General features: G+C 43.5%; 1 protein-coding gene across 1 annotated transcript; it reads left to right on the plus strand.

Annotated features, from left to right (window-relative positions):
* The first annotated feature begins 6,365 nt into the window (after positions 1 to 6,365).
* Positions 6,366 to 38,195, plus strand: RAP2A (RAP2A, member of RAS oncogene family). Its single transcript, XM_063336646.1, has 2 exons — positions 6,366 to 6,785; positions 34,171 to 38,195. The coding sequence occupies exons 1-2, from the start codon at positions 6,472 to 6,474 to the stop codon at positions 34,406 to 34,408; spliced, it is 552 nt and encodes a 183-aa protein (XP_063192716.1). The 5' UTR covers positions 6,366 to 6,471; the 3' UTR covers positions 34,409 to 38,195.
* Positions 38,196 to 72,089: the final 33,894 nt, after the last annotated feature.

Consider the following 72,089-nt stretch of genomic DNA (forward strand, 5'->3'; position numbering starts at 1 on the left):
TATGGGAAGGAAAGAAAACTTTGTTGTGAAATGCCATAATATATGAGCAGAAGTCCACCAAAACCCCACTAAAAACAGTAAAAATCAGGTCACGTGCTAAACCTTAATATTTTCACTTAGATTTCTTGATGCTTTGGGGAATGGTTCAATCAAATTTTCACTCTTAATAAAAAAAAGGGACCAGGAGCAATTATTCTTTTTAAATTTAACCACCATCTTCGATTAAACACAACGACCTTATTACGTGACAGGGATGGCTATCTGACTGCATAAAGTAGTTAAAAAACATCAGCTCTCAATGGGTGATCCCCTTCCTTTCAACAGTTAATCTGCAATGCCAGGAAAGAACATTAATGAGATGATAACAACAGAAAGCTGTCCCGATTTGCAGAGCTACCAAACTGGCCATCCTCTGAAATAAACCCATGGGAATGGAGCCTTAATGCTCCTTTCTGGTTAGAAAATTAAATTATGACTGAGAGAAGACTATGGTATGTCTACTCCTATTATCTCCATCTCTTTCAAACTGTAAAAAACAAGCAAAAAAAACCAAAACAAAACACCAAAACAAACCTAAACCCTGGGGACTGGAGCACACAATTGAAGGTGGCAGGTACGGCAACTTAATAAGTAGCTGTTGGTGGAGCCACAGTAATTGCGTTCACACTAGTTGTCCTCTCTAGTTGTAAGGTAAAGCGCATTAATTGAATCTCGTTCTGCTGGAATGAAATCTAGTTTGTTTTCCTTCACAACACAAAACAGTCTCTTGGGAAGCAATAGGTGAGGGTTTAAACTGTTTCAAGCTGAGGACAGCATTAACTCTGTTCCTCTTTCATGACTGAGTCTCTGGCAGCTAGCAATTATAAAACAATTTGCATTTCTAGTCTGGATTTGCTTTCTACAAACTTAGTGAGCTGAACTGGCTCAGCACAGGGGCCGGCAGCACCAGCATGGATGCAAAAGGGAGAAAGGCGGAGTGGGTCTGGGCAGGGTTGGGGAGCTAACACAGCAAGAGACCATTTCAGATTTTAGCTCCCCGATTCTAAATACGCTCAGATGAAGGCCAGAAGCAATTTAAACCACGGAGAAAAGAGCTGCCCACACAACATTTCCAATCAGCTGGTTTAAGATCTCCCCGTTCAGCATGCTTGACCACTGGGAATCCAAGTGCTAAAGTCTCAATTTTGCTAAGAATTTCCAAGCGCCTACCTCAGCTCTGTGAATTGTCTTCCCAAAATCAGGTACCAGAAGTAAAGCACAGGAATGCTGATCAACGTCACACTTACTACACTCAGTGGAACAGCTGAGCTTCAGCCTCCGTGCACCCTAGTTTACCAGCTTTGTGTGCTAAGCCCAGGATGGTACATGGGCAACTCTCTACACTTGGAGAACTGTTAAGCCCAAGCAGTGCAGACACTGATGACTGCAATTCATCACTGCGAATTCGGACTCTGATCTTACAATGAGGTCTATGGAGAGCTGCCACCCCATCTTTGCGCATGGCTCCCCTGGCTGCAGTGAGGCTTAACACAAACACAAAAATCATTTTCCTTGGAGCTCACCCTAGGCTTCACCACTACAAAACAAAAGCATACCTACTACACCTTCAAAACCAAGCGTTTAGATTTCCTTAAGAACAAACCAAAAAATCCCAACAAACACAAACTAGCCTGCAAGCAGTGAAGTTAATGAAACCTAGCTTCCATAACACGCTCTTCCAGTGCAGTAAGTTAGATCCCACTCCACACCCTCCACCAGGCTGGAGACGGCGCTTGCTCTCACCAGTCAGGCTCTTGGGAGATCAGAGCGGCCAACAAGGACTGAGGAAGTCCAACCTCCTTTGCCTTTACAAGTGCACTCAGGTGGTTCCTGCTCTCCTCTAGAAAGCTGCTGTTTTCATGAACAAAGATATCAAACACCTACAATTTTGCAATCAGTAAAAAAAGGGGACAATACTACTGCTAGGATGCAAGGGAAATTAACTGTGATCACCTGAAAATGCTAAGGATAGGGTCAGAAAAGTCAGTCATGTTTCCCTCCAGTTATTTGCATCCTGAATTTCATAACAACTTTATGGACAGTTCTAATAAGACAACTAATTTAGCAAGAAATACTAAAGACTAAACATAATCTAAATCCTTAACACTGGTTACACTTCCTAAAATAGTGTAATGACACATGGTTAGGCGCAATCCATGTGATGACAGAACCACATTGACAGCCTGAAAGTAAAAAATTGACAGAAAGCAAGGACAGGAAATCACTGTTATTCTACTAACATGCACTTAAAACAGCTCCTAACCATGGAAAACAAGCATACACTGAATAGTTTGTAGAATAGACAGGCTCTATTTCACACATTCTCTTGTGCTTCTGTGTCAGGAGACCACCATCGGCTCTCAGAGGGAGGGGTCTATAGATTTCCCCATTTTTTGTATTGCTCCGGTTTACATCTTGCCACTGATACTGTTACCACTGAAGAATTACCAAACCCTGGCTTTGGAATGGAAATAGATGTTAAAGGCCTCGTTCCTCTTTCATACACATACCCTAACGAGCAGTCAGAGCCTACAATAGCTAGCAAAAGCCTTATGAAATGGTATGTTGGTTTCCGCATAAGATAAAAATAAATTATATATATTGAGAAACTCCAGCCTGTCATAAGACAGTGAGGCTAGCCACAGACTGCTAAAGCTTGAAATGAGACAGTTCGAAAAAAAGACACAAAAAGACTTGAGAAGTGAGCAATAAAACTGAAGTTTCTAAATCCTAGGAAGCTGGCAAAAACTGGCAGTGTACAACACAGAAGGACTACATGACTCCCGAGTCTCCTGTGAGAAGCTGCAAAGGAAGTCACGCTGGGAAACTATGCTGTGGGCTGAGACATTGGCCTGGCAAGCTTTGCCCCGTTCAGTCTTTTGTGGAAGGAAGTTTCTCTTCCACTGAAATTTATTTTTTTTTTCCCCTCCACTTTTTGGTAGAGAATAGCAAGAAGTATACGCAATGTGCATAAAAGAAAGATTGGCAGCACCTAAACGGCCCCATGTTCTCCACCTCACTATAAATAAGTCCACATAACTGATGTTCTATTTGTTTTTAGGGCTCTGATACTGTATTTGTTTTTAGGGCTGAGCCTCCAGCATGTATCAGCTGAATTTTCAATGTTGTCGTTTTCCCCAGATGAATCAAAATCAACCAAAGGTGAAGGGTAGAAAAACAGAGCAACAGTAAGGTGTTCAGCCTCTCAAGTGAAGTGGCTGAGATCCTTGGGAACAGTCATCCATTCAAGGCACCCAGCACCCCCTCCGGATGACCATCCTGCCTTTTATTTTCCATCCTCCGTGCTATATATACCGTCCCTCTATATTTTGGTTTGGTACATGTCTCTTTAGTCCCTGTATACACCACCCCACTATCATTAAGTGAAATAATGCTTTGCTGCCCATCAAACTCAGCCACCTATGAGACGGAACACCTGGCATAATTCTTTCCAGTGGGAGCATTCCTGTTACTTCATGAACTGTTGCCTTCTGACTCTGATCATCATCCCCATCACAAACCAGGAGTCAACCGCTTCTTTCTGAGAAGTACTGAACATCAGGAGATTGTTCCAGTCTCGGGATGAGTAAGAAGGGAGGCCCACATCTCCCTTCAACACAGATCACTTAGATAGATTTTGTATGATTGCACATCATCTTCCTGTTCTGAAGTGCAATGCATTTTAAAGCCTGTTTGACATGTTCATCTTTCACTGTTCTTAACGGAAGGTGAAACCCTCAGTCCTCTGAGATAGGAAAAAGCTATCTAGATTATAATCAGTTTAGATCCATGCTCTTCTATCAGCGTTGTTCATTAGTGTAAATGCCAACTCGCTTGAGCTTTACTCTATCTTGGCTTATTGGTTACTCATAACCCTCCTCCGCATTTGCTTTTCCTAGGTTAATCAGACAAATATTCCTAGTGTACTCTTGTAGATAGGCTTTGTTCTTTTCCAGTAACCTTCCTGGGTGTATTTCTGTACAAGTTCCTCTTTCCCGGAGATGGTTTTTAAGGACTGGACACAGTAATGTCTCACGAGTCATCCAGAAGCTTGACTGTGTGCACTCCACAGTCATATGTTTTTTCACAAGCGTATTAAACTAGCAACTTCCTTTCATCATTGACTAATAAACCCAGGTATTTTCCTATTAGTCTGCTGGAGGCTTCCCAGATTTATACAACAAATACTTATTAATCCATACATGCAGTATCTTGCATTTTGTGCTATTACGTGCTATTGTAGGCTCATTTCTATTGCTTGAAGGTCTCAAGTCACCAATGAGATTATTCATTGAAGTTATTACTCATTTCTGACTAGACTGACCAGGCTCTGCATCATTTACAAATGGATTCTGACAGTCCTGTAAAAAATTCCATGTACCTCTTTGGCATTGAGTTGTATTTACATCACACAGACGTGGGGGGGTCTGGTTTTGCTTTAGTGGTTCTTGCCTACATGGGCATTGCAAGAAGCCAGGGAATAATCTTCTTTCTTCTAGACAGACCGTAGCTGTGGGCATCCTACTAAGACAGATTTGTTTTGAAGCTTTGCAGTTCAAAAAAAACCACCACCCCAAAACAAGCAACACAGAGAGGAAAAGCCAAACTGTAACAGCACAAGGCCCAAGAAAAACACTAGAAAGTTCAAAGCACTGCATGGGGCAAGCATTTATCCAAGAGACTCAGACTGAGGACAAACGAGCTCCAAAAAGCCAGAAACACATCTGCCACCCAAAAATTCCCAGTTATGTTCAGAAACACGAAAAGAGGTCAACAAGGAAGCAGAACTAGACTTGCCTAAGAAAGCAGGCTGACACCTTAGGCCTCATTTAAGATGACGACGTGACAATGTGGAAGGAAGAACAGCACAGTAAGAAATGCAACCCCAGAAGCAAGCTCCTTTCCTGACAGCTTTCAGAAAGCATCTGAACAGCAGACTGCTCTGCTGAACCTTAAACCACTGCTCAGCCACCGCTCTGGCTGAACCTTCAGCCTCTAATGGAAATAAAAGTCTTGTCTCCCTATATCAAATCTTTCCAACCAAGGATGTTTGAGGAAAAAAAAAAAAAAAAAAAAAAAGGCTTAAGGAGTCTGTCTCATAGTAGGAAGACAAGCACACAAATGTGAGCATCTTTCCAGCGTGATGCTGGCTCCCGTGAGAAACTGTTTATGTCTTCTCATCGATCATCTCCATTTTCATTACTGTTTATACAGAGTATTTTTCTCAAACTCTACCACCATCTTTCCTGGCCCGCAGTCTATCTGTCAGAAGGGGACGACGAGGCAGGCTCTCGTTAGTAACGATCACGGTGTCCCTCACGTGTGCATCCAGAGGGACGGCTCACAGGAGCCGTGCCTTAAATTTTATGAATCCCCTTTACTTTTGCATACATCGGTGGGATTAACGGGGTGGCCCCGGGTCCCCCGCAGACACCGGAGAACCCCAGATTTACAACAGCAAGAACTCACGACGCCAGAGCCCCATTCCGCAGCACACCGGCAAGCGGGACCGGGGAGCCCGCAAGGGGATTTCCCCTGCGGCGGCTCGCATAGGCCTCTTCCCCCCTCCTCCCCTCACGCCCGCCTGCCGGGACAGTGGGCAGCGCGGGGGCCGCCGCTTCAACCGACCACCCTTTACCCTCCCCCGGGGCGACGCTAGCTCCCCTTCGGGCTACAGGCCGCTCCCAGGGTAGGCGCGCCGCCCTCGCTCCCCCCTCGGCGGCTGCCCCGGCCCGGAGCCCCGGCCCCGCTGCCGCCGCCGGCCCCTGACAGGCACTTCCGCCCAACCCCGCTCCCCTCCCCCCATCCCACGCTCCCATTGGCTCGCCCCTCCCGGCGCGTCACCGCGGCGCGGACGCCGGTTGGCCCGCCGGGCGACGCGTGCGGCAGAGCTGGCCGGCGGGGCGGGGGGCGGGCCCCGCTGTCTCCACGGCGACAGCGCCGGCCGAGGGACGGGGACTGGGCCGCCGCCCGCCCGCCCGCCCGCCGCGTCGCTGCTGCCGTCGGCGTCACGTGCGGCTGCCGCGCCCGCCGGTTGGCCGGCGCCCTCCGGTGAGGATGGGGAGGGGGGGGGACGCAGGGAGGTGCCACGTGACGGGGCGTCGCCCTCCTCCCCGCTCTTTCTTCCTCCTCGGCGCCCCGCCGCGCGCCGGCCGGTTGGCTGTTGCCGTGGCGACAGGGGAAGGAGGGGGCGGGGCCGGCGCCCCACCTCGGCCGCGCCGCAGCCCCGTGAGCGCGGCCCCGCCGCCGGCAGCGCCGCCCAGCAGCAGCCGCCGCGGCCGGCAGCATCCGCCGGGCGGGCGCGGAGCGGAGCGGGGGCGGCGGCGGGCGAGGCAGGGCAGGGAGGGGCGGCCCATGGCGGGGGGGTGAGGAAGGGCCGTCGGCAGGTGCGGGTCGGGCGGGCGGGCGGTCCGCGCTGGCGGCGGCGGGAGGATGCGGGAGTACAAGGTGGTGGTGCTGGGCTCGGGCGGGGTGGGGAAGTCGGCGCTCACGGTGCAGTTCGTGACCGGCACCTTCATCGAGAAGTACGACCCCACCATCGAGGACTTCTACCGCAAGGAGATCGAGGTGGACGCCTCCCCCTCTGTCCTGGAGATACTGGACACGGCGGGCACCGAGCAGTTCGCCTCCATGCGGGACCTCTACATCAAGAACGGGCAGGGCTTCATCCTCGTCTACAGCCTGGTCAACCAGCAGAGCTTCCAGGACATCCGACCCATGCGCGACCAGATCATCCGCGTCAAGAGGTGACTTGCCCGGCGGCCGCCGCTCCTCCGACGGCCGCGCCCGACGCCCACCTGCGGCCCGGCCCGCCGGGGCCTGCCGCCCGCCCGCCCCTCCGTCCCGTCCCCCCCTCCCGCCGCCTCCGTCCCCTCCTTCCTCCGGGCCGGGCCGCCCCGCGGTGCCCGGATCTCCGGCCCGGGGGCTGCCCACGCCCTGCCCGCCTTCCCGCTCAGGTGCCTGCCCCGCGGCTTCCTTCCCCCGCCCGCCTCCTTCCCTCCTTCCCCGGTGAGCCCCGCCGGTGCCTCGCCCGCAGCCCCGTGGCGGTGGGGGGCGGTGGGGGGCTGGCCTCAGCCGCAGGGGTGGCGGAGCCGGGGCAGGGGGCTCCGGCGGGCCCCGCTGCTCTCCCGCCCTCCCTCTCTCCTTCCCCACCCCTGTGCGGTAAGTTCGGGGTGTTCCTGCGTGAAATATGGCAGACGGCCTGGGTGCAGGCTGGAACCGGGGGGCGACTGGGGCGGGGAGCAGTTCCCCGAGCGTTGTAGGGGGTCAGCCCTCGAGTGCACTTTCTGTAGTGGACGTGCCGTCGCTGATCCGCAAAGGGAAGTGCCCGGGTGTTTCCGTGCAGCACACATGCTGTCAGAGGCAGGTAGAGATCTGCCTTTTCGGATACCTGCGTGGGTATTTCCGTGAACTTCCCCCTCCTCTTAAAAAGTGCAGAACGCAAAACCCCCTTTTCTTGGTAAAGAGATGATGGCTGGGAGCGTTAGGCCTTCTGTATGCCAGTGTTGCGCTTAAATTTCCCACGGTCGCCTTGCCAGCCACTCTGTTAGGAGCGAATCCACAGTGGTGAAACACCGGTGCACACTGCCAGTTTGTTTGTATAACCACTACGTTGTTTAGATATGCGTCAATCAGTCAGATGTCAGCCGCTGAAATGCAGCCAGTCACGCCGAAAGAAGGGTAGATGCACCATTTGAAATCGTAGCAACCGTTTGAGCCACAGCGTGGATGAGAAAATGCCGCTGGCCAGATCGTCGCAGACCGAGATCTCTTATTGCCCGTGGAGGGAGGTTGTACTTAGGTCGCAGAAGTGGTTGTAGCTTTGGCTTGGGCGTCTGAAAGGGAAACCCTTGTAAATAACTTAGTTGGACCACAGCTGTTGGATTTGCATCTTAATGTGGAGTGGACCATAAAAGGTGATAATGGCTAATCATATGGTCGGGTATGGTCTGTTCACAGGAACTACCATTCCAGAGCCAAGGCCTGGGGAAGATGTGTTTTGAAATTGGGGAGGAGGGTGAGTAGGGGAAAGGGGAGGGAGGAGACAAGGCGCTGATATTTTGAGAGACTTGCAACTTTCTCATAGTAGGTGTTTCTTAATGTGCATCCTAACTTTTTCACTGGGGGTTTCTAAAGACCAATGTAATGAAGTTATTTTGAATCTATTATGGAAAATGCACTTTCCATATCCTTGTGGTCCTTACCGTTCACACATATTTTATAGAAGAACAGTTTTTCTTTAAGCAGTTAGAGTAGGCTTTATTCATTGATAAACACTTCTGGTTTTCCTGTGTTTAATCAGTGCTATAAATTCATTTGGTCTCTGAATGCCCCTCGCTGTGGCTTTTGCAGCTTGCATTGTGCCTTGCAGTGGAGTGTCTGCATTCAGACCCCAGCTGACAAGCTGTAGGTAGGTGAAGCAGAATAGGAAGCGACTTACACTTCCATAGTTACGTTGACTCAGCACTGCTCAGAGTGGGTCTAAATGCTGCTCTTATTTTTCTTCTGCCATCTCTTTTACTGCAGGACTTCAACTTTTGGCTTTTGGTTAGGTACTTTGTGAAAGACATACGAGCAGTGTTTTAATCCTAAATTTCACTTATGCAAAGTAATCAAAAAGCAGCTGAAATCCTGAAAATTTTAGCAAGCCCTCAAAACTTTGAGTTGTAGCTGAAAGGGATATGCTGTTGACTTGCAATATTAAAAAGGTGTAGTTTCAGCAAGTGTACCAGGTTTTTCCTCGTGAACCTCATCTTATATTTGTGGGTGGTGGTGTTATGTTTTGGAACCTGACTTAGGTTCGCAGGCAGTATAAGACCTAATGTGCTGTTGACTTAAGCTTGCATCCTTTTTACTAGTTTAACTGGAAGAATGCATATTTACAGATATAATATGTATTTACAGATATAATACGTACAAGGACTTCTAAATTATAATTTACAGTTGCGCAAATGCATTTAATCCGTGTTGAGAGGCAAATAGTCATAGTCCTGTTTACATAGGGACTCTGGATGAGATGTACCTGAAAACAACAACAGTATGGTTATAACAATACAAAACTATGATCTAAAAATCTTTGAACTTTCATTGTATTTGAAAACCAATTGACCGGGTCTCTAACTGGTACCTCTGCATTTTACACATTGTCCTTGCTATTTATTTTTTTTTAATGGAAGAATCCCTGTGTTACTACATAATTAGAGAGTAATTTTAATTATTCTCCCAAGAAGTAGAAAAGCCCGGTAAAATTCACTCTTCAGGTTAAGGGATACGCGCTTGAGTCTTCTGCTTCCCTGGTCTAACCGTACCACATACCAGGCCAAACTAAGCTAAGGGTGTCCTTCACTCCACCTGGTGAAGTTGAGTTACTTTATAGGAATGAATGACATGTTCATGAATGAAAGAGAGGAAAGCAGTGGACCTTTACTTAACTCTTAGTGGTTAACTCTTAGAAGCTTAATGGCTAGAAGAGGTTGAGATCACTCTTGCCAGTAGAGTTTCTGTTCTCATTAAATAGCTATTTAATATTAAAAAATGCATAAATAGACTTAGAACCAGGACTGAAATCCAGGTCTCCCAGTTTGCAGAGAAGCCTCCTTATGGCAAAACTATAAAGCCAAGCTTCCCTGCGTAGTGTGGCAGCCTTGCATCCCTTTCAGTCATGGTGCACAGCCTTATCAAGAGCGGAGGATGCCTCCATAGCTTTTAAACAGGTAATTAAAGCTCTTCCCTGGGAAATGGTTTAAATGTAAACTCTATTCTTCTTTTCCAAGTAAGTAAAACATTTTTGTCTAGATCTTTTGAAGAATGAGTCAAGGTGCTTTACCTTCAGTAAGGGAGCGGAGCCCTGTCAGTTTTGAGTGGATGAGTGCACCCCCAGCAGCTCTGCCTAGCCACAGGGTGAGGAGAAGGAAAAGGTTTCAGGAGTACTCGCTGTACTCTGGGCCAGTTTTCTACTGCACGGAATGCTGCCAGCATTGGATGAAGGATCTTGGTGGTACAAAATCACAGCTGCTGTTCTTCTTCCTCCAGATGCTGTGTCTTACAATAATTTCTACCCAAGGAGTGGCCTGGCTGTAGCTTGTGTTGTACAAAGCAATCGCTTCTGCAATCAGCTGTTCTCGCAGTGCCTGCGACTAGCCCGGCTTATCTGGAATGCGTGCTTTAGTGTCAGTACGTGGGGGGCAGGAAACTCATGAAGGGGGACGTGCCCTAGGAGAGTGAAGCTGTGGATGCCTCTTTTGGCTGGGTAAGGAGTGTAATCGGGAGGTAGGAGGACAGAGTGGTTGGTGGGTTGTGCAGAATGAGGCCAAGGGTATAAGGTTGATAAGGGTTTAGGAACTTGAGAGTGCCTTCATGCTTGTTTGAAGCTGTTATCGCTGATGATGATAGCTAAATAAACAATTTGGGAGCTCCTATTCACAGTACAATTGACTGCTTATCTGAAATGCATTGTTCCAATGCCATGATCTTAGTGTTTCAGGCACCTAGTACCAGTTTCTGGATCCCACGTGTGCCAAATATGTTCATTAAGCCTTTTTTCTTCTGATTCTTGCAAACGCTTAGGGTTTGTAGTATTGGGAAGATGGAGTGTATATAAGGATAATATTTTCCATGTGATAGCTTAAAGGATACTCCTTATTTTCCGTGTACAAGACCGATAAAGGAAGTCAACTGCTGCTTTACTGCCTCTTAGTGAGATACCACACAAAATTATGTTATCTGTGCATTTGTAGGTGCCACAACTCTGGGACCTTCTTTCCCTCCAAAATGGATTTGCAAGCTTGGCAGCAAAGAACTGTCCGCTGTTTATGTGGCAGACAGAACTCACTGTAGTTTCAGGATGAGCTGTTTTCTGGAGAAACCTTTTATTTGTGAGACCAAAGCTAAACTGGATGCGTGGGCCCATGCCAGTGAAGGCCTGCAGTGAAGGAAGAACAGAAGCTGTCAAATGAAACAGATTGGAAGTGGTACACCCCAGTTAGATAACAAGGTTTAGAAATAAGTAGTGAGTACGCAGATTAATCAGTGTAACTTTTTTTTATTTATTTTTTTTTTGTGGAAAAAAGACTTAACTTCTGACACTTTTGTGTGTGTCTTTTGTGTGATTAGAAAGCTCTCTGAAGAGAATCTTCTGATATTTACCATATACAGAATTTTAATTTTGGGTATGACTTTCCCAATGTTTTTCTCCCATGAAGGTATGTTTAAACCTCCATGGGTATGTATCCTAGATGCTTACATAGCCTTCAATAATGTAATTTCTCAAACTGTCCTACAGACTTCATATATATTTTTAGTAGAACCTCATGAAATAGAAAAGCATTATTATTTCTATTCAAGCAGAAAACTAAAGCACAGAAATTTTGAGAAATGCTTTATTTCAAGTAGTGAAAAAAAACTTTTCATTGATCCATTGCTTTTTCTTTAGGAAGCAAAGACCATAAAATTTATTAATTTAGATTGGCTGAAAATGCAGACCTAAATGACACAGGTGTATTGATATGAAATATTACAGAAATGTGTCTCCAAATTGAGAATGTTTTTTGTGGTGGGATTTATCATCAGGCTGAAAGTCTGCCTCCCAGTCTAGCGATTTTATGTGGTAATTTAAAACATACAAGAGATATAATTATTGAAATTTATTAATTGTGAAATCAGCATCTTGAGTCAATGATAATTGATGTATTTAGTGACTTAATGGTGATTAAGTCTGAAAAAACTATACTTGAAATTACAAATTGCTCAAATGTCTGGTTTGAAAATGTTGCTTTCCAAGTACTATGAAAACTGTGTGGCTTTTATTCAAAGACCATTTAGCACATTGGAGTCCAGATCGTCATGAAAACTAGATAATATGATCATACAGGTGACTGTCAGTAAGCGTAGAGTGTAGAGTTTTGAAGAAATAAAATAGTTTAGTTTGTTCTTTAGCTCTTCATTGTAATAAGTACTCTTCAAGCAAGGTTGAATTTACCAGTTTTCTGAAATTCTATGTGTTTCTTCTATTTTTTTTTTTATTTTAAGAAAATATTTTTCTGATTTTGAGAACTATTTAGAGAATTCTTCATAAATACTGCTGTGACACGTTCAACCACAAAAGGGCCTTCAACCTTCCAGGAAGAAATACCTAAGTGTTCAGAATTGAAACCTGGAAAATGCAATTCCTTCTGAAGTACTGTATGCAAAAGATTGACAAAAGTCTAGGGACTTTCATAGGTGCTAGCAAGACACGTAGAGATGTTAGAAATAGGAACAGACTGAAATCGTGAAATCTTTTTTTAGCAAGGGGTGTTGTTTTTTTTTCTTACCCAAGCTGCCAGCCACTCTTGTGCACCCATCAGATGAAATTTAGCACTTTACTGCAAGAACAGATCAGTGGATTTTAAATCCCGTCACACACATGTACGTATTTCTTAGAAAATGTAGGAACCTGAATGCAGACATCAGCCATCGTGTTAAAATATTTAAGAGGTATACTGGCCTCTTTTTTTTTTTCTTTTTTTTTTTTTTAAAGGGACACCTATGGGTAGTTGTTTCTCAGCTGAGAACCTTATTGATTTACAAGAAGAAAATGCAAATAATTTCAGCATCTCTAGAGTTATAAAGATCTGGTAAACACAAGTAGTCAGTCGTATCAAATTGACCTTGTATGTAACACCAGACCCTTCAGCTCTGTGGCCATCTCCTGTGTCTTATTGGGGAACTGATATGTAGACCATCCCCTAGAAAGTGTCTATAATAAAAAGAGTACAGGTTTGCAGGGTACAGGACATTACTGTAAAATTTATATAGTTTTAAACTCAGATTTTTAGTTTCTCTTTGTGCTCTCATGCTTTTAAAATAACTTTACAACGCTTCTTTCCAGCTCTATAGAGTTTAGATCTTTTTTGTTTTTAGTGAATCTACCTTTGTTTTAATTTGAGATTAATGAACTAATTCTGTCAGACAAAATTATAGGCTTCTTGATTTAACTGGGGAATTCATACGGAGACAAGCCTCTAAAAAATGTCTCTGACAGTGTGCAATTTTAAGCTATAGAAGAATTAGAAGAATATTTTAAAGTTGCTTGGTTTAGTCTTAAACTTGGTTATTTCAAGGTGCTCGGGCATCTTTGGATCATGTTACCTTTATTGTTTTCCTGTAGAAGCTTTTGAATTAAATTCCATACTTGCAGAGTTCTCTTGATCCCCTTCCCACCACCCGCCCCCTTCTTGATAACGTGAAATATTTGTGCTACTTTAAGTTACTTTCTCTGGAAACCGTGAAAATCTGAGACAATGATTATAACCAGAGTCTTCTAATGTTTTGTTTGGGTTTTCTTCTGGCTGCTTTGCCCCTCCCCTCCCCCCCCAACCCCCGCCAGCTAATTGTAGTGGTATTACTTTCCAAGATTTATTTATTTTTTTTTGTAAGGTAAAAGTGACATGATAGCTTCCCTATGTGGGCACTGAAAATAAATCTTTTTATCCCCTCCTGCTTTTTAGGTGTTCTTTGGACTTTTATTGAAAAAGCCAGGTAGGCAAGCTCCTTTTGTATGCATGTTTAGTTTAGATTGTGCTAGTTTAGATGTGCTGGCGTATTTTTTTATGATGCTTGTATCACTTAGCATCATCTTCTCTTTTCGGGTCTTAATTGCTCCTGTAGCTCATGTTGTTGTAGAGGTGTGTGAATAAATATGGATAGCTACAATTGTAGAATAGTATGTGGCAAGACTTCTTAAATTTGTTTTCAGTTGTGCAGTGTTGCTTGGTCGTGTCTGTGTTGTAAAACCGCTATTTAATGTGGTAAAGACCCAATATAACAGTGACTTTAATGGCTTTCGTAGTTGAGCACAATAATATATCATTAATGCTTGGGGTTGAATGTTTTCTATCTTGCTATTCATTAAGCTGTTTTGACACAGATTTTTGCAATGAATATTTGGAAAATTTTATCAAAAAAAGAATCATTGCTCATTAGAATTTCTGTTTTGCCTTTGAATTTCTGTTTTGCCTAGAGGACAATAATTCTTTAAATGCTGTTTTTTATAGCCAACACAGTTGGCAGTAACTTGCATCTTTTATTTCAAAATAACCATGATTCTCTACTCTTCAGTTGGATAGTATGTGGATAGAAACAAATTTTGTTGTTTGGTCATACATAAAACATTCTGGGTAGCAGTATGTTTAGTTGAAACTCTTATGTTAGCAGGCATGATTTTTGGACTGAAATTTCAAAAATAGACATTCTTTGGTGTTTGGAAGTTTTTTAGACGAATAAAATTTGAAATGTCTGAATGGGTGGCTCTCCCAAAAATCATTAAACCCATTCCTTTTCTAGTTTTCCCCTTAATAATTCAGTGTCACGCTTTTAGTTTTTGCACCTAAGAACAAACCTGGGGTTACTGGTTATTTCATTTCTGAAATATTGGAAGTGTTGCTCTAACATTTTTTTTTTCCTTTTTTGCTTCTTGTAAATTGTGTAGGTGGTATGTGATGATAACGTTTTAAGAGAGAATAGGGAAGCAATTGGGACTGCATTGCTAAATTATCCAGGCACATAGTGACTTGTACAAAGATTTATGTGATTGTTAAGGTAACAAGAGCTATAGCTATCTGCTTCTTCATATTCTTTTATTCATTAGCTTCCTGTTGCTCTGTTTTTGTTTTTTTGTTGGTGTTTCTTTTTTTTTTTTCTTCCAGAGGCTACCAATACAGGACTAGTATTTAGGTTTTGCTGCACTAAGGCAAACAGTATAGTCTAGGTAGAGTATACAATGACGAGTGCAACTCGAACACTTTCTTTGTCAATGGGTTGCATTTTAGCAGCTGTGTTGTCTTAAATCCTAGTCTAGACAAGAGAATTAAAGGTGCGATATGAGCATGTTATCCTTTCTCAATGTTAATGTCATGGGCTAGCTCAATTAGTTAGTGCTGTACTCTTAAAAATGCAATGGTGACAATATTTTAATCTTGTCTTGATTAGGCCTAGACTAGGTAAAAAATCAGGTAAAGGACAAAAAAAAAGATGAAGTGTTTTTAGAGTTGATTAGCTGGTTTTGAAACATCACTTTCATCATGTAGATAGAGCTTTAACATCTTTTAAAATATTGTTATTATCTTCTGCAAAAAGTCGGGGTAATGAGGCAGACATTAAAGCATTTTAAAATATTAAATGTAATAGCTTAGGGTAGTGGTCTGGGGTAAAATAAAATAGAACTCTTACGTTATAGAATGGTTTGATAATTTCCCATTATTGTTCTGGTTAACAGGTAGCCACCTTAACTAAAACATTAATAGTGTTTGAGATTCCCATGTGAGTATCAACTCAACTACAATTTAATTTGAACTGGAAATGAATTGGATAAAGGCACTGAACTTGAAGTGCTCTGAATATTGTGAAGAGCAGCTTTGGTCCTGGATTTCTGATTAATTGCAAGAAAAGATGCTTTCAAGAAATAACCACGTAGATTGCCTCTGGGCTATATGTGCGCTTGCTGTGACAAGCAAGTTTTGGTAGGAGAATGTTTGTACTATTTGCCCTCTTAATATATTTTACAGTATAGAGGATAAGTCAGGACTGATCAACCTACTTTGTCTGATTAGATCTGGTTGCAGTTTCCCACATCACTATAATATCTTTTTAACTACTGTACAAAATCTTACTTGAAACATTTTATAAATGTGCAAATAATTGGAAGGCTTTTTTTCTTTTGAAAAAGCCACGAACCTTATAAGACCTATCTCGAAGTGCATAAATTCTTTCCTCAAGAATTGCTTTTCTTTTGACAGTTCCTTACCATGTTTTCAATTTAATTTTTAAATTTTAGAAGCTTGTTTTTGTCAGAACAAAACAATGAATATTAAATGTTTGGGTTTTATACAATTTCCCCCAAAGTTATGAGTGGGGGGAAAAAAAAGAATCACCCAGCTCTATTTAGTTGCACTTGGCCATGATGCAGAATCCTGGACCTGTGTATTTTTTGAACTACATGACAGTAGTCCTCACTTGTATACTGCTATTTGTACGCTGTTTTTAAGAAGCTGTGTTTTCAGTCTGTGGATTACTTTCTACTGCTGAAAGGACTGGATGTTGTAAAGGGTTTTCTTAGTAGTAATCTTCTATCTCCATGTTCAAAATTTGCCCCTCTTCTCCTGTAACAATTCTGCTGAAACCAGTCAAATGACCTTTTTTTTTTTTTTTGTGGTTTAGTTGTTTGGCTTTTTTTAACTGTAGTAACTCAATTTCTTTTTGAAAATAATTAGGAGGGCTGAAGATGTTAACATTGAACTATTTCTTCTGGAGCATTTTATCAGATGCCCTTCATACCCACCCTCAAAAAAATAGAAATCTAACTAGCCTGAGTGCTTCTCAGTCTCCGATCAAATCCAGGCTCTCCGTCTCACCGCCTTCTTTAAAGAAGGCATCTGCTCTGCTAGTCTCAGAAGCAGTTAGATTCTTGGTAGCAGACATGCAGGTTACTCCCTACAATGCCTGGAAGAGAGAAGCATGAGTCACCTTCTGGGTTAACGCTGCGGTCCACAATCGAAATCCAAGCAGTAATTCGGAATGAATTCTCCCATTTTTTTCACCTGTTCGGGTGGGGTGTTAGATCTGGGGAGAGGAGTGGTAGTGGGGGTCAATGTAGTACCACTTAAATCTGTTTGATCTGCTTAGGTTCTTTAACAGATAACCTCCTCGGTATACAGTGGGGGTTTGGAGCTAGGAGAGGTTGGTTTCGTTTTTGTACCAAGTATGCAGGATGCTGTCCAAAGCAGAATGGATGCAGGGAATCCTGGCATGATCTTCTGAACACGCAATGCACTGGAGGAGAAGTGTTTGGTTTGTTTGTTGTTGTGTTTTAAGTTTTTTTCCCCAATGTCAGCCTTCTCTCGCATTTCATTGAGAAATGGGTCTTGCAAAATATCTTAGTACTTCTTTTCTGTGTCAGTTCTTTAGGACTCTGCTTTGCTCTGAGGTGTGTAGTCCTGTTGCAGCAAACCATTTGGACTATCTCCTTATTTATGTAGAAACTCTCCTTTTGAGAGGCAGGCCATTTCACTGATCAAAAAACTTAAATTATAAAAGAATGAGAGAAAAATGGAAGCCACTATGTCATCATGGAGCAACAACTGACCTTTTCTGAAATGTTGTGGTCACCTGGACTAGGAAAGTCTTCTGGTGACCATTCACTGAATGGGATATTGATTTTGCGTTTTTGCAGTGACTTAAACTAAAATGAATAAGCAGTTGTGAGAAATCCCTGTGTTTCAGTCCCTAGCATCTTTCTTCAGCTTGTACACCTGATCTTTTTCTGTTGTTCCCTCAGGATTTGTCAATTTGCCTTCATGTGTTTGTATTTGCCTTCGTAGTGGCACATCTTCAACAGGAAGACTGAAGAGTATTTTCTCAACCTGCCTTATAGCTTAGTGGTCAGAGCAGTCTTCTGGGAAAAGCAGATGTGAGACTCTTGTGACTAAAGGTGTATGGTGCAGGTCTTTCACCTCCTTGATCAGTACTGTAATCGCCGATACATTAAATGTGAGAAGCAGTGTTGCCACTACTTGCTTTTATTCCCATGGCTTTCTGTGGAAGTGATATCTGTTGTGGTTTCAGTTGAGTATCTTGCTGTTGGTGTGTTCCTAGATTCGCAGAGGAATGTTTAGTGAATTAGGCCTCTCAAGGCACTTGGCTGCTTGCATGCCTCATCTATAAATCCCAAGAGAGTTTAGGTGTGTGACCCTGTTGGGGCTTCAGTATATGGCTCAGCTGGGCTTGCACAGCTGTAGGCCTTCAGGCAGCTAACCTGTTTTGACAAAAAAATTTAGATGTATGCGGCCTGTCAAGAAATTAATTGTGTAGGCAGAGACTTTATTGAGCAGTCTCTTGGACATGGCTCCCTAAATTCTTCCGGAATCCTAGTGTAGTGCAAGTCTTGTACGTCAGATGTCTTTCTTCTCTGAAAAAAAGTTCTATGCACAGGTTATATTATATTGCTGATTATGGCATTGTATTTGGAGTAGAATCTGCTTAGGTGGCTATCCTCACACAAATAGTTGTCTGCGGGATGATGGACTCTTTACTAGGAAGAAACTGGAGAAGCAGATGATATGAAGATAGCCTGCCCAGAGTCCATGGAGTTTTAATGTTAAATATCAAATGTGAAGAAACTTGATTAATTAGTCTTCGTAGATATCTCTTCTGTGTTTCCCCTAGTTCAGGTGTCTGCAGCCTCACTTAACATTAGAAGCTGTGGATGCTTGGCAGGCTGTCTTCATATCGTCTGCTTCTCCCGTAGTTGTTATATGTTGGCTATGTGAGAGAATCAATAGCCTTCTGCTCCTTGGTCCTTCACGATGTTCCGGAAAATTTAGGCACATTCTGGAATTTCACTCAGTCCCAATATTCCCAAATTTGATTCAGATTGCAGAGAAGCTAGGGTGCCTGTTGGCGTGGCGAATGAATGGCTGTGTTTTGATGGGATTAGTTTTGAACAATCCTCTGCTGCCTTTAAAGATAACATTATGGATCAGATGGTAATTTTGCCTGGACGGCGTGAATGGTTATCTTCTAATGGTTTTGCCTCTAGTCTGACACTATATACATTACAGTTGTTTCATCTGGGATAGTGTAACCTCTGTTACTTGCCACAGTATCACTGTCTTATTATGTAGCTGCTGCAGATCTCTCAGTCTGTTTACCATCTAGCAGTTTTCAGTCAAACCTCTTGTAACCCTTTTATTTCTAGTGCTCTCTGTAACCAGATTTCATAGCAACCACAGTCAGATGCTTGCTACCCATCAGATGAGTCTGTCCGCAACTGTTGGCAAGGAATGCTTTTCATATTGTCACTCGAGTACCAGTTTTTACTTAAAGGTCTGGTGGTGTTGTGGAAATAGCCTTGCCATCAGGCCCCGTGCCTCAGATTCTGCACTGAGCACGTAATTGGAGGATTGGTGGACTTGCTCCGCATCTGTGAGAGGGTGGTTTGCAGGAACCAGAGTGAGCAAACGCAGTCCTTGGACAGCCTTCTTGTGGAGCGGAGCTACTGTTCTTTCCGTCTTTTTTTGATTTACGCTGTCAGTTACGTTTGTAATTGCCCATAGTTCAGCTACTGGGCTACATAATGGTTTATAGACAGGACATACGATGCAAATGTCTTCACTGCAAGCAGAGCCCTTTGTCAAGGGAAGGAAGTGACTGGCACTTGCAGACAATATGAACCTTCAGTCATACTACTAAACTGTAGCAGATGTGTTCAAAATACCATTACCTGTCTAAAAAATTATATCACAAGAAGCTAAAGATAATCATCATGGTAGTCTGATGTGATGATGGAAAGGTGGTTTCTCCTGACTGCTTGCTCTTACTACATTTCGTAAACCTGAGATTAAACAAATCCACGTAATTCAGTTTTTACCCACTGAAGTTGACAATGTAACTGTGTTCTGAAAAGGAAAATAAAATATATGGAAAGCTAGGCTCAGGATACTTGAACTCAAAAAGGTCCAGATTGCTCTGGAACATAAGGAAGAGGAAAGGAGGGTGAGGGGCCTACCGTGTATTGCAGGGTTTGCTGGTGTATCCCTTGGCCCGGCATGGACACACTGAGGGAAAAAAACTGTGGTTACAAAGTTCTCGCCTCTGGGAAGAATTGCTACCTTGTATACTAGCAAAGAAAAGGAATAGGAAAGAAAATAGGATTTTTCGGGCGGGGGGGGGGAGTTTACCCTGTATTCTTTCCATGGATTCTCAAGAACTTGGTCACTCAATATGATTTGCTGTTTATTGCAGGATACTGCTTTTTTCTTTATTTTCTTCTAACCCTTGTGAACTGTGTTTGGCTAAAATATACAAAAAAGCATCCTTTTTTAAAGAGATGAGCATATTCAAAAAAGAAAACAAATCACCTAAAGGTGTGAAATCATTGAACTTGGCGTATGTTGAATTCTCCTCCAGATGGTTTTTATTCGGAAATAGAGACTGCCATCATGGTAGCTTCATCTGCCAGAGAGGGACAATGGAAAGCTCAATCTTGGATGAAAGCTGAGAAGGCACACCTTGAAAGTCCCTCATTACTCTAAAATTAAGCAATTGTATTGCCTTCCTAGCTGGGATAATTGGACTTGTAATTGAAGTCTACATTCTTCTCCCAGAGATGATCAAAACGCCTTCCTTTGAAAGACTTTCTGTCTGTCAGAAAGAAATGTGGTTAGATTAAAAGGACTGGGAACAGTCTGGGCTTCACACCCCCGTACACACCTTCATATTAATTGAAATGGCCTTTCTGCATAGGACAACTTAATGTGGAAAAAATAATTAGTGGACTATTTTCAGGAAATTCTGGTTACCAATTACTGATTCAATGAAGAAGATGTAATGGACACCAGGGTGTGTGGTACCTTTAAATGTAGGCTCTTCCTTAAAAGAAATCAAACTCTGTCAAATATTTTCTTACCATTGTTACTATTGCTTTTGAGGGTTAAGTATACAAATTATTGTCCTTTCTGTACCTAGAATGTGACAGACACTTAAATATTGGGGTAATGTTTTTTTTCTCAGAATAAAACAAAGTACATTATAGTTTAACACCTTTCATAAACTGTTACCTACCTTTAAAAATAAGTTCTCTCAGAGGGACAGCTAAAATGTACATACAAATATGTGTAGAGGGGTTTTTCAGTCTTCCAGCCTATGGGGTCAGGAGCCAGGACAAAAATAAAAATGTGGATTTCACCCAGTTCTGCAGTTATCTTCTAGTTAAAAATGTTTAAAATAGGCTTTGTCCACATATGAAAATTTTGTTGCTGAGTTACTTTCTGAACACGTTTGGTTAAATGAATGTAAAGCTGCATTGGTTTTCCTACCTAGTTTAAGCAATATTAAAATTGGGGTCCATGTGGGAATTTGCAGTCTTTTAAAGAAACTATTTAGATTTGCCTGCCTACTTGTTTGTTTTTCTCCCTCTGAAAAAAAAAATATGTCAGTAAGAAACATAACCTCTTGTTGTAAAGGTTTTCATTCTTTTTCTCTCTACCTCACGCATGCACACGTTGCTTTTTCTATCAGCTAGCAAAGCCCATCCTTTCTGTCAGTTCAGCTGAGTAACCGTCTCTCTGGGTGGCACAGGCCATCAGCCAGCATACAGCCACCGGCAAAATGCCGGTGCAGAGGCACTCCAGGGATGCTGCCAGCTGGGAGCCTTGGGCTCTGACCCTGGTGCACCTGCTCTGCTGCTGACACAGCTTTGGCACCAACCAAAGCAGCCAGGTGCCTAAAGCCCCAGAGGTGCAGCGGTGTGGGCAGCTGCATGGTGATGGAGTCCTGGAGGCTAACCTTGCTGATGCCTAATAGCTGATAGGGTTAACGTGTGCAAGATAAAGCATTCTTCAAGGTGATTAAGTGCCACAGTGTCTTCATGGACAATAAAATGGCTGTCAGACAGGCTAGTGAAACTCTTCTGGGAAAAGGGAGCTTTTTTTAACCTAGAGCAGACCCAAAGAAATTAACATTTATACAGTAGTTAAAATACAAATAGCTCAACATCCGAGATGATGAGAATATCTGAGCTCTTCATTCTAGCTGGCTTCATTTTAATAGTTACTCAAATACTGGATTTGAGATATACATACACACACGCATAAGGAAGAATGAAATGTTTAGAATTTACTGTTTAATGTACTAGATACCTTGTACCTGATGTCATTTTACAAACAAGTTCTTACTAGGAAAATTCTGGATACTGAATGGTTAAACTTTAGTTTCAACTCTTCCAGTATATTCAGGATGCTGATTGAGAATGAAGTAGTCTGTTGGCTGCTTTTTCTGTAATTGGTACCTGTCTTATTGTAGGAAGAAAGAAAAAATGTTCCTAAGAAAATTATTTCTGAAGTTTACGCTCAATATAGAAGAGAGGCTATCAGTTAACCATACTTTGTATTTGCTGCATAGAGGTAGTATGCTTGGAGGCAGTATCTTACACTTGAAGAGGAACCAAAACTTAGTTAAAAAATAAAAAATTAAAAAAACCAAACAAACAAACCACAAAAAAACCCACATGACTTTGGAAGCTCTTATTTTTGAATATTTATGTTTAGATACAGAAACAGTTTTGCTTAACTAGCTGCTGTGCTCTTTTTGAATCAAATTTCTGGAGTTACAGAGTTGAGTTGTTAAAGATGGAGGTCACTTCTGAAAATTGTGGAGAAGAAAACCTTTTTGGTGCTCTGTTCATTCAAGCATTCCAATTATTTAAACCAGGCTTATGGTAATAAGATAAATTAGATAAATCTGTAAAATAAGTGCCATCATCTTTCTGAGGTCATGGCAGGATGTTTTTCTTTCCCAAGTTAGAAGTCAAATGTTCTGGTAGAAACTCAGGAGTGAAGAGGCTTTCACAGCATCTGCTAATAAAACTAGTCAAGACTTTCAGATTCAAGTCTGTATTTTCTTTGTTGGTAAGAAATTTTATTTTGGTAAAGAGGGCTTGACTATAGCCAAAAGGATATAAAGTCATAATACTACTTCTGAAGTAAAAGAGAAAATGATAGAACTTGCACTATTTTCTCCTAAATTGGTTCACTGTACCAGCGTGGCCATTGGTTTAGGGCTTCTGTAACACAGTCTGTCTTCTGAAAAATACCCAGAGTTGTAACCTGATTGTACTGTTGTGAGGAAAATCTGTCTCAACGGAGCATTTTTTGCAAAGTTTTCTTGTAAGCATTGTAGGATATTTTTATTAGCTTGAAGGACATTAAGCTGTATTCTTCTTTGGTTACTAGGGCAACAAAGAAGTCTCTGCTTTGTGCTAGACACACAAATTCTCTTCAGGCTATGCAATATCATATAAACTCTGGTATCTATCTGCCTTAGCTTCTACACAGGGATTGATGAGAGAGCATAAATTTGTGACAGGTTGTTTGCCTCTTAATCCCATTGTTTTTATTTTACTTTTTCTTAAATGTCCTGAAGCTAGGCTCATTGCAAAAGGTCAAATTCTTTAAAAAGTAAATAAATAACAGCCACTATGGAAATACAGTTCATATCCACACGTAAGGCTCAATTCTACGGACCAGGTAGTGGCAATCAAATTGTCAGAGGTGAATTTTGTGATCCAGGCTTGCATTTGTTTTCAGAGGCTATGTCTGTGCAGTTCTGAAAGTCAGGACCTCTGACTTCTTGCAGTCAGAAGGCTCTTACCTCGACATGGAGGAGAAGCTGTTGCTTTTTGTGTGGTTCTGACTGGACGGCACGACACGATCATTCCTGAACCCTAATCCTTTGGAAGCAGGTGATGCTGCTAAGAAGGTTTTGAATTAATTGTTAGGCCTATTCTTGAAGACTGTAAAAGTGTAATTTTAATGAGCTAGAGAAAATCCTATTAGAATAGTTTAAATAAGTTTTGTAGTGGGATTTTTATCAGTGATTATAAGTTGGTTAAAGGAATATAAGGGTGTGTTCACTTTGAAGAGTGAAATAATACCTTACAGGACTATAGTTTTCCAGCCCTTTTAAAATCCATGTGCATTTGACTATTTTTGCTAGCCAAAGTTTTTACTTTATGAATCCACTAAAATGTTTCACTTTCTATAGTTTAAATAAACAAGGATAAAGAGATTGAAGTTGTCATTAACTTATGCTTTAGCTTTAGTTAATTCTGTAAAATCTGGTAATTCGCTGCACTTTCGTAATGCTAGGATATATGTCTATCTTGAGTCCTGTAAGTATGATTATCAGTTCCTTTACATAAACGAATAGCTATAAATAATTGTATAGCTTTGGTGTTTGTTTCTCAGCCCATTTTCTATGGAAACAAGCCTTATGCAACTCAGTTGTGTGCTTGTCTCATCTTCCCCCATTACCTGCCAGTGAGTTTTGAATTCTGTGGCAAAGTTAAACTAAATTAAATGCTGGGACAAGTTCCCAAAGAAGTTGCAGAAGGTCTGTCCTTGGAGGTTTTGAAGCCTGAACTGTACATAGCACTGAGCAAACTGGTTGAGATCTCCTGGCTGACCTTGCTCTGAGCAGGGGGTTGGGCTAGTGACCTCCCGAGGTGTCTTTCCGCCCCAGTGGTTCTGTGGTTTAAAGTCTGGAATGAATTAGAAATCTAAATAATGATTAAGTTCTATCTGAATTGTTGGTGGGAAAGAGACCCTGTTAGTGCTCTAGTTGTGGAAAGAACTGTGGCATGTGCTCAACCCTAATGATGGACTGGGGAATGGCAAGGAGAAGAGTTGTAGGCAGAAGGGAAAAACCGGAGCTTTATATATCAGCATTGACCAAGTCTGTAAGACACTAGACCTAGTGTTGTCCTTATAAATTACTTGCCAGACTCTGCTTTGTAGAAGAGCTGGATGTTGCTTCAGCTTTTCCAAATGGAATAGTAACAATGTGTGTCTCAGATTTTTTTTTTCTTTAACCCAGCTACAGGCATAAACTTTGATACATCTGAATCGGTACAGATCTGTTTGGTCACTTTTCTTCTCCTCCCCACCTTTGTCAGTGCTTCCTTGTGTAGTAGGCTTACAGTATATTTTAAAATATTGCAGTAATTCATCTAAAGGTTTGCATGTCAAAAGATATGCTTCTGAGAGAAATTTATCGAGACAAAGCATGTATTGATAGATAAATGGTAATGCATGTTAGGGTCACTGTTCTTTGTACACAGCAATGTAATAAGTTAAAAATACCAAACAGCTAGAATCCGTAGATTTGCTGTATGACGTGCAAGAGGCTTATATTGCTTTCAGTAGGTATCTGTATTTTTCATTACTTTTGCTAAGGGACCTATTCAATCCCACATCATCAGAATAGGCGGGGGTTTTGGCCTTGTAGAAGTTCGTTATGGAGAAGAAAGGAGGAGGAGAAATCCTTCAATGTCAACATATGATTTAAGATATTGTAAGCCCCTACAGTTTCTGCTCAAGCCGGTGGAGTTGAACTAAGGTAACAGCCTTGGCTTTGTCCCTCATGCTGGTGTTCTTGCTCCTGCTCTGGGGCACGCCTAATCCAATAGCTTTATTCTTTCTGCTGGCAAGCTTGATGTTGGCACAGAACCTGCCCTAACATAGCTGTTCTATATACTTGTAAAGAAGACCCAAAGATTTGTGGCGTTACGTGGCCTACTGCTGAGAATAGCCTGAATGTGAGATATCTTTTTCTTCAAGAGTGAGCAAAACTGCTAATACATCCTTCAAGATGTTCAGGTTGCCTCCATCGCTAAGGATGGAAGACCTCAGGAGTGTTTACATGCCATGGGTGTTCAGAGGTTAAATCAGATGACGGTTGTTTTCTTCAGATGGAGAACAGAGATACAGAGTTCAAGGGACTTACTAGAAACTATGTCTGTAGCAGGGTATGGAACTGAACCCACATCCCTTCAGTCATGTGTCAGCACTCTTCTCGCTTGATGTTTAATGTGTTTTCTGCAAGGTATCAAAGGATAAAATTTAATTATAGGTGGTTATGTCTGAAAAAAAATGCTCATTTTGAAGAATTGCCTTTTTTTTTTATAAGATACAAATAAAAGATAGGTGGTAGTCTCTTTAATTTTAGTATCTTCCATATGTTGTGCATTTGGTAAGTACTGAAAACCTTGGTGCATCTAGTCATACTCATTATATTGGAATAAATATTAATATATTAGCATGGCATATGGCTTAGAAAAATATTTAAGGTCAGAAAACTAATATGTTCATTAAAAATAATTTTTAATTATGGACCCAAAGTTTAAATAGTTAATATGAGGCCCAATTTTCAATATGTTGAGCCATTCCTACAGTTAGTAGCAGCAATTTTTGAAAAATTAGATGCTTGGCTTTAGCGTCTGGAAGTTTTGAGCAAGAATTTTGTACTTAAGCAACCATACTGTGCCTCATAATCTGTTCATAGTTTTCTGGACAACTAGACTTCTTTCAATGCAAGCTGAGTATAGAGAGAGCAACTAAAAGAAATCAATGCACCTGTGAGAATCTCAGGTTTGTAGGGCATTCTGATTTTCCTCTTGCTTTTAGAAACAAGAGAATTAGCCATGATGGAAAAAGTCAGGTAAAACACTTGCCTTGCATTTTGTTATGGTTATTGCTACTTAAGCTGTTCCACGGAATAGAAAATTCTTATTTGAAGATTCCAGTGTTTCTAAGTTGCTGAATGTGACTAGAACTTCAGGATTTCACCAAGGTAATGTTGATGCTCGATTGGATGAGAATTTTGATTGGCATGGAGAGGGAAATCAAGGATTAAAATCTTGTTTGGATACACTCACCGCAAACCTGCTGTGTTAAGTTAGATATGGCTTCATTGTGTTAGATAGGAGTTTTGATTATTGGTACTAGGGAGAGGTGTCCTTTTTAAGGTGAACGCTAACCTCTTGTTTGCAAAGGATTTTGAGCATCTGAAATGGCAGTGGATGAGAACTGCTGTTATTCCTCTCAAAGTGCTGTTTGCCTCTCGCTTCCTATGCCAGAGCCTTACTGCAAGCGGAAATGCTAACATCATTGGATGCAGCTTAAACGTTTATGGTGTTCTGTAAATGTGCTGAGGAAAGGTCTACCTAAGATCTTGATGATCAGGGATTTTTCTTCAGGACTTCCCTTTAGTGAATGGTAAATTCTTCTCCCATAGGGCATGTTGGCAGGCCATTGAATTTTCAGGTATATAAATAAGCACTGGTTTACCATTTAAGCAGGTGACAGAGCTGAAGATAGGCTTTATCTGCAGTAACTTGCAGAACCAGGATGGAAGGTTGTCCCATGGAAGGAGTTTCTTGTTATTCTAGTTGCCCCATGAGATCTTAGATGCAGAAAATCCCCTATAGCTGAGAATTTCTCTCTGAAGTGATTGGAAATAACCTGGAAAGTTCTTTAGTGTCCTTCATGCAGCAATGATGTGCATCATCCTGTTGCCTCTGCAGCAAAGGAATGTAGATTTACTAGATATCCTTTGAATATGTGTATCAGACATTACCATCCGCCGTTCTTGTCCCTTGGAAGTTCTCAGCTGTAAGCTGCCTAGAAATAATGTGTTCAAGTGTTTTGGTTGAAAAGTGCTTATAGTAACAGTTGGGAAGCAAATATATATAGTGCTTCATTAGATTGGGTTGTGTTGTTGTTGTTTCTTGGGCTTTTGCTTGGGAGAGGACTATTTCCTCTAATTACTTACAAGCACAGTACCAAAGGCGAGCCTGCCAAACAATTTCAGCAGCACTGGCATCAGTTGACACTTTTTCTAGACCTTGTGAATCAAACTGGAAAGTGTAAGCGGACTACAACAACCACAGAACTGAATTGGCTTTAAAGTATTTTATTGAAGTTGAGGTGATTATTTCCAGAAAGTTTCACGTACAAGAACAAAGATAGTTTCCAAAGCCTCTTCAAAAGTGATATGGTATGGTGGTTATTTATTATTCTAATATTATTCTTTGAGTTGTTTTACAGTTATTATTTAATTTGCTGTCTGATGAGTAAGTACAATTATCCTGCCTTTGTATACCTCATTCTATCCATCTGAAGAGTTTGTTTCCCAAAGGCTATATAAGGAGTTCATGTCAAAGTGTAGAATAAAATGTTAGATCCCTAGTCCTGCAATTAGGCCATACACTGTTCTTTATAGCAAAATAATTCATGACTCAGCCACCTAATTGCAGTGGGACTTCCAGTAAGCTCTTTAACATCTACTCATTTATAAAATTATTTTAAGACTCTTTTTTTTTTTTTTTTATCTGGGAGTTGTTGCTTAAGTAATTAAATCCTTACACAATATAACTTACAAAACTGAATACAATTAATTGGTAAACTGGAATGACTTGTTTGCATCAGAATGGTGGGGGTTTTACAGCTGTTCTGTATGGATTTACCTGAGAAGCTGTAATAACTTTCATTGGAAAGCAAAGTACTCAAACTTTGCAGAAACCTACTTATTTTTAGATTTACATATCTATCTTCTGACACATTCTATACATGTATACAGGTGTAGGCACATCTTCATTGATGTATATTTGCAGGACTCCATGGAAAAAGATGTAGCTCTGCAGACTGAGCCCCTGTTGTTAATTTATCTCATAATGCTAAAATTCTTAAAGCTAACAAAATACAAGGAATCAAGGTTCGGAAAAAGTGAAATGTCCTCTTTGCTTAAATTCCTTAAGACGAGGTAGCAATTGATTTAGAAGTACGTATGTATTTTTCCTGCTGCTTTGGTTCAAGAATTGGAAGTTTTCAACAAAGAGTTAAGATTGTTTGTTTTCCCCTTGACAATTCTGTGGTCTTGCTTCCTCTTGTCCTGGTGTTTGAGAGGCTCAGAATCGGACTAGGGAACACTGTGTATCTTTTCTTACCCTCCGCAGCTTGTGCGAGTTTTAACTATTGAGGATTCTGCATTAAACATCCAAGGAGTTGTGTGAAAAGGTCTTAATAGTTACATTTGGAATACGCTCTTTCTCTAGATGAGGAAACGTCAAGTTATGACAGATTTTACTACAGACAATCAAAGTTTGCAAATTATGTTACAAAATAATGCTTAGTAATATTTATGCACGAATTGGTAAACAATCTGATAGATTTAACTGTTGGCTTTGGTATTTTATTTCATATTACCCAGAATTATTCTACTGTGCATTTTGGGAGGAATCTTACCATAAATTTTTTGTAAGTCTAAAATGAAGAAAAATTGTTCCTTTTTGAAATACTTTCAAAAGTGCCAGAAATACATTTAAAAAAAAAAAGGGGGGGGGGGGCGGGCGGGTGGGCAGGGGGAGAAACGCTGCACGTATAAGGAGATGATAAAGGTGGAGATATCTCTTACATTTCCGTGGTCAGTATTTAACATGTAAAGCTATAAATCATACATCTTTCCCTAACCTTCAACAGGACTTAAGCTAGTTATAAGAAAGTCTTTAAGAATACACCTTTTTTCTCTCTTAATTTGTTTTTATTATACATAAAGTTTCTGCGTTTTGGTTGAACATGTTTGGCTCTGATATGAAGCTCGGACAAAAATCTTTGAAAAGATGCAACATTTCCAGAATGTGGTAGAAGAAAGCAGGAGCCCATTTGAAGTTCTTAATGTCTTCTCCTGTACTGGTCCAGCTCTCTTCTCCTCATCCCTCCTCAGTTTAGGGGTACTAGGCAACCTCTAGCACTGTTTAAGGGTGTCAGATCAGTTTATTAGCCTTGGTGTACATAAATTTTTTTCAGTTTTTTTTATTCTTCGTTTTTATTATTTTCACTGAATGTTGTCTTTGTTTTTATCTTTATCCAATGAGAGCTCTAAGCAGAAATTTGAAAAATACCTTGTAAAAGAGATTCAGATGTGATGTCAGGTACTGCCCGTGTTTTTCTCTTTCTGAATAAGATGGGAGATAGAAAAAAATGGGAGGTAGAAATCCCTGAAGATCATTTACGTACCACCTTGAGGCCTTCTAAATGTTTTAAACTGTTATTCAAAGCATACATATTAATCTAAACGGAAATGTGGATGATGCGTGTGCTGTGTGAAGTAAGATAAAAATATAGAAACTATTTATCACTGTGGTGTGTAAGGCCGTGTTGTTGGTGCATTGCTAGGCCACATAAAACATTTGAAGTCCATGTATTTATTGATTCCACATGGCAATGTTGTCCATCCTCAGGAAAACTGAGTCATTTACTGTGGCCTGTTGGTCCCAGAAGCTTGTTAAAAGTGGATAACAGGGTGTTTTTAAGCACTGAATGAAGCTATCTGAGACGGTGAAGTACATGCTGCTTGTCTTTTATGGAGCAATGACTGTATCTTGCCAGTAGTGATATCCTGGATATGACGGTATTTGACTATGCACCAGTGTCTTTCATGGGGCTATAAATGACTGCAGTCGTATTATCTCTTCAGGAGTTGCTGCTGCTCGGTATCTGTCATATTCTAAGATGGTGAGATCATTGAAGTACCTTGTTCTTTAAACGTGTTCTGCAAACATGTGTAATTGGTCTTGCAAAAATTTGTTCCTGAAGAGGTCTTGAAAAGTCAAGCTTTCCCGTGCTGCATTTGAGTATATTTCTTACAGGCTCTGCTGTGATGTTTGCCCTAGAATACATACTGCGCTGCTCTGATACTGAGGAAACTGGCAGCAGTTCTCATTTTCAGGTGGCCCTCATGCTTTTCATTAGGAATGATCAGTGCTGCTCAAAGCTTTTCAGCAGCCCCGAGAAAATTGGATTTTCCTGCTTCAGGAACGAGGAGCTGAACTGCGCCTCTTCCAGCGCTAAGGGGACAGGCAGGGGGAGAAGGGCTGCACTGAAAGGCAAGACCTCTGCCCACCTCCCATGGTGGGCTTAGCTGCCCTCACGCATCCTGCAATGGCAGTAGCAGTCTGGCTTTTCAGGGCTCTGGCATAGGTGGTGGGGTTTTAGCTTCTTTTGCCCTGCTGAAAGTATTTGTGAGTAGGTTAGATCCTGCTTGAAGCTTTTGGAAGGATTTGTGAATTCCTGGGTTTGATTTCTGTGTGTTCTGCATTGCTGCTTGGGCATTGCGAGGCAGCTTTCTTTTTTTTTTTTTTTTTTTTTTTTTTTTTTTTCCCTTTGTAAAGAAGCTCTTTTCCTCTTGGGTCACTGAAATTCAGCAGGGTGAAAAGCCTGTGAGGAAGAGATGTTCTTCTTCCCTTCAAATTTCATTAGAATCATGTAATTCCACTACATCTGAGAAATCACCTCAGCAGTGGGTGTGCCAACATCTGGCCAGTCCAAAGCCCTGTGAATAGCGAGCGGAGCCTCCAGGGGTAGGCAGAAGTCACCTCCAGCAAGATCAGCAGCCGTGGTAAGGAGAGACAGGGATTTCCCCCGTAATCATCAGAAGTAAATTTGCCCTGGATACTAAGTGAGGCAGGAAATTCTGGCAATGTTGGGAGGTAAAGGGTGGAGAGCCAGCTTGAACTTTAGAGCTCGTAAAGTTTGATTTAGTCGAGAGCTAGGGTTTCCACGGTGTGTTAGCAGAACTCGAAAGCTGGGAAGTACAGTGTGGAGAGCCTTAGGGACTCTGATTGAAGAGAAGCAGGGGCTGGAACCGCTACATGGAACCACATAGTTTCTGTAAAGACCTTTTTGTTCATGTATGGCACTGTCCACACAGTCGATCCATCATCATCTTGGTATCTGGAGAATACAATACACAAATGTCTGGTCTGGCTCTCCCATACTCAGCTTTGGTCTGGCAGGACCGATACTGAACTATAGCTCATAAGCCCATACTGGAGCCAGTCTTCCACTCGGTATCCATGGACTGTTTTTCCATTATTTGCCACATTCCAACCTCCGTTATTCTAGATAATAGATACTGACTTTTCTGTGTAGAAAGACAAATTGCATGACTCTCTTTTTATATGTGAGTGTATATATATATATTATCGGCAGGCATAAGTATATATATTTTATATAAAATGTATATAAATATAAAATATGTCACACAGAATATAAAAAGTATTTTCTCTGTAAAGTTGACTATTCAAAATTAAAGGTAATACAAGGATGTATTTTGCAAGAGCAACTTTATTTTTGCCCTGTGAGGAGGTATTTGATAGGATGACATAATGAGAGAGTTTTGCAGAAACACTTTCTTACACAATTTAATGTTGTAAAGTGGTTATTGAATGAAAATGGATTATAAGCTGAACAGGGTAAATGCAAGAGGCAAAAGCAGTACAGATAGAAAAGTGCTTCTGTCTATTCCAGCTAATAGTTCCTAGATCGTCCTGTGCAAATAAATTAAAGTAGACCGTTCACATCTATCCTGTCATCTCATCAGTTCTTCTTTTTGTTCTGCAGTACGAAAGTTTACTGTTTGCACTGCTCCATTTCCCAGGTGCTGAGTACTCATAGTAAACAGATCATCAGACATTTCATTGCCCAGCTTTTCTAGAGTTCCTCAACCTTTTTGAGCACTTGAATGTTTCAGTGGAACTGGCTATAAATCCGGAACAAGTGTGGGAGTTTTTTTCCTCGTATGTTTCTCAACAAATCCGAGTGATCTTGCAGAATGAGAAGAGAAGGGATCTCGTGTTTTAATTCTGGCTCATCTGCTTCTTCACCGAATGTTTCTCAAGTGGCTGCTTTGAATTTCTCAATTTTTCCCACTGGTAAAATTGAGAAGAGGCAGAATACCGGGAGGAGCTGTGAGGGGAAGTTTGGGGCCCTCAGATATCAAGAAATGCAGTGAAGGTGTACCTGATTCCACTTTCATTGAAGGGGTTTTAATGCTGTACAGCAAATACAATAGGACACATGCATCTGAACAATAAAGATAAAGAGAAATATTGGATTGCTGTCTTATCTGTTGAATGCCATCCATCTTATGTAATTAAAGACTATGCTGTCATGCGTTTAAATGCGGGAGGACAGATTTCAAGATGCTTGTGTGTATTTTGGTACTTAATTAATGGCAGCTTAGCTCTTGCAAGAGTTCCAAAGGTATCATTGTGCTAAATACTGTATATCCACAGAGTAAGAAATGGATTGTGTCTCTTCAGATGGTAAATGAGGATAGGATAAATGGTGAAAGTGAGGGGAATTCTCTACTCTTATTGACCACAGCCCCAGACTGTGGATTAAGTGACATTCCCACGCTTAGCAAAGAGACATAACAAAAAGGCTAGTATTTCAGCTGTATCTTGGGACATAGTTGGACCAATTTTTGATACTGCTGTGGTGGCGTAAGAGTTGCTGAGGTGGTTTGGGAATTTACTGCCCTTTTATTCTCTCTGTGGGAGCTCACTGTCCCTGCAGTAGAGCCAACTGTTCCAGTGCGGAGTCTTGACAGCTGCGTTGCAGCATGGCTGGTGGATGTTTCCCTCGACCAGCTGAGGCACATGCACCGGCTCTGCTCTCCTGCCCTGCCCGGGAGGCAGGGAGGTGGGTGGGAGGGATGAAGAAGGAGTAATAGGTGGCTTAAGGACAGTGGTAGCTTCAACTGCTGCAGGTGTCAGCTATGACAGTTGTCAGTCCACAGCTCGGTCTTACTGGAGTGATTTGACTCAAGGCAGTACTACTAAGCTAATGCGAAGTAGAAAATCAGGTTTAAATTAAGAAGGAACCATCTTGTTTCTCCTAGATCTTTGTTTAGTTTAAGTGCTAAAAGCCGTAATCTGTTTCTCTCTCAGTCCTTGTTGCTTTCGTGAGAAAGCCTGTGTAAGAGTATTTTGGAAATAGGCCCAGTGTTTTCTTCTCTGCTATGGCAAATATGTAAATTTAAAACCTGACTGAACACTTATTTAGTTCCATGTCTGAAGAAGGGTTTATGCATGTGAGGATGGAAAAAATAAAAGGCAGGCATTTTAATTTCTAAAAAAATTTGGCAGTCATCCCATCACAAGGAGGTGCAAAGTAATAAATTCCTTCATAGCTTATATGATCTATTGTGCTGTCCAAGTTGATTATGAAGCAGTACTGTGTTAGTATTGCCTGGAACTTAATTTTTTTTTTTTCTTTTCAGCTTGTTTAACTGGCATAATGATGTGAATGCTGCAAGGGAGAGTTATATATTCTGTATTAGCTAATACATGTTTTTATATAACAGTACTTTTGTGTGTATACAGTACTTGAAGTGGGCTACGTTTCCTGAAATTTCAAATGAATTTACTGGCTCTTCGGTTTTCTCCCTTTTATTGCTAATCTGAGAGTTCCATATATGTTAACAAAAGATAAATTTACCCTTGAAAGGGAGAGTGATGCATCCTTATCACAAGCAGGAAATTCAACGTGATACCTGTTCAGGGGGAAGGAGGACGTAATGTTGAAGGGAGGGCTGGACATCCATCCTGTTCTTACACCCTGAGATTGCCAACGTAGAAAATATTATTACATTCCTAGGTTTTTGTAGTGTGGAAGTGTTCCTGGCAGATTTGCTGGTGGGAAAGGAAGTTCAGAGGAGGAAGCATTCCCTAGAACTCTAAGAAAGCTCGGGGGGGAGAGAGATGTGCAACAAATTGCTAGAACGTGAGATATGCCAAGCATTTTTTCAATATAAAATTTTAGGATCATCCAAATATCTCTTTCCTGTGGGTCTGTACTGTTTGCAAATAGATGTTTACATTTAGAATTTTTAAATATATGCCATTTTAAAAATGTAAAAATGTAATTATTGCTGCTGTTTTTGTTTTTTTTTGTTTTGTTTTTTTTTTTTAAACTGTAGGTATGAGAAGGTGCCAGTAATTCTGGTTGGTAATAAAGTGGACCTGGAAAGTGAGAGAGAAGTATCATCGAGTGAAGGCAGAGCCTTAGCTGAAGAATGGGGTTGCCCCTTTATGGAGACCTCTGCTAAAAGTAAAACAATGGTGGATGAGCTCTTTGCGGAAATTGTTAGACAAATGAACTATGCAGCACAGCCAGACAAAGATGATCCATGCTGTTCTGCATGTAATATACAATAGCATTAAAAATGACCTAACCTGGACTTAATTTGCAGAAATTTTGTAAGGTGGTAAAACTGTCTACTTCACTTCCTGGTTTGTGGGTCACTTGAAATACATCTGTAGTGAAGTAGCAACATTAACTCAGAGCTGAGCATTGGAAGTCAATCACTGACTCTGAATATAATTGGGTTAAATGACCACATCTCACCCGTTTTTCCCTTTGAGCACCTGCAATTTTATGGCATAGCCAGTTGATCTACAGGGTCGTTCCAGTCAAGCGTACGTGTGTTGTCATGTCAGACAGCAACAACAGCAACTATTTCCGAAGAAGCTGGAAAACTTTTGGAAATGGGAAACAAAAGCGGTGGAGAGAGTGTCTCTGAAGAGCATTCACAACTAGCATAAGTGCGAAAGGAGAGCCAAGTCTTTCAGTGTCTAATTGCCGCGCTTCAGGACGTGCGCTATCACTTGTGGCCAAGGTCATTCAGTCAAATATGTTGATTTCACCAGAACTTCTGACAGTGTTAGAGGAAGAGGCTACCAGAGACCTATATAGTTTGGATTTTTTTCAAAATTGATGCTATTATTTCTACACTTTATCCCACATCTTGAAATGGAAAACATTGAATCAGTGTATGAAATGAGAGGCAAGATCTGAAAACAAATGACGGGTGAAGAAACAGTCTGGCATTGGAATGTTTTAAATCTTTAATTTTGCTGCTCAAAAATGGAGGATCGCTTCAGGTTTTGGTCTGCAAAAAGCCAAACAAACCCTCTGTTTACAAAGCAGGAAGCATCTTTATTTATCACTTTACTGATCCAGGAGGAAGCAACTGTGATGAAAAAAAATTGCTGAGCCTTACTAACAAGGAACACTTTAATAGATTAACTAGTACCATCTTGTAAGGAAAATTAAGCCATGTTGCATCCATATGTTCCCTTCTGCAGAAACCTCGTGGGACAGTATGAACATCCTGCATTTTTAAGTTTGTTAAAGACAACGGTTTTTCTTGCCTTTAAGGGCTACGTTCTCTGGTGTGATCCCTAACTAACCTTCGAAAATCAAGTTTGCTATTTGACAGCTTTAATGTTGAAAACTTAAATTGAATAATCATGTGAAATCATTTGGTTCAGAGGTGAAATAGTTACGGTTGTAATTCCTTAGGTGAGTGTGGAAATGGCTCTTTCATGGCCTGACACACTGTTCAAAGGTTGCCCCAATTATTGGAGTGTTAAATGGTGGGAGCAAATATTTTATTTTGAAAGGATGCTCGAGCTCTGACTTGCTAGTTTCATAGCAGTGAAGTATTTATCATTTGCATGACTAATGGCACAGAAATACCTATTCCGAAGTCTTACAATCAAAGTATAGAAAAGTTTTCAATCACAATGTTTAGATTTTAAATGCTGGAGAGATTGTCTTGAGCTGGATCTTTTATAGGTAAAATTGGCCATAAAAATACAGAGTCACTGAGCCTGTGGTCTAAATAACACCATGCGTTTATTAGTTTTTCAATCTTGTGCAGTAACAGTGTAGTTCCTTGTGTTTAAATGAGTGAAAACAGGGGTGCTGGGGTGTGTGTGTGTGTGGTGAGCGTGTATGTGTGTGTGTATATGGCCCTTAGAAATGCTGTAATCGGAGTTAGGTTCGAGAGTTTTGCCTCCATCTGCAGAACTTCCTAAAAACGCTCTCATCTGCTACAAAGGAAACTTGAGTACAAAACGCTTTGCAGATTTTCATACGTAAAGATCCTTAACATTGTGAATTACAGTTCCATGGATGATAACTAAAGGAAATCATATTAGTAGAAGAGAACTGTCCATCTCTGCCCTTAACCTTTCGAGACCTTTCCACAACCAACGTATCAAAGGGCATTAGATGTCGCAAAACATTAAGCCTTACTAGAACGTAAATGTAGCCCATTTCCCATCTACCTTGCAGAGCTTTCGTTACTGTACTTTGTTCTCTTGGGGAGATAGGCACACCGTTTATTTCTGGCATCTGAATGCCCATTTTGGGTGCTCTGAATCGCCCGCCTAGAGGCACCTACCTCTTTCCATTGACTATATAGTAAACTTAGGCTTTTAACTTTGGTCCTCCGAGTCACACAACTTATATGCCTAAACTAGATGGTATGAATGTTCTCTTACCCTCCGCCCGCCCACTGTGTCAGCTGCCATGCTTAAGCAAGACATAAGACGTTGGATTACTGATATTTCAGTGTCTAAAATATCTAGATTGGGAAATGGTTTATTGAGCAGTACACCCCATTTGTAAAACAGCTTGTCAGTGTGAGATCCACTGCATAAATGCTCAAAAAAAAAAAAAAAAATCCCAAACCCAGATTTGAAACTGAGTTGGAAGTGTGTGTTATGCAATGTTATTTACAGAGATGTTAAAATCTTACCTCACAGATTGTTCATCAACCAGGAAAATGGCATGAAGTACAATATGAACAGTCTAACATGAAGTTCATAATATAAAACAGATGGGCTTTTAATATGGGAAAAATTGCACAGTAAATTTTTAACAGAAAATACTAATGAAAATATCTCCCAGTCTTGTTTCTTTGTTATGCTCTTATATTTTCAAAAGCATAGGACGTATGTAAGCTACCACACAACGCAGTGCGGGGGGGGGAAGCGTAAGTGTTGTTTTCATTGTATAGTTCTGAGGAAGTAGTTATGCACTATTTGTATTTCCACTAATGTGAAGATAGTGGAGCTTGAATCAATGACAGTTGCACTCGACAGAGATTTTTTTTTTTTTTCAAATTATAGGGGTAGCAGAAAGGAAGGTATGTGAGCCACACGGCAGCTGCGTGGCCACCCTGCGGGAGTCATTGGTCTTGGGTCACTGTTTCATTTGTACCCTGGTAGGATTACCAATTATAGTATTTGAAAGTTTCTTATAACATGCCTTAAAATATTATGATTTGTTCCAAAGACCCGCTTTTCCTTTGGCTGTTCTTGTAGAGCTTTGTACTTTTCTACAAAGACAGCATTTCTCCAGTTTTGTTGTTTTGGTTTTTTTTTAAATGTTGCAACTTTTATTCTTTTGAGCTATGATAGTGAGAGCAACTGTTTCCTCTTTCCCTTAAAAATACACACAAAAACTAGTCAAAGCAAACAAACCAGAATCAGATCAAGAGTATTAAACATAACTGCATTGGGTTTTGGTTTGGTTTGGTTTTTCCTGTTGTGTCCGTCCCTCCGCCAGCCCCTTTGGAGCATCAAAAAAATTTTCTGTTCTGGTTCTAGCCTCTCCCTAACCCCAGTGCTACAGTTGCCATTACTTTTCTGTGGGAAAACTACTGGTATTTGCTTTCCTGTATAGAATGTTGCCTAAAGATGTCAGCCATTTGGTTGGGGGGTTTTGTGCATGTTTGTTTTTTATTTTTATTTTTTTTTACCAGTGTGCTGTCAAAGCACTGGTTAGGCTTTAATTGTGAAACTCCGCAACAAAAGCAAATGTTTGACAACTGCAGGAGGCTTTTATCTGCATTGTTGTGCATCTGTTAATTCTTGATCAGGGTTTGAAGAAAGACTGAAGTGGGTTCCGGAATCAGGCTTAACACTGTTGATTTGGAGTTTCCTAGGGGTGAATTAATGTATTTCACAGTTAATTGTTGAGCTCTAATACAACTGGCAACTTAAAATGGGGCAACAGTTTGTTTTGTAACAATGTCAGTTGTTTAAACCTTGATGTTTCGAATAAAACAAGAATTGTACATAGAACTCAATGCAAACTCAGCAGTTGTATTTGGAGTTAAATTATTTTAACAAATAAATTTATTTAATGAAACCTCCCTTGCATTTCCTTTATTGTCTATTTTGGTTTGATCAGCAAGTTCATCCAAAGCTGACGAGGGCTACCCAGTAATTTCAAACAACACTGTCAACGGTTCAGCTAAGTATTTCTTGCCAAAATGCTATTCTGGTACAAATTACATAACAATAAGTAAAAAGCAAATGTACTTTCATTTTTATGGATGGATGCATGTTGTGGTCTAAGGTATAAGCTTGATAAAGAACCATAGCAAAGGGGGGTTTTGTTTACTTCTTTTCTTAGAGGGATATACATTGACAACAATCAGTAAGAGTCAGTATTTGATAAGATAAGGCTACTGTTATGGAAAAGAGAATAATGCTTACTGCTGTAAAATACACTAAAATTATGTACAACTTGGTCAATATGTGATATAGTTAATACACAGAATGACTTTTATAACATTGAGGTTGCAAAGGGTTAAAAAGGGATTGTTTGTTATATCAGCTGTTCAATTGATGAATGTTTTGGAGGCTTTCAGCACTATACAAAAGGAGTTAGTGTTAGAAAGAACTTCAAATACAATTAGTGTTGCAGAGATTTATAAATGAACAGTTGAGCTAATGCTAACAGGATTATTCCAGCTAATTGACACTGATCAGCAGTTACATTTTAGTCATGCCACTACCACTAAAATACCCTGTTTTCAGTAATGATGGGTGCTTGGTGATCTCTTGTTTTCATGTCATGTGTGCCAGGAGGAACAAGAAGCCTGAGGCTGGCATATCTTAAAAGTTCTTGATTCTATGGATAGTATAGAAGGCTGACACATACTGCTAATTTTATGTTTTTGATTTGCCCATTCATTCTGTAAACCAGTTCCAGGGGAACTTTTGCTGATGGGTTCTTGCAGTCCCATTTGCTTAGTAATATCCTTTTGTTTTGCCCGAGAAGGTACCTATGCAGGGACAATGGGAATTCATTGGGCTATTCTGAACAGTTAAAAAAAAAAAAAGCCAATGTGTGACGTGCTCTTTTCAAATAACTGAATGACTAGAAAACTTTGAATATTGTACTCTTAACAAATGCTTTCTCTGGGCCTTTTCTTTTCTTCTTTTTTTTTTTTTTTTTTGGGTAGCTACTGCAGGAAACTTGTTAACTCTCTGAGAAAGCCTTGTGAAATATTTTGATTGGAAATAAGTCTTGTTATCCATCCTCTATGGGGGTTACCAATCTTTGGTCACTTCTTTTATTGCTTTACCAGGGAGTCACTGGACTACATCTTCTGTCCTAAGCTACCTTCAGTAGCGTTCACTCCCTTGCTGTTTACCTGCTGCTTTGTGCGTTCTTCTCCTTCAAAACGGCATCTTTTTTTTCTGAGAGAAGGAAGAATTGTTCTGAAACTGCTGACAACTGTTTTCATTGCTCTGTCTGGCTTACACAAATGTACTTGGTATGTAGTCGTGTCTTCCTTTTGCAGGCTCCAACTTGATCATTCTCTTCTAACAAACATAAATTTCCAGTTTCTGCTGGCTCTGTTTGGATGGACTAACACCCAAGTCAGTCGTCTTATACATAATTCCTGTTTTGCCATGAAACCTGCAGAAAGACCTTTTCTGGTTTTCTGTGCTAGTTGCAGTCACGGAATTTGCAGACGCTTTGAGCTGCAGGTTTCTCACCTATTTGTAGGGAGGTCAGTTAATGCCTGTGTTGAATACATCTGGATTTTGAGTCTGGTTATTACTTATTTGGGCTTTGGTTGTCTGATGGTCAACACAACGTTTTTCTTACCTTCTCCCATTGGAAATAAAAAGTGTCAGGTTGGTGTAACATTTAAAATTTATTTATTTATTTTGCCTCAGCTCCTATAATTACACTCATCATGTGGCCTTTTAATATTTACAAAGGGCACTTTTACTTGAAAAGTGACCATAAAAGCACTATCTCAATGGTTGGGCTCCCTAACTGTATTCAGAGTTGTACCTGTGCAAGCTTTACTTAGGTTTTTGTGCCTATTTGCCCAGCAAAAGCAACCCAGCTTGGAAGCAGGAATTGGTGTTGCCCCAGTTCCGCCTCTGAGGCACAGCCCAGGCAGAGCCCACACCGACGTTCAGACAGTGGGTTGCATTTACAGGCTGGATTGAAGTGGGTGGAAGAAAAAGCCACGCTGCTGTGAACCAGGCACCGTGCGATGCTGGAATTGCTAACGGCGAATCTTCATCCCACTCTGCTTGGAACTGTTTTTTAGTGCGTACTTTCAAGCACACCCATTTTGGTTTGACTGGAATACAAAACAGGTTGGGGAGCAGTGAGAATTTATTTCAAACTTTTCACGGTGCAGTGACCACATATGTAGGCAACTTGATAAGACGCCTGCCTGCTCTTCTTGGGAGTGTTTGCAAGGTCAGACAGCCACCTAGGAATCTCACTGAAGAATGGGAAAGTGAGGTGTTTGGCTGGCAGGAGTGGAGGGGAATGGGGATGGATCTAGGCAAAGAGGGGAAAATATAAAACTGAAACATTGTTCAGGAAAAATAGGTATGTAAACTGAGAGTGTGTTAAGTTGAACAGGAGAAAGGCAGCATTTGTTACAGACCAAGATTAAGAGTATTCCTACACAAACACACTTATTAGCTAAAAATGGTAGGTAAACCAGAGAACTGGATCTTAAGAGTAGCCTTCTACAAGGCAATTCTTTCAGTTGAAAGAATTATAATGATACCTCTTGAGATGTTGAAGGGAAAGATTGTGAACGCTTGGTCTTTTTTCTTGTTTTAGAATCCTTGCACAGCGTAATAACCGAAAGACATTATTCCCCAAATGTCATACCCAAATACTTGAGACACGGCACCTTAGCTTTCCAGGTATACAACACAGTTTAGTAAAACATAACATGCTTTCATCTTACAGCTGAGAATATACTCTAGGTTACAGCTCTTTTGGTTATTACAAAAGCTTCTTTTTTACTGTTCACCCTCTGTTCTTGCAGGTAGAATAGATAATAGAACTGAATAAAGGTTGCCTGGCACTTACCAATATGAGACAAGGTGATCAGTCTTTTTTTGTTGCTTTCCAAACTGTCTAGTAGAGCTCCAGTTTTCTCAGGGTGATCTATGTGTCCCGGATTTGGGGGTGGTTGGTTGTTCTCTTCTTTTTTTAATGATTCAGCTGTTTCTAAGGATAAAACAAAGGAAGGTGCATCATTCTGCATGTGCTAAATTCTTGAAAACGTTTTGTTATGACCTGGCACCTTTCTGGTTTGAACCACTGGGAAATTGCCCTAAAAAAAACCCACTATCTCAGGACAGAGGTCTAAACTTGGTCAAGTTATAAGCCTTTGAAAAATAATGGTTTACCCAGTATGAAGAGGGATAGAAGTCTGCATCCAAACTCTTCGGCTGCCACTGGGTATGCTCTTGGCCCTTTGTAGTTCATAGATAGTAACTGCTGGGTGCAAGGCACAGTTCTCGTACACACACACATATATATATATATATATATGTGTGTGTGTGTATATATGTATTCACTTGGTAGGGGCTGAGAAACAGAGTGGGAAAGAGTAGGATGAGACTGTTCAGCAGGGAGGATTTCCAACTGTAGATCTTAATGTATCTTGTTCAAGAAATAGAAATCTGCTTTGCTGGCAGTGAAGTCTTTTAGGAGCAGATTCCGAGGCGGACTTCATTAACAGCAGTGGTAGAGGACTGGTCTGAATGCATGAGCATCATAACCTGCCTGACAGCTCATGAACAATGCAGTGACACAAGAAAAGCTTTCCAAAAGTGTTAGTGTAATTTTACTTTGAAGTCTGTCTCCCTTTAAGTAAGGCAGCAATAAGCTAACCTTTACAGTATTCACTGCGTAAGAGTTTAATGACAAGTAATCGATTAATCCAAAGATGGGATTCTGCAAAGCAAAACGGATGATGTGTAAGTGTCCTATTGATAGAAACTAAATGGATGAGGACACTCAATGATCTCAGAGGTCCCTTCCAACCACTAAGATTCTGTGATTCTGTAATATGAATTAACGCACTTCTGAAGTTCTCCATGAAGCCTCAAGAGTTGTATCTGGTGCTGCTGTAACAGAGTGGGATTCTTTCCAGATCTATGTATTTCTCTCACTATGTTTTACCTAAAGTTTACATTTTTCCTGTGTAGCTCTATTGTAAACTTGTTTTGGGGAAGGCAACCCTTAAAGGAATTCAGATGCAGTATTGATTTCATATTTAGCTTTGTGTTTTAGGATGGAGGGAGATAACCAAAAACTCTGATAGTTCTGCCTAATTTTTCAGGGAAATATATGGCTGTGAAGATTCAAGGCTTTCCAGAAGTCTTCATGAGAGTTGGCACCTCTTTATTAGGTGAACTCAAGCACCCTTTCTTGATGAAGGTGGTATTTGTGGTTACTCTGGGAACATGCCTATTCAGTCAGAGAACATGAAGTGTGGGTGTGCATTTACAGCATGTTGCCTACTGGTTCCCCTTTTCAGCCTGGGAGTGCTATGTGTGACATGCATGATATTTACTCAGATAATCCCTAATCTCTGCATTTGAAGTGAGAAATAACCTATCAGATGGACATCTTTAATCCAGGAAGACAACGTCCACCTGGAGACAAACTATACGAGATGACAACGGGCAGGGGGCTCTCATCTCTGTTTCAGGTCTAAAGCAAAATGCTTGTTTTTGCGTCGCTTTTCATGGTTACGAGAAATCTGAAGAGTAATAGACATTGTTTTCTCCACATCAGGAGAAGGCAGCCCCAGTTTCAGAGCTCTTTGGTTTGTCCAGAAACATTAATTTGTAAAAACTTCATGTTTCTCAGTGTGGAGGAAAGATAGAGACAGGAAAGTAATACTGCTCATCAAGGTACATGGCTCTTCACCTTAGGCAAGTCACCTCTGCCGTTGGGTGAGCATCCAGTTCTCATGTTCAGCTTTTTTTTCTACATGGAAAACAACTTGTTTCACATAGGATAAGAGAGATTCTTCCCCTTTTTTTCCTTTTTTTTTTTTTTGATCTTGTCTTCGCACATAGCAGCCGCTCTGTGTTCTTGAATCAATAGTTCATGGCAGAAGCCACTTATCCCGTGCTCTCGAGAGACGTTCTGACTCAGAAGTGTACAGAGGCTGTGTATCACTAAAACTGTAAACCTAGTTTGCTTGTTTAGAAATGTCAAAGTTTTCCAAGAAATTATGAAGACCACACTTTTAAAACATTTGTAATGCTGCCTCCTCATTAAAATTTTTAATTTGTTCCCGATTTTGGCACGTTTGGCTAAAGTTTAAAAACAAATGAACAAAAAATACCAAACAGTAAAAACCAAGCAAACACGATAGAAAGCAGTGCAAGCCCAATTCAGGTTTCCTTATCTTGGTAACTCCAACAAAAAAAGTTTCAGCTACTCTTTGTCACCTTTATGTGTTCAGAAACACATTAAAAGGAAGGAAAAGGGAAGACTTGCGGGGGGAGGGAGGAGGAAGGGTTCCGTCTGCGCATTGAGTTTGGATGGCAATATCAAAATAATCCATAAAGATCTCAGATCACGTACAAAAAGAAGATGATGGAAGCAGGTGATCACTCTAGGCTTGATGGCAGTAATGATAAGAAAAGTCCAGGAAAAAATGAATAGTGTCTGCCACTGCATATGTGCCCTGGGTGGCGAGCAGCATGCCCCAGGAATGGTGCTGGATTAGCATTGCAGCAGCTGGCTAGATTCACCTTCTTTAGCAAAGCTTTCCTGCAGACCACAGCTGGTCTGTGTTAGTGTGTTTAGAAACACACAGCTACTTTAACTGATTGTGTAAATGCTCCTAAACCTGTGTTTTTCTTAAAAAAACAACCTTCAGGTGCTGCCCATCACAGAGGAAGGGTGAGGTGCCATCCTTCTCTTCAAGGTGTTGGTCAGGAACTGCACAAGTAAAGCATGCTGAATACTTGATCTGCCTTGAGAAGCCACCACGGATGACGTTTCCAGATAAGCTGGGCTAATCAGGCTGCTGTGATTTCAGAGGTCACGGCTCTGCCACCCTGTGAGAGGGGTATGGTCTGTGCTAACTCCTGACCAGCTGCAAGTCGGTATGGTCCCAAAATATCTCTGCTACCAGATTTCTTCTGGATCAAAAGTCTTAACTGGTGCTGTTTTCTGTTGCATCGCCCAATACGCGCAGTAATTGACTGACCCAAAGATCATCCAGTAGCTCTTTTTGCTCTGTGTAAGAAATAATCTTTGAGATCAGGCTTCTTAGACTAATTAAGCAGAGATCCCCTCTAATCCCCTTGGAGCAGACCTCCCATTGCACTGGCTTTGTGCGGACAGACTCTACAAAAGCTCTGGCTGTTGCCTGATTGATGAAGCAACTGTGTACTGGCCGAGATAAACATGCTGCCAAAGTTGTATTGGCGGGGTAATTCAGCATCCGTGCTGTCAGATTCGTTAGGATGTTTGGATGCATTAATTTCGCTGAGTTGCACAAAGAGCAAAGCGGCTTGATGCCCCAGAGCGTGATGTCCTGCTTGTGTTGGTTTCTAGCACTATGAAACGCTCGCGATGCTGCACTTTGGGTGCATTTCCAGCTGGCTTTCTCCAGGATGTGCCTCCTGCACATCTGACAACAGCTTTAACAAACCCCGTGTGCTGCTGCCTGTGGTCGAGCTGCAGACCGCACCACCTCACAGGGTGGCTCAGGCCCTGGCCCTTGGCATGCCTGCCCTGCGTCCAAGCCAGAGCTGAAGTGTCCTGGTGCTGGAATTGGTACATCGTAGTCTTGGGCGACCCTCTCCAGAGAGACATATCAAGCGAGATGCAGAAGTCAGTTCTCCACTCAGAGGTGTTCAGGGCATGCAAAAGAGGACTTGGCCACCTGCAAGTCACTCATGGCACAGGAGGTGATAGGACATCTTGTGTCAGGGTAGTGTGCAGGGCATTTTCCCTCTGCCTGAATGCCTCTCTACCAGCACATCTGAGGTTCTTCAAAGGATGGGCTATTTCTTACCTGCCCATCTCTCAATAGGTACAACTTACTGCTGTCACGGGCAAAATGCTCAATATTGGCTATCCTGATACTGACCGAGGCAACTAGCTGAGAGCGCAGGACAGAAGTTTTTCCTGTAGTTAACTGAACAGTCATGGAGACCGGAGGGTTTCTGAGGCTCCTACAGAAAAGCCAAAATTAGAATCTAGTGAAACTTAGCAAGGCTCCTCATCTACTGATTGCAGTACACCAGCGTTTAAAATATTCTGCCAGTACCAGTCAGATGCTGACGGTAAAAGCAGGCTTTTGAAGGCCTATCTTAAAACTCTGTAAAAAATAAAATACCCTGGTAATATCTGTTGAACATTTGTAAGAAGGTAATAGTTGATCCTCAGTTAAAGCAAAGTTAGTTTCCAGCTAAGACTGATTTTTCTGACTTCTTTCTTCTGCACAACTATTGTAAAAAGACTTTGGAAAAGGTGAGCACTTGCTTTTCCATCAACTGAGTGCCTCAAAGGTGAGTTAAACTCGGGACCCCAGAGGCAAAGGATCTCAAAGGACTTGTCCTTCCCAGCTTTTTTCTGTTGCAGCAGGGAGACACCTTTGCACACGTGTGGTGTTCAAGTCTGGAAATAAGAAAGCCTTTCTTCTGCTGATACTTAACAGACCCTTCACTGGTACTTTATCCAGACAAACATGTAACCTTTATCATTAGCCTCTTGTTTTAATGGCCTAACAATCTTTTCTGATGAAATTTGTTCAAAAAACCATGATTTTTCTGGCTTCTCTTTGTTGAGTTTATAGTCTATATTTGTATCATGCTCTCGGGCAATGATCTTTAAACTCTTGAGTAAAATGGATGTGTTACATCCTCATTTCACGCTTATGAAAAGGAAGTTGTAGAGACAGTTATTCACCCAAAGGAGCGCTCCATGGCAAAAGAGATCCCCAGACTCATGTCTCTGAGTGAAATTCCCTCCTGTAGTAACAATAAATGACAATAAAAAACTAAACTCTGAAACTAAAGGAACTTGAAAAACCACTGGGTTTGAAACCACCCTGCTTCTAAGTGTATCAACACATACAGAGTGTAAGGCGACAGGGGAGGAAAGTAAGTTTGTTTTATTTTTGTTTGTTATAAAAACTCAGAGCTTCAATCTTTCTTCTTCCCTTGTTTGAAAAATCCCAATGAAGTAAGAAGTAGTGCTGTAAGTCTTGTACTTCTATAAGTAGTCTGGGTAAACATAAAGTCTACTCCAGTCCTTTTAGTGCTGGATGTGGCAAAAGAGACAAAAAGCACTCCAAGCACTCAAATGGAGTATCATCTCCTGGAAGGAGACAGCCTGAATAGAGCTGGCCGTTGCAATGTCAGGGAAACAGGAGGTCAGGCCTAGTAAATTGGCTAGAAATATTTTTAAAGGGCTGTTATAAACTACGAAGGGTGTGTTTGTGTGTAACTACACTTTTCTGCTCACAACTGTAGTGATCAGAAGGAATATAAAATGCTTTTTGGGAAGGGGCAGTCTTCACGTTCTGTTTTGCTGGATGGGAAAGATGGAAGCAATGAGGGAACTCATGCCTTTCACATATATTTTTTCAAGAGGCTGAATGCTTTTCCTGATCCTTAAGTGGTGGGGGAGAAGGGGAAAAAAAGGAGCAATGCTTTGTGAACCTGATCTCGGAGGCTATATGTGTACAAGCAAGCTCGCCAGTCTGTTTGGCAGCGTGGTGACGAATAGCGAGCCCCTTTGGGGACTCTCCAGCCCTCACCTGGGGCAGCAGATCTTCCTACAGCCAGTTATTTAAGGGACGAGCATGGTGCGCTCCAGCTTATGAGTGCACTGGATAGCCTGAATGGACTGAGGAAAGGATGATTCCACAGACAGACTTCAGCTGTCATGCAAAACCCAGGAGAAACGTGGAAAAAAGTTTTTAATAAGGGTAACTGCTCTTATCGATAGAGAAATTTGCAGCTGGAAGAGGGAGCAATAAGAAAATGGCTACAGGAGAGAAGTCAGCGTGTGACCTTCCCCCACAGAAACGATGGCAATCCAAAGAAATCCACCAAAAAAACCCTCTAAATGCTCTTTCTTTTCTAAACAGGCAAGCAAAAGTGATAGCTGAAATACCAGTTCTCACCACAAAATTGCCTGTGTCTGAGAGCTGCTTTGAAGGGTCCTTTTTGAGGTGATTCGAGCAGGCAGTTTCCACTGGCACGTACCTATAGGGAAACACTTTCTTAGAGCTGCTAAAACAAATTTTTCCAAAAAAAAACATTTTCAGGCTGAAGCCAGCTGACATCTTCTACTAAAATCAGTTTGCCTGAAATGGCCTCCGAGAGCAAAAAAAAATAATAAAAAAAGGAAATTTAATCTTGTTTCAGACCCTGCGCATCTTTGAATTGGGCAAGGAGGATGGCACACACAGAAGTGTCTTCCCAGATAAGGCCATGAAAGAGTTCGGATGTTGTCAAGCCAGGCCTGGCGAGACATGACCAACCCTCCCGAGGAAGGGTTTGGCCCCGGCCTGAGGGGAGAAGACAAAGAGATAAAGGGGAGGAAACATCAGAATGGCTGCAAGGTCCCAGCTGGCCAGTGTAGGTGAGCACCATGGCAGGGCCAGCGGAGGTACAGAGGCCTCCGGCTGCCTCCATGGGCGGCAGGCCCAGCCATGGGCCTCCTCCCTCGGCCATAACCGCGGGGGACCTTCTCTGCTGGTGGCCAGGACTCTGCTCCCCCACCTGCATCAGCGCTTGGCCCTTCTGGGGGCTGCCTGGTGATGAAAGCCTCGTCTGCCAAGTATGGTTCTGTTTGTAACTTGTTAAACGAAGGTGGGTACAAGCTCCTCTGAGGCCACATGAAAAGCCCGCGCTCATCACCTATCCCACAGATAAAAATTATTAGAAATGGGAAGCAGCAAAGCATGGCCTCCCTGTTTGGCCTCCTTCAAACAGAGCCATCAGGGGTGTCTTTAAGTGCGTGACAGGAGCTGGGCTTTGAGTTTTACCACATTCCTTTTCTCCTCATATTTTCAAGCTAAAAGCAGCTTTCATGGAAGCCCTCACAGACTCTGTCGCTCTCTCCCGTTTCAATGGGTGATAAGTTTAGTGACAACGTGCTCTCTCCTTTCCCCGCCCCACAGCTTTTGAACAAGTCGTCCCAGTCTGGGAGATGCTCGTTTAATGTTTGCTGTGAGCATTGCCGGTGCTAATTGAGATTCACGGCGCTGAGTCGGTGTTGATGGGATGCAAGGTTGCAGGGTGTATCTCTTCCCTGATTGAGCACGGCTTTTAGAAGCAACTTCCTTCTGCCAGCGCTTGACATGAATTTGAAATTCACTTCCAGTGCCTGTTCTGCAGGCGTTTAAAATTCACGGTTTCGTGAACCCTCCTGCCGGTTGTCTTTCTGGGTAGCAAATGTGCCATACGCCTTTGCAGACTGCCCTCCTCTCTGTGAGCCTCTTCCAGGGCCGCAGCATGGGAAGTATGGAGCATCTCCCACCTGGAGCTACCCTGGACATTCATGAGCACAGACCAAGTGATTGACAAGGCTTCAAGGCTGGCTATCAGATTATTTGCCCAGTGGTAAGCACGGGAGATATTACTGCTGGTGCGGAATGGGGAATACATTGAAGTGACTCAATTAAATGCCACCCTATTTATGCCACAGAAATCTGCTAAGGAATTTATCTTCTCACTAGTCCTCGCTCCGCACTGTGCCATGCCCTGCCAGGGCCTCCTTCAGCAATGACAACTGTGGGACTTGGTCAGCTTTCGCTGACCAGCCGGCAGAAGAGCTCGCTGGCACTGTCAAACCTGTCATGCCCTTAGTATGGTATTAAGGGCTTAGTAAAGGTACTCAAGGCACTGAAATGGCAAAAGTGGGCAAAAGATGTTTCTGATTATCAACTGAAACAGGCAGGAGACAAACGAGGAGGGAAAAATTTCATTTTAATGCAGCAAGGGGTGAGGAATTGGTATGCTTTCCTTCCAAACTGGCAACAGTGATGAGTAGAGCTGTTAATGACCTGGAACAGCAGTGCAGGGACAGAATGGGCTGGTAGCAAAATATACATTTAGCTTCATAAATTCTGTGGAAGAGTTGGGGGCTAGATACATAGCACAACAGTGCTTGGAAATCCTTTTCCAAATACACGTGGAAAGGGATAATTTTAAAGTTTTCATCGTATACGGACCATTTGTCCTAGACTAATTCAAGTCACTTTGATCCAGGCATCATTGCACTTTATAGTGTTCAATAACCTGGCCTCAAAAACGACTGCAAATCTGAAAATTTACAAACTACTGAGCAGGTTTATAAATATATTGAAATACTGTAAAGTGTTATTAGCATGCCATTTCACAGCATACATCAGAGAGACCAAAGCGGGCCAGAGACGAGAACGAGCAGGATTAGTGATACACAAAACTTCTGCAGTCAGCAGTGAAAAAATGAGAATTGTTTGAGTTAGAGGTGAGACTAATACGATGAGACGAAGAGGTGAAGATGTGGCAGTCAGTGAGTTGTACAGCGAATGTAGATCCAGCAGAGTCCACGCACCTTCTCATGGCAACACCAAAAGGGAAAACATCTGAAGGCAGCATAAGTACAAGGCAGTGAAGTTCATTGCGTGTGATAACCACAAGTCAAGAAATTGGTAACGCTGAAATGGATACGACACTTAAATGGATAGTGATGGGGAGCAATAAAAGCACACCACCACCCATAATACTCCAGAGCTGCCCAAACCAATGTCTTGAAATTTCCTTAGCCACTGCTGGAAACAGAGGAAAAGACAAAGGACATCAAATGCTGTGCCTCGGGTGGGATGGTCCGATAGAGTCAGGCAAATGTACTTTATATGCTGATGCCAGGAATAGCGCCTGACCCTTCCTGCTGACCTCCTCACCCAGTGACAGCAACAGGGCAGGCATGGTATGAACATGATGAACAAAACCTGAAGAAGAGTGGAAAGTCCCTCCAGGAGCACTAAAATGTGCTGCATGTGGATCCTTTAAGGAAAAGCAACCTGTTTTCAGAGGCAGTAAGGCTGAGAGCCCTAACTCGTTCTGGAAACACGGTTGCTGCTTTGCATTTAATCCTGCGATTATTAATGATCAAAATACTCTGCCAGCTGGTGGGTATCTGGCAACCTGCACATCTGAGTCAGATCTCCGTGCAGCACCCGCTCTGAGCTGGCTCCAGCACTGAAGCCATCTCCTCGTTGGAAACCTCCGTGGAGGAGCCAGCCAGAGGACAGACTGCAGGTCCACTGACTGAAAGAGAAGATTCTTGCAAGCAGATTGGCGCAGGGTTGCCTGCATGCACCATGCTTGTCCTCACACAGCCGTTGCAGTCGGGCTGCGCCCTTGGCGATGCTCGGATGGGGGCCCACGAGCAGCGGCCAAGCCAGAAGGCAGAAGTTTCCCAGGCACCCCTTACACAAATGCCCTGCCACTGTGGAGGTCTTGTGTAATGGTGCATCGCTAATGGCCCAAGATGCTTGTGCCCTGGCAGCTGCATCGCTGCCTGCGTGTCCTGCCTGCAGCACCTCCCTCCTGGTGCCGTGTTTCCCTGGGTGTCAGAGTCAGAGGAGAATGGGACTGCAAAGCACACACCAGTGCAAAGAAAGGCACAGAAAACCAATGGCAAACGCTTAAATTACAGAGATGTTGAGAATCCGTGGGTCTGGCTTTCTCAACAAAAGGCATATTTTTCACTATGAGAAACTGCCGTGCAACATTAGCTGCATAAGGGGGAAGGGAGAGGGAATGGGATGTACAGCGTAAAAATTGGGTATTTTTTTCTGGGGTGCACATCCCTCATCTTGTACTGTTAAAGCTGATGGGAAATTGGTGACCACCTCTTGTGTGTAACAACAAATCTTAGAGCAAGAAAAACTAAAATAATGCATTCTTAAAACTCTTCTAGTAGTATTCAAGTATTTGTACGCATGAAACTGGAAAGCTCACTGCCAGCCCGTTCTGCAAGCTGATCTCTGACAAGGGCAGCAAGATGCATTTATGTTTTAAATGCAGCTTCTTGGTAAAGAGGTGCTGTGCCTGGCTGGGACTTATTGTAATGTATGCCATATGCAAAAGGCAACACTGACCTTGCGTGCCAAAAAAAAGATGCTCATTTGAGCCTAGTGTTACAATGCTGTGCTTACAGGCAAATAAAGATAATTTCTCTGGATTGTTACTATTTGCTTTACCAGCTGTCCCTAAAAGCGCTGGAGCAGATAATCTGAATGGCCTGGTAGCAGTTTTGTTGCATTGCTACTCAGTTGGCTGCTATTAACAGCGAGCAAACATCAGCTTTGCTGGATGGAGGTTGACCATCATCTCAAAAGTCCCACCGGGCGGTTGTCCGTAGCTTGTCTGTGAAAGGGAGAAGGGCTTTATGGTGGGAGCAGGGAGCAAGTGCCTCTGCGGGGAAGGGATTGGCAGCACCCAGCCTGTTCCTACTGGTGTCAAATGAATACAGTGAATACTGGTGTCAAGTGAACACAGGCAGGCACAGCCCTCTTTGCAGGATGGAGAGCTTTGCAGTGAATTTGCGACATCAGTAATTTAAGCACCACCACCCTAAGTGATGCCGCAGGAGGACACTGCCCCATCCCTGGAAGTGTTCAAGGCCAGGCTGGATGGGGCTTTGAGCAGCCTGTTCTAGTGCGAAGTGTCCCTGCCCATAGCAGAGGGGTTGGAACTAGATGATCTTTAAGGTCCCTGCCAACCTCAGCCAATGCCGACTGCCTGCTCTGGGCAAAAACACCATAAAGAAGCGCTTCAGCCCAAATGGTAAATCAAAAGCTGATGCTGCCTCAGTTTTCCCTATGAGGCAGTGTGAGTACTTCAGTGTGTTTTGTTGGCAGGGGATGAGCAGGCAGTCAAGGAAGGCAACTGACCCAACTTCAGCACATCACCAAAATGACCTGCAAATTTACCACCTCTGAGCTGCGCTTCCCCTTACAGCATACAGTGCAGTGGCATCTGGCAAGGTGTGGGGAGAGCACCAGCGGTGCCCGGCACCGTATGGCTTCATATGAGCCCGAATTAAAGGGAGGTGGCATGGCGGTGCCATCGTGAAGCCGCAGCTTTGCTGATGGCATTTGCTAAACATGAGTTCCCGCCATGTTCCACTCACTGCTGGATGAGATGATGCATTAAAAATAGCACTGTGTCCAGAAACAGGCGAAACAGCAGGGTTAGCCGCGCACATTGCTTTTGCTCCTGTGAGGACGGAATTGTCATAGTCAATGTACTGGTAGAAAAGCTGGGTTTAACTCAAACATCCTCCTCCCTTTGGACCCATTCTGTCTCCTTCCATTTCCATCCCCAAAATAATTTAAAAAGATGCTTAAAAAGTCACTTTTCAAGAAGAGGAAATTAATTCTGAATGAAAAAAGCACACCATCACTCCTGCTATTCAAGCACAACGGGGTGACTTAACTACTGTTCCAGCAACTTGTGTAGTTAAAGCAAAACCTAATTATTTCCTTCTACCTCTAACTCCAGCTTCATGTTTTAGAGTGAAAATAGACAAAATGAGCCGCTTTTCAGGAAAGAACTTTGTACCACTGGAAAAACGTGCCTGGCAGTCTCCTCAAAATCCTCATCATTTTTATTACAACGTTCATGTTTGTTTTCACTTTCCCCTTTGTTAAACGTTTTAGGCAACTCAGATGAAGCCCTCGCCATCAAACCAGCCTTTTAGCAGTAATGACATAAATTATATTGTTCTCCTGGGCTCGCAGCACCCAGCTATTAAATCTAACCATGGGAGCTTGGCAAATCTTTTCATATGCAAGGCAGCTGTTTCCCTTCTCCCCTGCCTCTTCCCCCCCCACCACCTTTTATTGCCTTGCATGAGCAGGATGTGTGCTCTGAGGGACTTACTGCCCTTTAACGAAGATGCTCTGCACAGAGCCACGGGCCTTCCTGAAATACTTGGTGCCCACACAGGGCATGGACCGGCTCTTGGTCACAGCCTGTCGCACCTCTCCTGGAACACAAGCCCAGGTGCCAGAGTGGTTTCATGGCACAGAGCTACGACTTATGTGGCTGCCTCCATCACCCAGGGGCAAATCCTGGCTCCTGTCATTGAGACACCTCATCTCAGTGCGGTGCAGCTCTGGGAGAGGCCGTGCCGCTGCTTGGAACATGCTGCCAAGTGTCTGTGCTCGGTTAAACAATCCTCAGCATTTCTTTGTTTTCCCCAGGATCTGCTGAAGGCATTTTGACTCGTGTTTGCTCGGTGTGGTTATCTGCCTGGGTTGGTATCTGCCCTGGGAAAGCCATCAGCTTGCAGAAGATGTAGCGGCGCATATCCCGCTTCAAAGGGCACTTATTTTCTTCCTTAAATTGCCCTGCCATCAGTGGCAATTTTCATGCTGTGCGCAGTTATTCAATGACAATACTCTAATGCAGGCTAAAAGATTGTTAATTTGCAACGCGTGCTGTTTAACGTACACATGAAAATGGTAACGCGCCAGTCACCTACTTCCCCTCGGGATGTACGTCTCCCACGGGGGTGCGTGGGACATGGCCCTGGTCAGCAACCAGTGCAGCAGCATGAGCTGGCCAGTACACAGATCACTCCTGACCATCCTCGTCCCCTCGTGGCCTCAGGACAACCTGCTGGATGGGCGAACATGCCCAGGGACACCAACCTGCTCCCCACTGCCGTTCTTCCCCAGTGCTGTTCCTGCATCACTGCCAGGTGGTCGGGAAATGGATGGTTTGCACCCATTATGGGGAAGGCCCATGCTCCCAGCCAGCATCACCCTAAGGGCATCATCTGCAGGCTCAGTGACAGAAATGAAGACCCCTTTGACCAGTTTGGGCCACTTTGCAATGAAAAATATGAAACCCAAACCCCAAGCCTATTTTTCTTCAGTAAGCTCTGGCACGAGCAGAGAGTCTTCTCTCCTGACGAACTTTTTTCTGTGCAGCAGCAACCGAAATAAAAAGAACAGCACTTAAATGGGATTTGTTAGTAGACAAACAAGGTTAAACAGGTTAAGTTGTGGAAATAAAAGTCTCTGTGTTCATATCTCAGAGCAAGTAGATGCCTGAATGTCCGTATCAGGGATAAATGTTCCTGTGAGACATATTTGCTGGCGCTGCAGTGCAGAAAGACAGGCACTGCAACCCTTTGCCTCAACAAGCAAAACCTACCTGTGCTCGCCAGGGAGGGAAATGTTTTTCCTCCCAAGTTTCAGAAGGCTGGTTTTGAAACATGGATCAGAAGTGGCAGAAATGGCAAGGAAAATGTACCTCCCTTGCGGCTTAGCTGGACAAAAGGAGAAGCAGCAGTAAGCCATTCTGCCCTGGCTAACAGAGGGAGGGACAGGGCCACACGTTTACACAGATGCCATCCCCAACCCATGCTCTCTCCCCAAACACTGAACTGCAAAAGTAATAAAAAGGAAATAGTGAATATTTCCCAGCCACTGTTGCTGCAACCCAACCATTGTGCTGAGCTGACCCAGCTGTGGCACAACATGTGGGGCGCAAGAGGAGCTGTCGCTGGTCTCCCTCCAGCTCTAGCATGAGAGCCATGGGGTGGGGAGTGGAGCCGGGCAGCGGTAGCTGCTCCAGCCTGAGGAAGGATGGAGAGAGTATGTGTGTGTGGATAATCATTAGTTTTGGCTGAGTCTGCGACTGACCTTGCAGAAAAGCCTCCACCTGTTTAAAAAGTTCTTGGATTTATAGGCATAGTCATTTGGAAAACCCTTGGAGATGACCAAGTCATCAAAGGCGGGATTCAGCTCCAGATGGCGGGCTCCTAAATTTATTCCTCTCACCTTCCAGTGGACACCTAAATCTGGTCATTTGAATCATTCTCCAGGCTCCATTAACCACAGTGGGCGCCCAGATAACTGGTTTGTCTGTAGTCATCTACATTTAGACATGCATATTTAGGTGACCAGCTTTTGAAGGGGAATCCCACCCCAGATGTTCATCATTGCCCCTTCATGGACAACCATGCAGGCAGACTGGTAAAAGACTGCATGATCACACCCACTCTGTTTCAGTGCAACGTCCCCAGGGGTTGTAGCATAATGAAGGGATGCCACAGTGATGTGATGAGTGTTCACAAGCCTCATGATGTGGTCCAGCTGTCATGGTGACCACCCCAGTAAGTGGAGGTCACAGTCAGCTCCCAGGGGCTGAGACTACTCGAACAGCTCAATCTATGTCTGTAAAAGCCTTTTGGCCTGAAGGCTTGTTTTCGCATCATCACACCAGTTGGGTTTGCTCCTGCTCTCCTTGGATCACTTCTTTCCTGCCAGGGTTATTTCTGGCCAACCCAAGAGGTGCAACTGTCCATGCAATCCCAACAAGAGTCAGTGGCACTGCTATCTCAGCACTTCCAGCCACAGTCAGGGGCCAGAGCAGATGAGTTAAGATGCTGTGTCCTGTACATCTACACCTGCCTCGATAGCCTTAAACCAGAAAAGCCAAGGGCACCTTCAGCGGTGGATAATACACAGCTGTTTGCTCACATGATGAAGTAAGCAATCTTCAAGTTCAGCAAATAACTGCTGAAGAAGTAAAGTCCAATAAAATATAAATTAAAGTGAATTAATGCACTTAATCTACTTTTCTGCTTGATTAGCTCACACCAAATCATCAGCAAAATCTTATAAGTTATTGATAATAATGCTGAAAAGAAATAGTTGCACTTCCTCGGGGATCCAGGACAAAGAAAACTCATGTGTCATTCCTCATGGTAGCAGGGAATGAACTGAACATCACCACATTCTTGCTACAATAGTACAGATTTCTAGGAACAGGACGCCTCTTGGCAAAGGGACTTCACCTGCACACCCAAGCTACCAGTCTGGCGGGGTAAATGCTGGCAAGCCTAGAAACAGAAGAGTTTTCGAAAAAAATCAGAGAAGGAGGTGATGTGAGACTTAGGGAAGCCATGTGCTTAGTTTTGCTACAGAGACAGAGAAAAGTAATTTAAAAGCAGACAAAGGAATCAACAGATAAAGGAATGAGAAAAGGAAGGACAGAGGGGAAATCCTACTGTTGAAAAAAGCTTTTGCATAGCCAGAAATGCAGAGGGTGAAGGACTGGGCCTGCTACAGGTAGGAATGTGGTCAAGATCAAGAAGACACAACTGCAGTGTTTGCACACTTGTTAGGTCAGCGAGTGAATGGAGGGAAGAGCACGTGGATATTGTACAGACAACGGTGGAGCAACAGCAACAACCACAACAGGTAGATAGAAGATAATAGATAGACAGACAGACTGATAAACAGAAAGAACAAGTGACAAATCTGTGAGCTGTTAAGGAAACAGAGAAACCAAACTAAAAAGAGGAATGTGGTATTGTCTGCTAATTTTGCAAAAGATGATTAAGGAACTAGGGATTGTGAAATGGGCTCGGTGTTCTCTGCCACACACTCCTAGTTCTGGATTTAGAAGTGGAAGAAAGCTTTGCAGTTTCATCAGAAATAGGTGCTCTTGGGAATCACATCATTGCAAAGACTTAAAGTGCACAGTTACTAACCGGAAAATAGTCCTACTAACAGTCAGCAGCCCCCGGTATTCTTGGGTGCAGCAGCTCACTTGTCATTGAGACGATCAAGGATGGCGTTACCGTGACCTATTTTGTTAGCCATACAACTGGTTATAAAAAGCTGATTGCAGAAGATGACCTTGGACCAAGTGGGCATGAGCATATTTGGTTTATGTTAATGGAAATATAAAAAAAGTAAACAATAGCAAGATAATGTGGAAAAGGGGGCCTTGACTTTCTATGGTCATGACTGTTGTATCCTGCCGTGTTGCTTGCTCCTGCCCTGTGCCAGCTCTCCCATTGTATTGATGCAGGTGTTTGTATGGTCCCATCATGGCCCTGGCCCAGGGAGACAGCATGGTGAAGAAGAGCGCTCAGCAGAAAGTGAGAGGCTGGTGAGGTTGGCTTGCCTGTGGCAGAGAGAAGAGGTTGAGGAATGGCACATGGTGGCCAGGGAAGGCATCACTGCCACCACTGCTGCCCTGCCCAACCCACCAGAGGCCACCAGGATATGGTACCCCAGGCAGGGAAGGAAAGGAGCATGGAAAGCCTCCAGGCTTAACAGGACACATCCTAATTGTCTCACAAATGCTCTTGTGAGTGGAGACCAAGAAAGAAAAAAGGTAAGGGGAAAAAAAAAGAAAGCACACATTTGAGACCAGACTGTCTATGGCGAATGTGAAAAATAACCTCAGTTGGGTCTGGTTAGACCTCGCAAAGAAACAAAAAGAAATAGCAGAAACCTCTGTAGCCATTACATCTTCCTAGAAATGTTTAACAACGTGAAAACGCTGCATACACTTGGGGCAAGAAGAAGTGTCCTACTCCTGCAGCAAGGCAGGGATCAGCCAAAAACTAGGGTTATCAGATTGCTTACCCCATGTTGCAATCAGCAGCTTATCTTTTCAATTAAGGGGCTTGAAAGAAGATGCTAATAAGCAAGTTTTCTCAAAAGACGAACAATAAGTTGTGTGGTAGCTTAAGTGCTTGGGACCGGAGGCGTAGCGGTTGGCTGCTGGTGAAGTGGGGTGGCCACAGTGACAGTGGGCCCCGGCTCTATGAGAAGTCCTGCCTGGGTTTGGCAGCTTCAACGCCGTCCATCTGTGCCTGGGCCAGGCAACTGGGAACCCATCAGAGCCTTTCGTTCTGGACTTCGCACATCCCTGCAAGCAAGCAAACAAAACTGCTTCAGAGCAACTCGATTTCGCCTGTTGATTTACCCTCCTAAATGAAATTATCTGTGAGATCCTGACATTCAGCTTCCTGCACAGGTTAAAAGGAGTAACAATTTATTTAGGTCTCAAAAAATAAGAGACTAGCTTGCCTCTGCAATTCAATAAGAATAATTATCTAGACTGCAGGGTCAGAGCCAGGATGACTAATGGAAATGTTCACAGAAATGGAAATTACCCCGCTACGGATTGAAGCTAAACTCAGAGTTTAATGTATTCCAGCTAGAAAGACCAGATAATCTCCATCCCCAGTGCTGAGAGAACTGGCCCATGAAATTGCCAGTCTGATAGTAAGGATTTCTGATCTATCAAATCAGAGGTAGATACCATAACACTGGAATTCAGCTAGTGTGAGAAAAAGGAGGGAGGGAGTGATCTGAGCTGTTTACACACTCATTAATCCAATCTCATTGGTATACAACCCTGAAAAACAAATTTTGAGCGAACAAATAGTTGAAGACATGACAGAAAGGAAGGTTAAAACGTAGCAAAGGCCAACCAAAGGTCGTCCAGATGACAGTCTTACTGGCTGACTGTCCATAGACCTGTGGGATAACTACAGGTTACTTGTTGTAAACGTGAGAGCAAACCCATTGCCTGTCCCTGGACTCCTAAGCCTTGGTGGCAAGGCAGGAGGATGGTGGTGACACTCACTTTGCTCCAGGGAGGCAGCTCAGCATTGCTAGAGACTGGTAACTGAGTGGCACTGTCCTGATTTCAGCTGGGAGAGAGTTAATTTTCTTCCTAGTAGTTGCTGTGTTTTGAATTTTGTATGAGAATAATGTTGATAACACATATTGGTTTAGTTGTTGCCGGGTGATGTTTACATTAGGCAAGGACTTTTTCAGCTTCCTGCAGCAGCTGAGAAGGAGTACAGACAGTATGAGCTGCCCAAAGGAATATTCCATACCATAGACGTCATGCTCAGTATAGAAATGGAAGTTGGTTGGGGGGCAGGGACCCCCCCGTCACTGCTCGGGACAGACTGGGCAACCAATCACTGGGTGGTGAGAGCAAGTTGTGTTGTATTACTTTATTTTGCATATTCTTTTACCGCTATTATTACTGTTATTTTCCTTTTCCGTTATTGTTCTATTAAACTGTATTTATCTCAACTCTTGAGGTTTTTTTTTCCTTTGCTCTCCTTTTCCCCTTCTTCTCCCTACCCTGCTGGGGAGGGGGAAGTGCGTGAGTGGCTGCATGGTCCTAGTTGCTGGCTGTGGTTAAACCATGACAGGCATGAGAGAGGCCACTTTGACCACCTTTACTGTGGTCCACGTGTGTCACCTTGTGCCAATGAGCAGCGCCCTTCCTCCAGTAAATCTGGGCTTGGAGAGAAGAGCATCCAAAAAAAGAAGCAATTTGGCCAGAAAGCCCACGGGTATTTTGAGCTAGCCGGCGAATGCAAAGGCACTTCTTCAACTTTGTAAAGTACACCCATCTCAAAGGTAATTTCTCTTTTTGAAGAGCAAAAGTACTTGAAAGCTGGACCTGCATTTGTAGCAAACAGGCAATTGTACGGTTTCAAGCTCATGGAGGAAGGTCTGAGCCCTGCTCTATGGTCAGGGACTTTTCTTTATTTTTGGTGCTCAGCAACTCAACTTTGAACAGCTTTGTTGATATACCCAGTCTTGGTGTTTGCTAGCATGAAAAATCTATATGTTTTATATAGAAGCCTAGTATAAATTTTAGCAGCTCTTTCTTTCTTTCCACTGTGAAGAGTGATTTCTCTTTTTTCTTTTTTAGAGGCCCGTGGCAGACAACGTGTAAGGAGACTTATTGTTTTAACACGGAAATTTTGCTTAACTCTACTTTTGTAGCTTTATAAACACTTCCCCTGGTTGGTCTCCTGTGAGACTGATGGCACTGCAAGGCCACATAGACATCGTTGCTGGGAGGTGGCAGACAGGAGTGACAGGAGGAGGGGAGGAGGTGGGATGCTGTCAACCCGCACTGTCCCTGCAAGGTGCCCGCTGCCTGGACCCCCCAGGTCCCACATCCCACCAGTGCTCTGTGGAGTGCCAGGAGGGATTTTCAGGGGTTTTTTTTGTCATTGTCCAAGACAGTCTCAGTCTGAACAGAAGATTTTCAGTCTTATGACTCTTCACAAGAAAGCCTTGGCTGAAAATGGTATTTACAGCCTGATGTAGATGTACAGAGACTATCGGTACATCACAGCACTTCTGTGGGGCTGATCCTCCTGCCTGTCCCACATCTCATTGCATGCTACTGCCAAAATACTTTGGCCCTTGTTCAACAAGGTGCAGACCAAAATGAACTGTGCAATCTTCTGCTGCTATGTTAGTCAATTATTTCTGAGCTCTGTGGCTCTGTCCTAGCCCTGCCATAATTCCCCTGTGGACAGCAGCACTGTAGCCAGTAGGTATGTAGAGAATTAAAGGATTAGTCCTGCATAAATTCTACTAATAAAGACAAGTTAGAGTAAGATCAAGAAAAAGAAGTAGAAAAAAAATAGACATTATTGCGGTGGCTGTTTCCCTAAACCCCCTTTTTTCTGGGCTGACCCATGATCTCAGAACAAAAAAACCAACCCCATGCAGACATATCCATCTCCAGCTCCATAAACAGACTCAACGATCCCTCATATAGATCTGGACAGCTGGAAGGAAGCTCTTGGAGGGATTCCTTCCCCGTATCCCCTCGCTTCCTTTCCTTGATCCAGACGCAGTATTTCTCAGACTTGCTACCCTCCTTCTTTGAGGCTTTTTGCAGTCTTGCTACTTATTTAACAGCAGAGCCCCCATTACAGTGAAGCTCAAGGAGCTCGGGGGGTAGGCATGTGCTTGCCAGAACTGCTTGCCGAAGCCAGGGTGCTCCTTGTCAAGGTGTTATAAAGACATTTCTACTAGCTTTTGACCTGTAAGAACTGTCTCCCAGCTCCATGCCCGGCCGGCCCCAGCATCCCAGAGTGCAGCAAGGCCAGAATTTACTTCCTTTGCAGCTGCAACAGCAGCCGTGGCTTGAGGTGGGACTTGGCTGAGAGGCTGCAGCCATTTCTTCCCTGCTGGTGCTCCGGTGGCTGCCTGCTCTGCCCGGAGCTGCAGGAGGAGGCAGCGCTGGTCACAGGGGTGACGGGGGGGTCCCATGGGAGCAAGCCCCTAGGGAGGCCTCTAGGAACCAAAATCAAGTGAGGGTCATTCTGGTTGGGTGTTTTCTGCCTGAAAGCATTTTGATAAATCTAGGATATCCTGTTGGAACATACTGTTTTTTATTTTTTTTTATTTTCATTTTTTTAAAAACGGGGGAATTAAAAAACAAATTTAAACATTTTGAACAGCTTGAGATGTTACTTCCTAACATATTTTCTATTAATATAGGGATGCATAAAAACCCAGACATTTTCTCATATATATTTTCTAAATAAACGTTCCAAAATCTTTTTCTGATGAAAAGGATCCCAGCTCTAAATTAAAATCAATTTTTTTCTGACCCTGAAGAGATTCTTCTTCCACCAGGAATGTGGTCTATGGGGACACTTCAAGCTCACTTCAATCTGGAATGAAAACAATGTCAAAAAACTTGGAATCTGTCACAAGCTGGAAATTTGGACTCCCACCAGAGGAGTCTGGAGACTTCTATCCCCTGTGAGCAGGCTGGGTAAAGGAGGGCTGTTCTGCCTCAAAGCAGATCCCACAGTATACGAGGTGGGAAAAGCTGGAAACCAGCTCTCAGTACTGGTTCTGGGGGAGCTATGCCTGCCACCAGCTCTTGATAATGCGACATGGGGGCATCGTATTTCCTTGGGACAGGTAACCACTAATGAGCCGTGGCTAAGAGTCTTCCCTGACCTACCAGGTGCTCTCACTGAGATTTCCAAATTGGTTGAGGTCTCCTATGTTGCCTTCCCACCACACCAATGGCAACCACAACCCTGGGCTTTGCTGCAGAGGGCTGTTTCCTTCCCTTCTGCCACCTCTAAGGTGGCAAGGGAGATGAATGGGCAGAGCTGAGGTCTCCCAGGAGCTCATCAGTTCTTTAGAAAGAACATTTTCTGATCCAAAAGAGTGAGCGTGGCTGATGCAGGTGCCCTGGGTACCAGGTCTCCTATGCAACATCATTAGAGCTTCCCCTTTTATGTATTTTTTACTCATACTTTTACACAGGGAAAGCAGCAATTTTCTTAATTTGGCAGCTACGTGCACGCACAAAAACACCTAACCGACAGTCAAACTACTCACAGTAGCAACAGACAGCAACATGAGTTATAATCTGTTTGACTGTGGTGCTATCACACTCCAACTTCATATATATTTGGTGTAGTTTCATATGTGGTTTTTTTATGTAAATACAGATTTACGCACTTTTTATATGCGTATGTATATACATATGCACACACATACCTGTGAATATGCTTACTTCTATTTACCTATAGATAGGTACAATGCACGGTACCTGTAGTCTTAAGCACGGTCACACCCTTAGCAAGGGCTGTATCATGAATGGTCAGGGTGAGTCATAGACATCTAAGCGCATGAATACACTTGTATTTTGCCTGACCTCATTAGATACCTATTCTGGATGTGATTTTACAAAGGACAGTGCTAAGCTAAAGAAAGCATTTCCCTTACAGTGCTGCACAGAAATACAGGCCTTTGAATGCACCCAGAGGAAGAAGAACGGCACAAGCAACCAGATAAAACTCAGTGAGTATTTCAGGCCACTGGCAAAATTCGGTATTTCACACAGCTACGGTGTCTCCCTGGCACCCCCTGACTGCCCTGGGGTGATGTCCAGCCCCTCCAAGCAGCATCCTCAGCACCCAGCCGGCCCCAAGGCCACCCATGTCGTCCTGCGAACATGCAGTCCTGATGGAAAACCCCTACGGAAAACCCTTCACCTTTCCCTCCCCCAGCTGCCAGGCATCCCTGGGGCAGCGATTTGGCAGCAGTGCCATGCAGTGAGCCAACTTGCCGGTGCGGTTCGGTGATTCCTGCGGCCAGGCACCGTAAGGCACAGCTGTGCAGATGTTTAACGTGCCCAGGAGCGAGCTGGGCTCTCAGCCTTGACCGTGATGTTAAAACACTTGCCTGTCATCTGGAAGTGCTTCTTCCCTTGGGAAGGGGGCAGCGGCACATGCTGCCCATTCAAACAGGGACCAGAACACAGTCTTGGGGCATTTCTCTTCCCCTGTATGGAAGATGACATCCGAGGAGCAGGAAAACAACTTAGTGAGGAAGGGAGTGGTTCATGGGAGGAGGAGGAGGTCTTAAGATCGTGTGATTTTTAAGCCCCTATGAAGCAAATGTAAGACTCTCGCACACATTTAGTATCTCTTTGACCTTAAAGTGATATGTTTGTAATGCAGTTATTGCTGGGACCACGGAGTGTGCACCAGCATGTGGCTTGTTTTTACGCACTGACACATTTCCTGAAGGAGCAACCAGGGTGAGATTTTTTAGATAAATTCAAATGAAATTATTTCTTGGGTTTTAACCCCTTCTTCCCTTTGTATTTGCTGAACAGCTCCGAGAGCTCTTTTGTCCATAAATGTGCTGCGTTTTGAGGCACTCTGGCTGGTTTGGGTCCGCCAGTCAGATGACAGCAAAATCTGCCAAGCAGTTTGGAGTGAGACAGCACGGGGTGATTTTAGTTTGCCTGATCCCATTTCAGACCATTGGCAGTCTGTTTCACCCTCCACAGGGATTGTATTAGTGGGTTGTAAGTCTATGCTCATAAATTATAACAAGTTTTCGGGTATTGTCATATTTTCTTCTGTTCTCAAGGCTGCAAATGCACACTCTTGCATTTGGCTGCATGCAGAGAAATCCCCCTGGCTTCAGTGAAACTAATGACGGTGCCAGATAGTTGACGGTAGTGACAGGCAGTGCATCAGAGTGGGCTTAGCCTCTCTTTGTGGGGAAAAGTAGAAAGAAACAATATAATTAAAACCCAAACAATGACAATGCTGATAATCAACAGAAGGATTTTTGTTCCAGAAACTCAGGTTTGGGGGCACAGCGAAGAGAAATGACCTCACTTATTGAAAGCAGATCTGGAAAACAGTTGTTTTGCAAGATGATGAACTAGGGATAAATAATTTCGGGGGCAAGGGGCTTCTGTAATGGATAGGAGACAGATACTCTGGAAAAAAATATGGATATGTTGAGCAAAAGGAAGAATGGAATAAAAGATAGGAAAGATGCTCTGGGAAAACCATTAAACACCGCAACAGGGATTTTAAAGCTGTTGTTAAACTGCAGGCTGACCTCATGAAACAAAAGGGAAAAAATGTGAGCTCTAAAGGAAAACAGAAACTCAAGAGGAGCGGCAGAGGAGTGTTTCTGTAAACCCAGCACAGACAGCTTTGCTGAGTATGGGCAGAAAATGGATCTGCATTTTTTCGTTGTCTTTCCCAAAAGCAATTTCAAGATTAACCAGCCCTGCCAGAAATTTCCCTGCAGTTGGGCTGGTGCCCACCCTCCACAGGAGCCAAGCCCTCAGAGAGGAGGCAGCCGCAGACCCACAGCCCCTCTGCCACCTCCTGGGACCTGCAGACAGACCCACCATCTTCTCACCCTTCCGGCACCCCAGAGGAGGAAGGGGCTGTGTGGAAGGTCCCGTCCCTCTGAGGGGTGGTGGAATTGGCATGGGTCTGGCACAAGAAATGCAGTAAGACTCCCCAGCCACCTGCGCTCACTCCCTCTTCTCCATCATCCTCACTTAGCTCAGGGGTCCCTCCACTGCGAGCCTGGCAGTGCAACTCGTGCAGTCAGCAGCCTCTCTGCTCTTCCGTTCCTTCTGCTGAGCCTGTGATGGTAAGACATGAGAAGGAGGAGGCTGGACAGTGTAACTATAGAAAGGCAATGCTCAAAAAGTCCATCAGTAGCAGTAACGAGGTTGGCTTCTTTGTGGTGGTTGCTGTCAGTGGTGAGGACAGGAGATGGTACGAACAGACAAGGGGCAGGCAAGAAAGCCCAAGGGCCAAGGGAGGAAGGAACAGCGTGTCTTTGAATAGCTTTTCCAGGTTCCCAAGTCACAAGTGGTGATGCTGCCCCAGCTGTGGTGTGATGAGTGACAATGCCCGTGACATTGATCCATCCATCCATCCATCCATCCATCCATCCATCCATCCATCCATACCTACCCACCCATCCACAAAGCACAGCCTTGTTCCCTTGAACAGGAGTTGGGTGGGAGCAGCAACAGCAGCTGCCCAAAGGCTGCAGAAATTAGATAGCTGCCGAAATGCCTTAGTTCTTACCTGAATACAAGCTCCAAGCCTGAGGGTCACATTTTGGGAAGAACAGTGGGAGACTGAAGGCCTGGCTTGTGTGGACACAAAGTACAAATTTGGGATGGGATCTCAGGCCAGCTGTGTTCTGGCAATCCTTCACTCTTCTCATGGGTAGGGTTTTTTTTTAATTTTTCTTGTTATTAAAATGCTGGCATTAGCAACAGGTAAAAGAAGGAGTTCGGCTGGTGAGCCCACCAGGTTGGTGAGCCACTGCACTGGTCTCTCACACCAGTGGTGAGCCCCAGGGCTCCTCTCAGATTAAAAGAGCTAGCAATTACAGAAAACTCCTATTCCCCATCTGTTTGATCGGAGGGGGACCAGGCACCCATTGTAAGCACATTGGAAGCATATGCCTCTGCTACGGGCTGGGAAACACCTGCGGAGCTTCCCAGCCTCGCCGCACATGCCTCCTTGCCCCAAACCTGCCGGGCTTTAACCATGGGACCGTCAGCATTAACCTGCTGGCTGTCACCATGGGAGCTGGGGAACCAGGTTCACACGCGAGTATTCACACAACTATCCTTCCTGCTATTAGAACAGCTACAAAAGAGGACAGCAACATTATAGGTATATTTTTTATATATATATGTATATAGTTATCAGCAGGATGCTGATGACAGCAGTCTAGTGGAGACACAAGGCCAGGGAGCTTTGCTGCGTGGACAGGAGCCAGGCAGTCCCAGTCCCTCTTGGGGGCAGGAGTCCCTCCTCTCCCTCCTTTATTTAAAGACTGTGTTTACAAAACCAGGCAAGCATCCCTGCAAGGATCAGCCTCACCAGCTGTCGAAAACAGAGGTGTGAGAACCAGCAAATGCAGAGGCTCGGCAAACATGGTCAGTTTGGGTAAGAGCCCAGTCATCTTCCACAAATGCATGGAGAGAAGTCGTTTTTTTGCTTTGGTCTCGTTCCTCTAATAGAACTTCATAAACGTGGGCGTTATCTCTTTGCCCTGTGTTCACTGGGGCTGACTGACAGCCGTTTTGGTAGCAAGGAGCCGAGCAGGCTGCGTGCTCTCCTCCGCGTGCTCTCCTCCGCGCCCTTGCGCAGGCGTGCTGGGATTTGCGTGGCTGAAGGTTTTCTTTCCAGGGCTCAGCAGGGAGGTTACCAACTCATTCGGGCTGAGAGGCACCAGGGCAGGGCAGGACAAACCTGGCCAGACTTGTCCTCTTCCTGTTGCAGAGTGCCCACAGTAAGGCGGTGAGGAAAAGGAAGAGGTTTTTTGTAATGAAAAGTGGAAGAAAACACCTCCATGAAGATTATTTTTCATGCGCTGAGCTGTAGCCTGCTGCACCTCGAAATTAGCACTTTTAAATCATGTGGAGACGCTCGTAGATGACTCCGTTCCTCTTTTGGTTTCCATTAATTTAATTTTATTACTAAATATGTTGCACACCACTTTATTTTTGAGTAAAACGTATAGCTGCAAAGGAGGCAATTTTTTCCCAGGAGGCAAGAAGTGCCTTGCACCTGGCTGCTGTGGGACCTCCCCTGTGCCCTGCCGCCCTGCCAAGGCAGCACGTCGCTGGGCAGACGTGGGGCTCGGGCTGGCCTCTGCCTTGGAGAAGGCTTTCTGAGCTTCTTTGGGGAGGGAGGTTTTTCTCCCGTGCTTGGGTTCACACCACAAAAATAAAAGATATCTCCAGGCAGAGCCTGGGAGCTACGGAGGCTTTGAGGACAGGCAGTTCTGCCTGGCTGAGGACCGGCAGTCTGTCTTATGGCACTTGATTTTAATGCCATTTAAAAAAAATCTTTGCAACCTTTTAGGCATTTGGCCGCCTTTTATTAGCCAGAATATAAAAAAGTGTGTAAATAGGAAAGGCCTTGTCAGGGCCAGGTACAACTGATGCCCAAGCAGCAGCAGTGTGGGGGTAACATGAATTGGTGCATAGGGAGGTGCTTTGTTTTCATGGTGTTTGTTTTTTAGTTGTTTTTTTTTTTTTTTGTGGCTAATACATTTGTTGCTGAAGGTTTATTTTTAGCTAAAAGAGAAATCATTGTTACGCCATGGCAACCAGAATTGGGAGGTAAGGTAGAGCAAGCTGGTCTGACTGAAATATATATGAAAGCATCCAAATTGATTAAATATCCTAAAAATAAAGATGATAGCTGTTAGCAAAACATGATGCTGATGTTTGTGATTGAGAAACACAAACTGCTTCCGTTATGGCATAATTTTTTTTTCTCCTAGTTACTGGCTGTGAAGGGAGGCCTGGAAAAGCTTTGCTGATAGTCATAAATGACTAATACTGCCAAAGGATTTGCAAAACGGGTGGGAAGTTCTGCTGGAGACACGAGGAAATTAGGCTTTCTCTTCTGAGACGTAATAAAACCCTGCCCGCGACCCGCGCTTGAGTAACCAGCTGCAGCGCTGAGCCAAGTGGCTGGTGGGTGGCAGGGGAGGTGGTGGGTCGGTTTTTCCCCTTCCTTGCTTGGGCTTGTTTAATGTGTGCTGAGCCAAGTCCTGGCTGCGGCGATGCCGGTGTCCATTGGGATGGCGGTGGTCATGCTTCTCATGGACCAGGCAGTGCAGCACCTCCAGGTTTGTGATGCCTAGCATGCCTGGTGGCTTTTCACTGGTGTCAAAGAGCAGAAGAGCTGCACAGGGTCTGACCAGAGCCCCACCCAGCCCCATCCCTAACAGCCACCTCAGGATGCTGAGAGGATGGGAGTGGGCAGCAGTCCCTGAATGACTTCCCCCTGAGCTGTGATTTCAGGCACCTCTGGACCATGGATGTGTCGTTATGTTCACACACCAGAGTGTGAAGTCACTGTCCCTTTGGGGTGAGGAAGACAGGCCTTGAGGACCCAGGCACCCAGGGTGATCCCCAGCTGGCGTCTGCTGTGTGGGCTCCTCCATGCCAATGAATCTTAGGGGACACCCCCATCAGTGCAGGTGCTGAACCATGAAAGCAAACAGGCAGAAGGGGCAGAGCCAAAGGCAGGATGAGAGGTCCCAAGCCTAGGGCTGGGACCTCCGTCCAAGGCAGATGGAAGCTAGGGAGATGTTGACACCAACACAGCCTTGTCAGCCCTCTCCTCCACTTCCGTACTTCTTCTGGAGGTCAGGAGGGAAATGTTCCCCCCATGAGTAGCACCTTTGGTTGTGGGGTCTCCTCTAGAATCCAGCCCATTTTATGGAGAGGGGTGGGAGTGATGGAGCTCATAGGTGGTGCAGACAGGCAGCTTGCGCTGCTCTTGCCATGCACAGATCCTGGCGTGGTGAGGGATGAAGTGTCTCTGCCCTGGTCATGACCTCTGTGTTCTTCCAAGGAGGCAAGACTTGACGAACTCCAAATTGATGTTGTCAGATGTTTAGGATCAAGGGTTTCACGATGAGGCCACCTCCACTTTAGACTGTGGTAGATCTATCCAGACAAAGGACCGAGTTGCTTAGGTGGGAAGAGACCTCAGGAGATCATTAGTCCAACCTCCTGCTCAGAGCAAGCTCAGCACTGACTTCAGATTAGGTGGCTTTGTCCTTTGGGTGTTGGAAGCCTGCATAGATAGAGACTGCACAACCTGTCAGGGCAACTTGTCCCATTGCTCAGTTACCCTTACAGTATGTATTTTTTCCTTATGCCCAGTCAGCCGCAGCTTCAGTATCTTTCACCCAAAAGATTCTCTGATGTCAAATGCATTTAAATGTTTCCTCTTTATACCCTCTTCTAATCCATTAATCGAGCTCTGAGAGTTCTCCTTCCTCGCTGGCCCTGATCCTAGAGCTGAAAGCATTCAGCCAAAATTACGGTAAAGGCCCTGGAATTAAACCTTCTTTCCCAGCAATTCATAATTTGGTACTGCATAATTTTTACCACTCGGATGCTACTTGTTGAAAGTAAAAATACTTGGGGAATATTGTCATGGTCAAGAAAACAATTTAGGCCATATTTTTTTGTTCTACTTCCAGCAGACTATCTAGCCAAGTACAAAATTTTGACAAACAATGCCAGTATTTGTGAATAACTTACCATTTTCAAAGAGCATCTGACATGCTCTAGCATGTTTTAAATGATATGCACAACACTATTCTTATATGAAACTATGAAATCTTAACTTATCCTTAATTCTAGTTAACACAAAATCAATGTCTGTGGGTTTTTTTGTATATCCCCAAAATGATAAATGAATCTCTTTCAAAATATGCCCCGTAATTAGACTCCTCTTGACTTGTTCTTTATGGATGCTTTTGCACCTTTTATGCATAATGATTTGATTGACCCTCTGTTCTGATATCTATTTAAAGTTGTTTGACGCCGTGGGAAATACTCTTAATGAATACATTAATAATTATGCACAAAGTTACAAAATCAAGCCTAAGCACAAAGGTGAACACCAAGACTGAGCCAACAAAGTTTTCACATGAATGTTTCAGTGGGCTGGAATAGTTTTCTCTGTCTGCAACGGCTGCAAGGATGTGAAGAATTTATAAAAAGAGACTATCTTTGGTCCAAACAGGTTACAAAGAAAGGCCTTGATCTTGCAAGCGGCTTTGAGCAGATTCCTGAACCAATGTGCAGCTGGTCGTGGCAGCATGAAGGAAAGGCAGAGCCACGGCTTCATGCCTCAACGTTTTCCTAATCTGAGGGCTGCAAATTTAGGTGTGAACCTCCACCTGTGTGCCAGGGGAGCCATCCTCTTCCTTGTTCCAGGTGGGTGTCCTTGCCTCTCCAGCACCTCTGGACATGCTGGTGTACACAAGCTCACTTTACAGCTGATGAAATACTAGCAGCCCCTTCAAGGGATGATGGTGGTCCCCCTTGGCCCCAGGTTCCTTGTCTTGCCCTGGCACAGGCTCAGCCCTGCCTGAGTCCCCAGCCAGCAGAAGGGGAGTTTTCTGACAGTTTAGCTCCCTGAAGGGGTGCAAGGGCATCAGCAGAAGGTGAAGTGGAGAGTGGTGACGGTTTTTGGTGTCTGGTAGTCATTAGCTGGGATTTGATGTAGTGTGAGCCCTTTGATGTAGCCCTTTGATGTAGTCCTTCCCCATGCATGATGGGAGCTATAGCATGTGCTGGACCCAGGCTGGACGTCCAGGCTCTGAGGGCATGGGTGTCCTCTCAAAAGGTAAATAGGGTCCCAGTTAAACATGGCCTGAGCTTAGGGTGAGCCATTATCTTAAGGGTTTTTCTCCCTGAAGTCTCTAAGACATGTTTTTCCCAGGGCTGTGAACAAACAGGATGCCTCTGCAGGGCAGCATAACTGGTGAGGGGAGCACCTGTGGGGTGTCCTTCCCACAGAGACGCTTGCTGGTGGGCCCAGGTCAGCACCCATGCCAGGGTGGGCAGCAAAACCCAAGACCTTCAACATCCCCATCCTACCAAGTGTGTGGTGCCCATCTTGCATCTCCTCCTGCTGCGCATCCCCTCCTTGGCTTGGGACAAGGCTCCAGCAGGGCCACGGAAGCACAAGTCCTCCCTTGCCTGGGGCCTGGCGAGGTGGCTGTCTTTGTTCTCCACTTGTAAAGCTCTTGTCACCACCCGGACTCTCAGACGCTGTGATAATGAAAATAAGATGAAATAGCACTCGGTTCATTTGGTGAACTTCTATATGGTGAAACTAAAATTGATTTTTAATTTTTAATAGGTTGACTCACCACTCGTGGGCATTGCAGACAGTAGTTAAAAACTACTTTGCACTGGAGTCAGAAAGTCAGACCTAATTAAAGAATATGTCCACAAAAGCACTGCTAATAGACCGAAGGGAAGACCTTAATTAGAAATTTGGGAGGTAGTAACCCTCCTGTTAATAATGCTTAAATGACATTTGGGAGCCATGCAAAATAGTAAACAGCTCCTCTCTGCATAACTACAGTCGAAGACAAGAGACCAGAAGAGAAACCTAAATAGGGTCTGGACGCTGCCACTCCAGAGCTGAAACAACCTCCTCCTTAAAGCAGTCTTCAGTCTTGTTCTCCTCTTAGTAACAAACAGCACTGCAGCACTTAAAAAAATCTGTAGAGTAAGGCAGCAAGGTGACTCCAAGGACTGTAAGGCATGAGCAATAGTATGCAGAAGCTAGAACACCTCAGCCTACACAATATGACTTAACTCTGCTCTTAAAGCAAAGCTCCAGGCGCATCTTTGGTTATCTGGCGAACACAGCCAGTCAGGGCTCGAGAGAAATGTAACTGAAGCAAGCAAAATATTTCAGGCATGTCAACGGTGATGCAGTGATTTGATAATGAGTAACCAGGCTAGCAAAGTACAATGCTTTGTGAGATTTCATTTCTATTCAGAAGGAAAAAAAAAAATAAAATCCAATTATAACGTGCCTATCAACACAAGTGTGAAACTCTTGTAATGATATAAAACTTGGACAACGCTGTAAGTCCAAGGGCATGCTCTCGTCACCTGCCGTGACTGACCCCAATGTAACCTGCCCTGACAGACTGTCCCAAACTCCATTTCTCTCCCCGCTCCAGCTGGTGCCTGGGGCTGCTGCGCTGGCGCTGGTGCAGCCGGGGAGCTGCAGGGACCTGAGAACTGAGACTATGGGCAACCTGAGACTGGCTGCCGTGGCACCCACACCTCCATCGGCACCCACAACTCCATCAGCACCCACACCTCCATCAGCACCCGCAGCCGGGGAGGGGAGTGTGGGTGCTGAGCGCGCTGCGGGAGTCATCTTTCGACAAGTGCTGTGTCAGAGCTGAGACATTAAAAATAACCACTGACATGTTCAGGCACGGTACCTCCTATACAAAAGAAGTATCGTGAATTCCTCCATACCTTTTTCTGTTGTGGCTGCCAGTACACGAATCTACCTAAATTATCATATTGTTTGGGGAGAAAACCACAATGCGGATTTAAAGTGTGATACGATAATGCAAAAGAAATGCTTTCGGTCATTTTTAGCATATTACCAGAAGACCTAGAGACATCCCCTTTCTCCTCTAACCCAGGGAACAAGAGTAGTTTGAAGTTTGAGGTGTTCTGT

The sequence above is a fragment of the Chroicocephalus ridibundus genome, chromosome 1 (assembly GCF_963924245.1).
Source record: "Chroicocephalus ridibundus chromosome 1, bChrRid1.1, whole genome shotgun sequence".
Lineage (NCBI taxonomy): Eukaryota > Metazoa > Chordata > Aves > Charadriiformes > Laridae > Chroicocephalus > Chroicocephalus ridibundus.

Coding starts and splice junctions, on each gene's coding strand:
- RAP2A (XM_063336646.1), top strand. CDS start 6,472: ATGCGGGAGTACAAGGTGGTGGTGCTGGGCTCGGGCGGGGTGGGGAAG. Junction 6,786..34,170: donor CAGATCATCCGCGTCAAGAG/GTGACTTGCCCG, acceptor TTTAAACTGTAG/GTATGAGAAGGTGCCAGTAA.